This window comes from Archocentrus centrarchus, unplaced genomic scaffold (genome assembly GCF_007364275.1).
Source record: "Archocentrus centrarchus isolate MPI-CPG fArcCen1 unplaced genomic scaffold, fArcCen1 scaffold_24_ctg1, whole genome shotgun sequence".
In the NCBI taxonomy this organism is placed as follows: Eukaryota; Metazoa; Chordata; class Actinopteri; order Cichliformes; family Cichlidae; genus Archocentrus; species Archocentrus centrarchus.
Window position 1 is genome coordinate 399800 of NW_022060254.1, and position 72089 is coordinate 471888.

General features: G+C 39.5%; 4 protein-coding genes across 8 annotated transcripts in view; all 4 read right to left on the minus strand.

The window, feature by feature from the left end:
• Positions 1–7886: 7886 nt before the first annotated feature.
• On the minus strand, positions 7887–11174 carry LOC115775608 (ankyrin-2-like). The gene is made up of 3 exons (XM_030723075.1): positions 11110–11174; positions 9661–9759; positions 7887–8756 (listed from the first exon to the last, which is right to left on the minus strand). The coding sequence occupies exons 2-3, from the start codon at positions 9722–9724 to the stop codon at positions 8275–8277; spliced, it is 546 nt and encodes a 181-aa protein (XP_030578935.1). The 5' UTR covers positions 9725–9759; positions 11110–11174; the 3' UTR covers positions 7887–8274.
• LOC115775613 (ankyrin-2-like) lies at positions 10851–14014 on the minus strand. Its single transcript, XM_030723081.1, has 5 exons — positions 13923–14014; positions 13652–13755; positions 13249–13287; positions 11796–11945; positions 10851–10887 (listed from the first exon to the last, which is right to left on the minus strand). Exons 1-5 carry the CDS (start codon positions 13950–13952, stop codon positions 10851–10853), a joined length of 360 nt encoding a protein of 119 aa, XP_030578941.1. The 5' UTR covers positions 13953–14014.
• A 1446-nt stretch (positions 14015–15460) lies between these two features.
• LOC115775607 (microtubule-associated protein 11-like) lies at positions 15461–41679 on the minus strand. Of its 3 annotated transcripts, none has more exons than XM_030723074.1 (12): positions 41104–41679; positions 37471–37554; positions 34661–34790; positions 34358–34444; positions 32566–32686; positions 30250–30397; positions 29349–29410; positions 27610–27782; positions 25332–25465; positions 24861–24973; positions 18827–18988; positions 15461–18347 (listed from the first exon to the last, which is right to left on the minus strand). In XM_030723074.1, exons 1-12 carry the CDS (start codon positions 41545–41547, stop codon positions 18344–18346), a joined length of 1662 nt encoding a protein of 553 aa, XP_030578934.1. In that variant the 5' UTR covers positions 41548–41679; the 3' UTR covers positions 15461–18343. The 3 variants fall into 3 exon arrangements, 2 of the variants coding, with proteins under 2 accessions (XP_030578934.1, XP_030578933.1); XM_030723073.1 differs by having other exon boundaries at positions 24861–25003; XR_004019370.1 differs by lacking the exons at positions 24861–24973; positions 25332–25465.
• A 6750-nt stretch (positions 41680–48429) lies between these two features.
• Positions 48430–72089, minus strand: part of gal3st4 (galactose-3-O-sulfotransferase 4) — a 31587-nt gene continuing 7927 nt past the window's right edge. Inside the window, exons 1-4 of one of the 3 annotated variants that reach the window (XM_030723334.1) lie at positions 68818–69114; positions 53566–53682; positions 51080–51377; positions 48430–49850 (exon numbers count right to left, since the gene is read on the minus strand). In XM_030723334.1, coding sequence (XP_030579194.1) covers positions 48747–49850; positions 51080–51377; positions 53566–53682; positions 68818–68840 — 1542 coding nt within the window. In that variant the 5' untranslated portion in view covers positions 68841–69114 and the 3' untranslated portion in view covers positions 48430–48746. Of the gene's footprint in view, positions 49851–51079; positions 51381–53565; positions 53683–68817; positions 69115–72089 lie in introns of those variants that run through there. The other 2 variants (XM_030723333.1, XM_030723335.1) reach the window with 2 other exon arrangements.

Below are 72089 nucleotides of genomic sequence, written 5' to 3' on the forward strand. Positions count from 1 at the left end.
GATTCCCCCTGGTGTGTAGATAACACTGATCAAATATGAAGTTGATCCCATCCAAATCCTAAGACTAAGTATGAGGGCAGGAAATCGCTAAAATCGCCTTGGCCATTGGACCCTGTGGTCTTTTTTGTTCATCTGGACATGTTACATGTGTACCAAATTTCATACATGTACGTGAAACACAGCAGTGGAGTTGAACTAAAGGTGGCGCTGTAGAGCAATTTTGTAAGGGCCATGTCTGAATCTATTAAAATATGTAAATTTTCACCAGACCTGACGTTTGCAAAATTTTTGGAGTTTTGGAGCCTCTTTCGGCCCTCAGAAAAGCAATTCATTTGCCTGAGTAATCAAAAGCAGGTACAATAGGGCCTTGGCACAGGCTGTGCTGGGGCCCTAATTGAATGCAGTGTTGAGGCTGTCATTTTCAGCATCTACATGGATGTTAAAATCACCCATTATAATTATTTTATCACAGGGTACACCTGTACAGGTAGCCAGTCTGTTGTAGGGCTAACACAGAGAGACACACAACCATTCACACTTATATTCACATTCAGTGGTGCATAAAGTAGGTATGCACTATATGCAATGCATAGGGGCGCCGCACAAGGGGGGGGCACCAAAGCGATGTGGGGAAATTATTTCTCAAGTCAACAACAGACGCACATTAGGCGCCCCTGGTCTTTCTGTTGCCCCCCCCCCCCCCCTTACACACACACACACACACACCCAGGGCGCTTCAGCGCGCGCTTTCAAGAACATGCTCGATCGCGTTTTCATTTGAATTGTGCTATCATCCATCTAAAGGAGAGGCAAAAAAGAAAGCTCTTCGGGACAGAAAATGGAAGAGGGAGAAGTATAAAAATGTTGCTGGGATGAAAAAATCTTTTCAAAATGGTTTAAAGACAGTCGGTAAGTGATTGAAGGCTTGTATAAGTGAGATCTGCACTCATGAACACAGTAAACCTTGAGAGGGTGCGGTGTGTGTGTGTGCGCGCGCACGGGTTTGGGGTGGGGGTGCGGGGTGCGTGGGCCTAAAAATGTGTCCGCATACACCTCAGAAAGAAAGTATAGCTGCGCCCCTGTTAACACCTATGAGCAATTTAGAGTCAGCAGTTAACCCAACCCCACTGACTGCATGTCTTTGAATAACCTGGAGAGAACCACGCAGACGTGTGGAGAATAGGGGTGTGCGATATTGACAAAAAAAACCTTAATATTTTCTGTAATTTTTTCAATAAGAATAATAAACGATATTTTAAATTATTTAAAAATGTGTTTGTAAAAGAAGTGCAAGCTAGTAAAATATAGGACTCAAATCAGTGTTTTTGACACATTAACTTTTTTTTTATTTTATTTCATTTTATTTTATTTAACCTTTATTTAACCAGGAAAAACACATTGAGATTAAAATCTCTTTTTCAACAGTGTACTGGGCATGACAAATATAAATAGAAAACCTTTTTTTCAAAAGCAATCGCTCAATATCGAAGACTTGACAAAATGGAAAAAAAAAATCTAAAAAGAGGCTGTCTGGGGGGATTCCCCCTACATTAAAGCAAAATAAATTACAGAAACTACACACCTTCATCTGGTTGGAAACCCGAAAGAAGCAGGAAGTAGTTTTCTCACTGGGAGTATGAGGAAACACACACAGCAGCCACTTCACTGGTAAAGTGTGTTAACAAGCAGCCTTTTCAGTTGCTTGTTAACACAATTGTCCTCCGTGTTGGCTCGCTCTTTTCTCTCTCTCATAGTGTGTGTGTGGGTGCATCTCATTTTTGTTTACCTTTGTGCAGAGGTGGTCGCTCCTGGTTGCTCCGCCCATTTGTCAAGTACTCACCTGAAGCAGATTACTCATTACTGATTACTCACCTGTTCCTCATCAAGATGGGCTATTTAAGGCTGAGGGAGCCTCTCAGTTGTCACTGGATTGTTGTGTCAGAGTAAGGTATGAACATCGGCTCAAGTCACGGCTGTTGTTTCCTTGTGGATGAAGCTCTCTTCTCTGTGCAGACCTTGCCTGCGTTGGACCTTTTTAGAGCAGTCAGTGTCAGTTTGTGAGAGTCCACAGACACATCAGCAGCCCTCATCCTGATAACAATTCCCATGCATTTCTTCACTGAACAAACCAAGGTCAGTTGTGACTAAAAGCTGGTTCTGTGTCTGATGCACTGTTCAGCAGTTTTTGGTCTTGGAAAATTCCACCACGAGCATGTTGAGAAATGATCTCAAAAGGAATATAAGGTTACAGTTGGATGGTTATGGAATGGTTAAAGATGTGTGTCTGTTCCTGGACACTTTTTATTGCCTTTGAGCTCTGAGCTTTAGTTTCTACCAAAGAAAGTGAACTTCAGAGCTGTCAGTTTAATTCAGTTTTACTGATATAACATCAAATTACAACTCTGCTGCTCAAAGAATGTGACTAAACTCACTAGTGTGGTTAACAATATGATGGTGGATGTTGTTGATGTGGATCTGCCAGAAGTTGTGCTACAAAACATGCATCTTTGCTGTCTTTGACACTTTGCCTGGTATGTTCTCACTTTTCTGTGTTGTGTAGTGCTGTGTGGACCTGGACAACCCAATGCAAAATAACACATTACTAAGGTTTAAAAGACCCTGTGAACAAGGTGAAATGAAATGGCTGAAATGCACCTTATGATACTGCACATGTTTTCATGTCGTTCTGTGGAGGTGGTCCACTTTAAATCTCACCTTCAGTAAGACTTTCAACAGCTCTGAAGTAAATTCTACAAGCTGGCAGTGGCACACTACCCAAAACAGGCTTAACCTGTGTAACTGAGTTACACTGCCCCCTTCACTTCATACTGATCATTTCAATAAAGCTAATCATCTTCATATGGGGAGCACTTTTCTAAGCCAATGTTATAAAGTGCTTCACACAAATGAACAACTTCATAACAAGCAGCTTTTAAAATATCAGTGTAACATTCAGAGGTCACCTGTGGGTTTAACATAAATGCTGTTTTATTACGTTATGGTGTATTTACACATCACAGGACTGCATTATCTCCTTTCCTTTAATATGGATGCTCCAGGGTATACTATGCAAAAGCAGGTAATAAAGGAAGCACTGGCTCACATTTCCCTAATATGTTTGGTGAATTTGACCAGCTTTTATGACTGACATTTGTGATATGTCAACTGTCAGACCTTTAAATATGGAAGATATTCTGTCTGCCTTCACTGCACAGTCTGGTGCTGGTGTGCCAGCTGTAGTGACACACAAAAGGGTGGTCAAACTTTCAGCTGAAGCAGTTGTTGATACAAGGTTTTTAATGCTGTGCAGGATGTTTTCAGAGGTCCAAAAATCTCTTGATGGGTTCATTGATTTGTGTGATGAAATAAGGTGCAATTTTCTTACCACAAACCTGGTTCAATAATGAATTTCAAATCCAAACACGTGTCTGAAACTGAAGGTACTGGTAATTTGAATGTTGATGGTGGTGTTGATGATATTGATCCTAATGATAGTGTTTCCAATGGGTAAACATTCACCACTAATAGGTCAAATACTGTTTCCTCTGCACAAATAAAAGCAGCAGCTGAAAGAGGTGCACTTGTTGCTCAAATGGCAGCTTTAAAGGAACAACTGATAAAAATGAAAAAGGAGCCGCTTGTGTTAAAATCTAAGCTAACATCTACTGCCAAGCTGGTTCACTGATGGACAGTGTTTCTCTCTGGTACCTACTGCTGGCATGAACTCTTATTTTGAAAGGGAAAAGAGGAAACTGACATCAGTGTGTGGCCAGATGTGGCTGTTGGCCCGCTCCCTTGGGGGTTGTTCCCTGGGGGTGGCTCTGGCCTCTTCGGCATGTGGGGGTGCCTGCTGGTTGTCGGGCGGTTCTTGGGTGCTCATTGCCTCTGGCTCTCTTGGGCTCCTGCCCTTTGTCTGGAAGCTCCGTCTAGGGTCTCTCTCCGTGCTCCTCTGGGGTGCGCGCAGTTATCACCAAAGGTCTTCTGAGCTGCAGATGTCCCGGGTCCCCTGGGTCTTTCCCTGTTTGCCTCACTGAGTATGTTTCATGACAGAAACACATACATTGTAACATAAAACAGCAAGATTTTTTTGTTTGTGTGTGCCATCTCCAAGTATGCTCATGTGTAATTAGTGCTATTCTTTATTTCTTTTTTTTCTCCTTTCTTATTCTCTCTCTCTAACAAGAGTAGCCTATAGAGAGCTTTTATAGAGCTCTTCTTGTAAATCAAATATGTTTGGTACAACAGTGCATTCGGATCATGATTCCGTTTGTGAAAACTGCCGGACATGACAGGCTTAAACAGTTTTATACAGAACAGGTTCTCTTCATGCAGCTAACCAGTTAGTGTTTAAAAACAGAAGCCCTGCTGGTCTCAGATCAGTATTCCTTTCCCCTTTTCATCCCTTTTTGACTTTTTTTGTTTCTCAAACAGCTGCAGGTTTCACTGTGCTCATTATATGGTAGTTTAGCCTTTGTACAGATTCAGAATCATTAATTACTCAGATTGCTCTGTAATCTGGATATTTGAAACAGAAACATTCAATAACAAAGCTAAATGTCTTAAAAGGTTTGTGCTGAAAAAAAAACTCAACATAAATTTTGACTTAGTAGTTTGCCAAACACCATCATTTGGTTTCAGCTCATAAATGTTAGGGTTTCTTTTCCTTGTGTTTTGTTGACTAAGAGTAGCAGCATTCACTGTATAAACACAATAAGATTCCACTCAAATTCGAATTATAATTTATTATCAAATGGCCTAAGATGAAGTCCTATAATACCATCCTTTGCCTCCAGCAAATATTAAATGTTTGGATCAACAGTAGGAAGAACATGTCTGATTTTAGAAACACGAGCCATCTGAATACAATTTAAAGCCACTGGACTGTGAGTGTCATGGTCCTGGGCCATGTGCCCAGTGTTTTGTCTTTAGTCCTTGTAGGTTGTGTTTTCACTGAGTTTTTCTGTTGTGCTCCCAGTTTGTTTTTGGTTTTGATTATTCATCATAGTTTTCTGCATTCTGGGTCCAACCTCGCCTGTCTCACAGCTCGCCATGACAGTTGGGTCTCTGAGACTAAACCAAAGAAACACATTAAAAATAATGTTAACTCATCTGATATCATTTTTGCCATCACAGGAAACAAATCTGTATGATGAATTAAAATGAACTGATAAATGAATGCTATGAAAGGAAAAGAATACTAACATATCAATTTATCAACAGGTTTTAGTATAATTTTTTTTTTTTTAAAAATCCCTTTCTAAAACTAAGCACCACTACGTGCTGTGATCCGCTTCAGTTTGCCGTGTAACCATTTTTCAGTTTAATAAAAATACACTATAAAAAGTTTGTGCCTCCATTCATTTCCTCTCTAAGACAAACATGCCACTTTAACTGCACAGTCTCTGTGTGTGAGCACAGCTTGGTCACAGATAGCGGAGCAGAGGATGTATCGAGATAAGAAAACATTAAATATAATGTTCACAAATACAGTAGGGTCAAAGTTAACCTGCTACAGCTTTCCTAGTTTAGCCATAGGCTATCTGGCTGTGTAACTGCTGCTGTTTGAGTGAAACATGTCCTGTGGATGCCACTGTTTGGTCTACAGAGACCTCTAGTGGACATTTTGAGACATCGCTTACACTGAGCGGTTGGTTGTCCCAGCACAAGACGATGTTGTAGTTACTGACAAATTACACAGTTGGCGCATAAGGAAAGAAAGCCATCATCAATGGAGCGACGACACCAGGGTTCACCATGGCAACGGGTAAATAAAGAGCAGAGCCTCCCTTTTCATTTGATGGATGGAGGATTGCACGTGTCAGTGTGGAGCATGACAAGTCACTTGAATCAGCCTGACCCACTCTGTCGTCATCATAGACAGAATAAAAGTTTGTCATAAAATATATCATTTCTTTTATAATGTCTGCAGTCATCGTTTACACAACTTGAATCTTCATCTGATTGATGTTGGTTCTCTGACAGTCACAGCAGAGATGTTTCACTGAGTTACTGTTAAAGGTCAGAGGTCAGTCATAGCTGGAAACATGCAGAGCAGCTTTCCAAGTCTGTGATGAATGTAAAGTTTTACCAATAAAGGCAAAAAGATTATAATGAATGTCTCAGCTTTACAGGTTTTAAATATTTCAGGACAGCTTTGGGAGGATGAGACATTTTACATGAAGAATGCAGATCGTGTCTGGAACATGAATCCATTATGAACAGATCCGGACTGAATGAGCTGGGAAATGACTGGAGCCTGAACTGGATCTGGACCTCATCTGAATCCCTGATCCTGATCCGTTTGGATCTTCCTGCTGTGCAGGTGGACTCAGACACGGTATGTGGATCCGTTATAGAGCCGATGATCACAGATTTAGGTGATCTTCAGTAGAAAATATGTTGATTCATACTCCATAACTTTCAAAATGTCGACATTTAAGTCACTTTGAATCCATTTACACTATGTGCACAATTATTAGGCAAGTCATAATTTTGAGGATTGTCCTCATTAATCACCAACTACAGTGCTCTCGGTTAATCCAAAATAATAAATAAACCTCAAACATGAATGTTTAAGAAAGTAAGAGTGAGGTTTTGGCTTTCTTAGGAGAATATATGTGCACAATTATTGGGCAACTGTTATTGTGCAGAATTATTGCACATCTAAATGAAAAACACACATTTTCCATCTCACTTGTGTAAGCAAGAATTATAAAACAACAACTCAAAACTTCCCAATAAACATTTCTGACATATAAAAAAAAAATCAGTGACCAATATAGCCACCCTTCTTTTCAATAACAGTGATAAGCCTTCCAGTCATGTAGTCTGTCAGTTTCTTGATCTGTTGATGATCAACTTTTTGTCCAGCAACAACCACAGCCTCCCAGACACTGTTCAGAGAGGGGTACCGTTTTCCTTCACTGCAAATCTCCCACTTAAGAAATGCCTACAAGTTGGGTTCTGGTCCGATGAGGAAGGGGGTCATGTCATAAGTTTTTCATCTTTAACACCTTTACTGGCTAGGAGTACTTGGATGCATGTGATGGAGCATTGCCCTGAAAATCATTGTCTTTTTGAAAGATGCAGACTTCTTCCTGTATCACTGCTTAAACAAAGTGTCTTCTAAAAACTGGAAGCAGGTTTAGGTGTTGAGTTTGAGCCCATCTTCAACCCGAAAAGGTCCAACCAGCTCATCTTTAATAATACCATCCCAAATACCAGTACCCCACCTCCACCTTGCTGACGTCTGACTCGAAGTGGAGCTCTGTGCCCGTAACTGATCCAGCCACGGGCCCATCCATCTGGTCCATCAAGAGTCACTCTCCTTTCATCAGTCCATAAAACCTTTGAAAAATCTGTCTGCAGCTATTTCTTGGCCCAAAAATGCCTAAAAATGATATTATGGCCATAAAATTGTGCACACAGTGTAGCTCAGTTTTCAAGTCTTCAAATCCTTTCAGCCTCATCTTCACTCAAACATTCACATCATCTCCAGGATCCAGACATTTTTCCAGCAGTGAGTTTTTCCAACACGACCAATGATCGATCATTGATCACTGATCAATGTGTTCTGTGTTGATCCAGATCAGTGTGATGTAACAGTGATGCTACAGTAACTACAGTAATTGTTTCAGAGGAACGAGTCTCAGAGTAGTTGTAAAACAGCTAACTGATCATCTGCAGAGGAACGGTTTATTTGAAGAGTTTCAGTCAGGTTTCAGAATTCATCACAGTACAGAAACAGCATTAACTAGCATTAGTTAGTCCTGTTGGACCTCAGTGCAGCTTTTGATACTGTTGACCATAACATTTTATTACAGAGATTAGAGCATACTATAGGTATTAAAGGTACTGCACTGCAGTGGTTGAACATCTTCACTGGCTTTCTTTTTGTCAGTTTCATTACACAGGATTATTTATGGATCTAAACATAGACCCTAGAACATAACGTGTCTGTGCAGAGTGCATGAGCATTTTAATATATACAACATTTTTGCCATTACACATAATTGTTTAGAGTGTTATTCACATTTTAATCTTTAAAGGGTTTAGTCACTAAGTTGTTTTCACAAGTTAGATAAAGCCTGTAGTCAATCGTGAGATTTCCAGCACACATAGAAGGAAAGTGAGACATCATTACAAACAAAAATACAGCTCTAGCAACACACCAACTTTTTTTTTAACTTCAACAGGACATAATGGCAAGAGACAGAGAGGCAGCACCTTTACAGCTATTGTACTAACAAGGCACAAGAGATAGAGAATAGCCCCTTAAACTGGGGGGATACCTTGACTTTGGACTTTATCATCTGGGATTCGCTGCATCTGTGTCTCAACAGGTTCGTCCCACAGTGGTCTAATAGGAAAGATGTCTCCTGAGGGAGGGAACTGCATCTCTGGGAAATGTTCTCTTTCTATGATTGAAGGATCAGTGAGACTGCTCTCATCATCTGAGATGGCGGCTGCAACTTCTCGCTCTTTGTCTGTCTCTGCGTGTGCCAACCTTGCCACAAGTTTTGCTGCTTCATCACTTATCTCTTCAAAGAACTCAATGGGCTCTTTAAATGGCTCCCTTTTCTCTTTAGTGGGTGTTGTTGAATGAGAGGACTCATTTGTAGCCTCGCTGGAAGAGACAAGGAGGGTCATTTCTGTAGAGAGTTGGTCACCAGTGGTCCCTAAACCAGAATCCCCACACTTTTCTGTCTTTACTTTTGTGGCAGCTGGTGCTGAAGCTGTAGAGGTCTGCTGTCCAGCTTTGAGAGAAATACATAGACTTTCAGGGCTCGTGCCTGGAGTGGCTAGACCCTCATGTTTGTAACTGTCTTAATATTTCAACAGGCAATATCTCCCACATGAATAATATGCTTATCCTGAAAATTGGTGTCCTGGGTAATTTTGGCCCAGACTTCCAGAATCTGGCATCATAAATGTTGTATCTTTCTCACGTTATTAACCCCTTAAAAACCAATATTTTTACAGGCGAAATTACAAAATTCAAATTTCAAAGTCCTCTCATGATGCCAGGATCTCTCTCAGAGACCACTTAATGCCATATTCCTATTATTTCAGGACAGGTGTGTGTGTAGCTGTCTGTCTCCTGCTTGCAACTGCTTTATTGCAATACGTCCCATTTTTGCGCAGTAAATTACCCATGACACCAATTTTCAGGATAAGCATATTATTCACCTGAGAACCTGAGATATTTAGAATGTACAGTGTGACGGTGTCATACTACCGAACATTCAATGCATCCAAGCTTTGCAATTTTTATAAATTCAAAATAAGAACCAAAAATAGAAAAACTAGAGCCGACCACTGAAGCACACCGCCAGTCAGATTTCTCCTGGGTCCCTGCTACTCACAGGCCACACAACCAGTTAAATTTCACACATAAGTGAAAGAAAAAAAAACTCTTCCTCTAGTCATGAAACTGAAGAATGAAAAGAAAGAAAAGGGAAAAGGCGAAGCCGTAAGAAAAGAAGTGGCAAGTAGTGCCTAGAGGGTCATCAGTACTAAATGAAATGGGGTATGCAGCATCAGCACAAGCAATAACAACACAATGATGTACGGGGTAAAAAAAAAGAAGAAAAAAAAGATTGGGACTGGCATCCATGGATCGTTTCATATGCAAAACCAATAGATTGTTTTCCACCCTACCCAAGGAATTTTGTTCCCGGTGGGCCAAGCTGGAGGATTCTGCTAACCAAACTTTCTCCCTCATTTAGAGGTGGAGGGGCACTGGGGAGGTGGAGTTTACTGTGTGATTGATCGAGCATCCGTATGCAGCAGTGAGGAAGAAAGAGCACACACAAAGTGTTGGTTGGGTTGAGAGTTTGACAGCCTGTGTAATTTCTTTTTTAGCTGCACAGCTAGGAAGTATAATAGAGTGGCAGATAAATAATCATATGAATAAACACATAAAAACATACATTTTACCCACGGATTGTGAGAAGCTGAACATTTTTCCTAAACTCATTTTTAAAGTCATTCTTTTCACCATAAAGCAGGCTGAAGGTTGCAACCCTTCATGACACCTTTTCTGATAACTGGTTACTTCATGACACCGTTTTCTATCACACAGTCCGTCAGTCGAAACAAGGACTGGACATAAAATCATCTGAAAGAATAATTCATTATAAGAGAATAATTTAAAAAATAAAACAAGATTTGATCTATTAGACTTTACTTTGTATATGCCAGCTGTATTTATTTAAATTATTATTTGTACAGTTTAATTGAATGTATTTCATTATTTTCAAACTCTTTTGATCCCTACATAGATTCATTTTTGCCAGCAAAAAGAAAACATTATAATTTTTAGAAAACGTTTGTGATGTCAGTAGTTCATCGAGATTGTGTAACTGTGATCATCTCCAACATTACCAGTAGATGGCAGAGTTTGGGGCCACATATCAAACCAATCATGGTGCAATATAGTGCAGCTGGAGTTAATAAGAGAAGCTATTTCATTAAGGGTTAAGGTGAAAGAAGGGGGAAGGTGAGAAAGAGTTAGACTGCAGCTGTTATGAAAGAAAACAGGCCATGCTGGCAGCTCCCTGGCACTGGGGAAAAGCAAGAGCAGAAACAGTTTTAGTAAGGCAGAGGGAAATTAATCTGAAAGAAAAAGGGCAGCACCTTATAAGCTTTGGATTCATTAAGGATACAAATCAATAACAGGGTAGACACAGATGAAGTGGTACCTTGTTTTCCTCCCTATTCCAAGAGCCATTTTAATCATCTCTCTCAGTTAATCCTGAACACCTTTAGACTCTTACTTTGCAAAAACAAGGTGCACAAAGCTCCACCACTCTCTGGGTGACAGTGGTGCATTTTGTGTTCTTTTCCCTCTAAACGTTCTTTAAGAAGTTTTTAGTGCAGTAAAATCTGATAAGGGCAGACAGATGTTTACTTTGAGTACACAAACATGTAGGAGTAGATGATGTAATGTGATCTTTAGAATCCCCCGTAATGAAAAACTGCAGGTACAGATACTTAAAAACCATCAGCTATCACTCCAATAACATCTCTGTACATTTATTTTTATTAACCCCCGCACATCCAGCAGCTTCTACAGCATTCATTCCATCATTCTTCCTGTAGTCTTACCCAAGGAACTGAGCTCCAGAAGGTCCCACCTCTATGAGCCTGCTGGCCAGGCCCTCCCCCTCAACCCAACCAACCAACTAACCCAGACCCAGAACTGACCCAGAATCTGCTGGTGTCCTTCTACCGTTGCTGTGTAGAGAGCATCCTGACCTACTGTCTGTGCGTGTGGTTCAACAGCTGCACAGCAGCAGACAGGAAAACACTCCAGCGAATCATCAACACGGCTCAAAAGATCATAGGCTGTCCCCTGCCCTCCCTCCAGGAACTGTTCAATGCCCGCTGCCAGAGGAGGGCACAGAACATCCTCCAGGACCCCTCACACCCTGGACATTCCTTGTTTCAGCTACTGCCATCAGGCAGACGTTTCAGGACAATGAAGGCCAGAACAAACAGACTGAGGAACAGCTTTTATGCCAGGGCTATCATTGAACTGAACTCTGTGTGGTTTGGACAGTGATGTGGGGTGGTAGTGCTGACTGTGTGCGTGCGTTGGTGTGTGTATTGGGGCTAGATTCATCTTAATTTACTATTGTGCACTGTATTTTAGTAATCATTTTTATCACTCATATTTTTATTATTTTATTATTTATTGTCTGAGGCACCTAGAAAGGAATGCATTTTAAATTTCGTTGTGCAACTTCTGTGTACAATGACAATAAAGATTCTGATTCTGATTCATCGGAGGCATGGTGGCCAGACGGTGCCTCTTCACCAGTCGGCACGTCACTCTTGTCGGGGCACTGCACTTCCTTGGCGGGATGATGATGCGGAGGCCGTTGTGCCGACAACCACGCATGGCTCCACCCCTGGCATCCACCATGAAGCTGACCAGGAAACTGAGATGGAAAAGGAGATATAAGCACAAATTAGACACACACGTGTATTACTGAACCCATTAAGTGATGAGAAAGTAGACACCAAAGCTAACTGATAAACTATTGACTTAAATATGAACACTTACTAAGATACTTGTGTCAAAAAGGAAATGAGAAAACTGAACTGACAGTTTGTGAGTTTAACTGAAGGGTGAACACATTTATACAAAAGGACCAAAGTTGTCTTTGACCGTTTGGCCTTCAACAGCAAACAGCAGATACTGTAAGCAAAGGTTGTTTCAGGGCTTTCAAATTATGCAGCGGCAGGCGCATTTTCCACCTACTCCACCACTCTGCGCCGTCTACCTTTTAATTTTCCTAAAAAAAATTTTTTTGCGCAACCCCCCGTCTCAATTTGTGGACGCAGGTGGCAATATTTACATTCTTTCAATGTGAGCCATTAGAGCCTTCTTTATGAATGATACTGCTTAATTTTTAAAAGGACATGTTCCACTATAAGGCAAAGTTTTTATTTTTTAAACAACTATAAATGTAAAGGTGAACAATTAACATACAAAGACTACATATTATCATTGATTAATCGGCTCTATGATTATAGCTATGCAGGCATGTTCAGCATGATTCTGGTGTACTGCACTGAGGTTTTGACCTTTCACTTCACTCTCCATGCAAAGTGACAAATATGCATATGGATCATATCTGAGTGGGGTAAGAGACTGACTGGGATGAGATGACTATTTGACACCACGGGCAGGTATAAAGTTCTTTAGCTTCAGTTAAACAAACAACAAGATTTCTTTAAAAAAAAAAACATGGCAGACATGAAAACAAGTTGTTAAATAAATGTTAGAAGACACGATCAGAGTAAACCGTCCACATCGTCCACACTGCACAATATAGTACAATAATACTTCTATTTTAATTCTCCCCATATGCCAAAGGATTCCTTAAAAGCATCATGGTATGTTAGTGGAAATGCTCAATTCACAAGACACTGAATGAAGTCAACAAACACGTCCTCAACCTTCACCGCCTTGTTTTGCCAGGATATGTAATTTAATGTGGTTTTCCTTCATTTGCAGCATCACATGACCTCTCCACAAGGAGATGTCAACTTTGATAACTTCTGAGGTGTAATATTTGGATGTTCAGATGTTAAAATGAAGAATACAGAAAAACAGAGACGCTGTCTGTCGAGGACGGTGTAACACATACACCTCTCCGTCAGGAGAGCACACAGAGTGGAGAAGGAGAGTGATGGCGATGAAGAGAAGAATGATTTAACCAAGGTGCAGACGGTCACCTGCTGTGGTCTCCATGATCGTGGCACGGAGAGGAATGGCTAAAAACAACAACCACATCAGACAGAGAGGAATCAAAAGTCGAGCAGAAACAATTCAGAGAAGGAGAAAAGCAGAGCGGGAAATCCGAGCACGCGTGAGACAATCAGAGGAAGACAAAAAGAAGTCTGTACACTGCTCTCAGCAAGATATTTGGCCACAGCTACAAAAACACTGCAGATAAATTGTGTTTACATTGCACCAAAAAAAGTCATTTACTGGAAGTGTAAACATGAAGGCTTGAACTTTTTGACTAAACTTGATTTTGTCAAATGTTTACAAATTTTAGTCCACATGTTCAGCTTTTGAAGAGCAACGCTTTGATTTGATTGGTCTGTCTGATGACACCAGAGTGACTGTACTTACCCAGAATGGACCGGGCTGGAGGACAAAGCCACGTTGTCCAGGTTCTCTGTGCCCCAGCTCAGCCGGTATGAATCTCTCTCACTCTCTCTGGCAAGTGATGAAATCTGGAATAAAACAAAAACAAATTACAAAATTACCAAGTTAGACAAACAAAAATCAATCTGAACTAAACTATCACTTGTAATTCCTAAAATATCTCACTTAAATTAACATCACCCCAAATCACTGTTTTAAAAACACAGCTTGTGATCACTGTGATGATGCAACGTACCTGGTGACTGGTGAGCATCTCCTCCATCATGCCCTCATGTTTAGAGTAGTAGCTGTGGTGAGTGGGTGTGAAGGACCTGTCTGAACTGAAGCACAGAGGACAAAAATATAAGCTAACCAGTGAGGGGGATGCTATTAACACAGCAGGGTAGGAAACGCCTGAGGCTGGCTTTAATAATTATCTTTAAAATACTCTTTCTGTTCCACAAGGAGGGATCAATGTCCAGCAACTGATCTGATAACGAGGTGATTAATTTCCTAAGTAGATGGTCATAATTTGAATGAATGACTTTCTAGCAGACTCCTCCCACACATTATGCTTATGGCTGATATTGTTTTTAAATGGTAAAACTGCTACATTTACCTGAAGTGTTGGCTTAACATGAACACTATTACAGCAACACTGTAAAAGGCTAACAGTGTCGCACACAGGCAGTAATCAAAGTATTTGATCTGTGTGTTTTATTACTAATCTTGAGGGCAATAAAATACAGTGTATCACAAAAGTGAGTACACCCCTCACATGTCTGCATATATTTAAGTATATCTTTTCATTGGACAACACTGACAAAATGACACTTTGGCAAAATGAAAAGTAGTCTGTGTGCAGCTTATATAACAGTCTTCTTGTAGTGCAACAATTCGTCTTTTCAGATCCTCAGAGAGTTCTTTGCCATGAGGTGCCATGTTGGAACTTTCAGTGACCAGTATGATAGTGTGAGAGCTGTACTGTAAAATTGAACACACCTGCTCCCTATGCACACCTGAGACCTAGTAACACTAACGAGTCACATGACATTTTGGAGGGGAAATGACAAGCAGTGCTCAATTTGGACATTTACGGGCGTAGTCTCTTAGGGGTATACTCACTTTTGTTGCCGCTGGTTTAGACATTAATGGCTGTATATTGAGTTATTTTGAGGGAAGAATAAATTTACACTGTTATATAAGCTGCACACAGAATACTTTTCATTGTGTCATTTTGTCAGGGTTGTCCCATGAAAAGATATACTTAAATACCTGCAGAAATGTGAGGGGTGTACTCACTTTTGTGATACACTGTACTAGGCCAGCAGAATAAGTGAAAAACATACTGCTGTCAGACAAAGATGCTCTGGTGCAAACTGTATAGTGGCTACCTAGAGAAGAGTGCAGGAAACTAAACATCATTCAGTGAGTTTTGTTTTTTAAGCCCACTAAAGATTCCAAAGTCAGATACATAATACAGCCAAACACATACAGCATCTCTGGCTGTTACATCAAATAACTCTTGTAATGCTGTTGACAGTATGCACTTGATGCAGCTGACAATGCTGAGTCTGAGCTGAGGTGGTGATTTAGTAGCATTCCAGGGAGTCTGTATTTCCTCAAGTGTTCTTATGGGGTTAGGAATAAGCTCTGAAGTCAGAGCACTCTGGGTAAAGTCTTTCAGAGTTTCGCTCTGTTACTCTCCTTCAGAACACAGCCAAGTGTAGTAAAGACTGTACTAAAAGTAAAGTCTTAGCACAATGGTTAAATCTTTAAATGTTATTGGATTTATTTACATTTCTAGAAGTCAAAATATTGATTCCACTCTCATTTGTACAATACATATGTAGCTGGAAACTAGCCTAGCTGGAGTCATTCCTATATTCCTCATGTTTACAAGCTGAAATGTGCACACGCAAATTGTTTTGCTACAATAATAGCCCCACACACACACACACACACACACACACACACACACACACACACACAAAGCAGACTTCGTTTTATGACCCAATGTAGAAAATACTAAACAATGAAAAAAATCTTGTGTAGCTGCCCAACCTTTTGACTGATACTGTTTGCTGTGCTGGAAAACTACAGTTATCCAAACTGCTTTATGTTGTTAGGAAGGTGGTTCATACCAAGGAATAAACATAAAAACACAAAGAAAAAAAGCAGCAGCTGTGCAGAGACTTAGCTGCCACACATTGAGAATTGTGTTTATTATTATCTACATTGTCCTGAATATAATTCTATACATTAGTGCGAGAACTTTCTGTGGTGTGTAATGTGTAGCTAATTGAACACTACCATGGTACAAACATACTCTATCTCAACAACGGACTTTGTCCCCTGACCTTTTGTACACCATTGAACAGTCATATGGAACCTAAATTCCCAGACTGACACAGCTGCATTTATGGTAAGGCCTAAGAAACACTGGTACTGGTGCCAGGGTGGCTCAGTGGATAAACAGGCAACCACGTATACGACAGGCATGTGGTACGGGTGTCCTCGGTTCATGTCTGAGATGTGGCCCTTTCCTGACATCTCTCTCCCCACTTTCCTGTTTCTCTTCATTGTGCAATATCTAATAAAGGCAAAAAGGCCCTTCAAAAAGAAATGCTAAACCTAAACCAGAGTATAATGCATATCTGTTTTTGTTTCCCAGACTAGTCAGATGTTATGCAAGCAAGCAGCAATGTGTATATATATAGCAATGTGTACATGAGATATTACATCATCAGTCTTTAGCACAGATTCCAGTTAAAAAAAAATTGTACTGTACAAAACTGGCCTTGTTAAGGGTCATGCCAAAGCATCTCATTCAGATTCAAGTCCAAACTTTGACCACTCCAGAACCTTTTTTTCTTCTTTGTAGCCACCTAGAGCTGGACCTGCTGGTGTGTGTCTGTTCAATGTCTTGCTGCATAATCCAAGTGTGCTTGAGCTTCAGGGCACAAACCGATGATCAGACATTCTCCTTCAGGATTTCCTGGTAGAGAGCAGAATTCATGGTTCCATCAATTATGAAAAGACATCCAGGGCCTGAAGCAGCAAAGTGGCCCCCAGACTATCACACTACCACCACGTTTGACTGATGAGTCAAGCTAGTGAAACCTGCAGGTTTAGATGCTGTTATGGGGGGTTTTGTGACCTCTCTGATGAGTTGCTGATGGAGTAATTGGAGTTGGAGTAATTTTGGTAAACAGGCCACTCTTGGGAAGGTTCACCACGGTTCTGAGTTTTCTCCATTTGTGGATAATGGCTCTCACTGTGGTTCACTGGAGACCCAAAGCCTCTGAAATGGTTTTGTAGCTTCCCAGACTGAGATCTCAGTGTCTTTGTTTCTCGTGTGTTCTTGAGTTTCTTTAGATGATGGTGTGATGTGTTGCTTTTTGAGATCTTTAGTGAGATGTTTTCCTCACTTTGTCAGACAGGCTCTATTTAAGTGATTTCTTGATTCAGCAGGTCTGGCAGCAATGAGGACTGAGTGTAGCTAATGAAATTGACTCAGCTGCAAAAATGTGGTTAACCACAGTTAATTCATGATTTAAAATGGCGGGGGTGCAGTTAAAATTTGTTTGATGATCTGGAACAGCAAAGTGTGACAAATATACACAAAAAAAATAAGAAAACAGAAAGGGGCAAATGTTTTTCACAGCAGTGCATGCATGGCTTTAGTTTGAAATATTAGAATTAAAGATGTTGGTAAACTGCTAACTACTAAAATATTCTGAGACAATGCAGTATCTCTGAGGTAAAACCAAAAATAACATAACCTGAAACTTTTATTTTCACAGCTAACAAATATAAATAAATAACATTAAGGAGCTGATTTGTCTCACTTACATTCAAATTCAGTCCCACTTTAAAATGTAACTTTTAGTCTCTGCAAACCACAGAGGATATCATGACAATAGTTCAAGACAGAAATCCTTTAAGGTTGAGGTAAGAAGCCTTCGTGATCAAGTGTAAACATGTTAAACACGGATGTTGTAATAAGGTTTAACACACAGCTGACACAATCAGAAGTGTTGACTGAGATCTGTGCAGACCAGTCAGTCAGTAGTAAAAAACCAAACAAAAAAATGATGTTACAAAATGTTGTACCAGTAAATAGTTCTGCTATCAAGTCCGCATTTTCAGATCCAGCTAAGCAACTGATACTTTAACATACGGCATGCTTACTTTAGAGTGAGGGAATCTGACACTTCCTGATTATATCCTAAAAGGAAACAAAACTGCAACCAAAGAGTCGAGGCAGAGGCAAGAGTAACAAAAAAGGAAGGAAATTAAAAATGAAAAGGTGTGAAGAAAATGTCATAAGTAATGAGATGATCTGACAGAGTGGAGGTAAGTCAGGACAAAAGTAAAAATATGCTCCACAAGTGGTTTTCACTCATCATTTCTGCCAGGAAGTAGCCCTCCACTAATCTGCACCTTCATCAGCACCACTCCTCTCTGATGAATCTTTCATTTATCATTCACTGAGTCCATCCAATGCTTGATTTTGGCACAATTCTTCCTTCTTTTTAGGTGTCCTTGAGTCTCCTTTTGGGGCTGAAGATGAAGCTTTGGTGGCTGATTGGGCTTCTGGTTACTTTGTGTTGAAAAGCCAACGAAGCACAGTCACAGAACAGTGATGCGTTTATCAGAAGTTACCACTCCAGATCATCTGAACAGAGACAAACAAAGAGTGAGAAGAGATATAACATGCTTTCAGGAATTTTTGTCAAAATTGTACCTGTGTGCAGTCTATTTGTACATCTGTGGACATTTATTATATTTTGATCCACATTTCTCAACACTATCCATTTGGATGAAATATCAAGAAACTATCAATTTAATTCCATTTCTTTTTTTGGCCTAAAACTATTTTGAAATCAATGATCCAATCAGCTGCTTCAGGCTATCCTGCTGTTTTATTCTCTTGACATTTTGTTGTGCTGTGGAAACACATCCAGAAGCTGAATGTTAACCATGAACATTGAAACTTTGTTTCACTGTAGATTTCCCTCAGTTTGAACTGATTTTATCACCATCTCTCTACATGTTGATTCCAGTGGTGCAGGGCAAAATGTAAACCACTGAAGAAGGTCACTTTTACCTAAATAAAACAAATAATGTAAAACCAGTAGAAAGCTGTTTTCCTACCTTTTGTGTGCACCTTTAATTGGTTCCACCACTAACACCTTACATTCTCTCTTGGCTATTTTTTCCAGTGAAATGAGGCTGTGGTCAGGATACAAGCAGGGGGCTCGACCAACAGATCCTGCAGGAGAGGTGATAGCCCGGAATTCCATCGCAGCGCCTGACCTGGAGCCAGCACAAATATATCATAGACATAATCCTGGACATGATTGTGTATGTTTGTCTTACATGCCTCTCCTGCATAATGACTGTAATGTACCATCTGTTAAGTCAATCATTTATACAAATATAGTTGGCTAAAAGCTGACATAAGTCAAAAGAATTTCATATTTCTAAAATAAACATCAGCTTCACAGTTAGTGCAAAATGAAATGCTGAGCATTTAAGCACTTTGAGTGGTCATCTAGAGCAGAAAAGCACCATACAAGTACCAGACCATTCATTATTTATCATTTACCACAGCACTGCAGCTCACAGCTAGTCATACCACTCATTACTTTGGCAACAAACTACAGCAAGATGCATCATCACTGATGAGTGACAATCATCCATTAGGACACATCCATTAAGAAAGCATAGTACTGTGCAAAGGTCTTGAATACCCCAATTTCTTTATGTTTTGCTTTGAAAATAGGAAATAGGTGCAGTGATTTATTAAACCTATAAACATAGATGGAAACACTAATAATAAAGGCAAAAACAGAGTTTGCACTATTCTAATGAGATTGAAGGTCAATATTTGGTTCAACCACTCTTATCGGCTTACTGCCACACCACCCTGAACATGCCCCATCTTGTTTGATCTCAGGAGCTAAGCAGGTTAGTACTTGGATGGGAGACAGCCTAGGAGTACTGGCTGCTGTAAGCTTAGGGGGTGGCTGTGGCTCAGGAGGTATCTACTAATCAGAACGTTGGTGGTTTGATTCCTGGCCACGCCAGTCTGCACCCCAAAGTATCTGTGGGCAAAATACTGAATCCCAAGTTGCTCTCTGATGCAGCAGTTGGAGTATGAATGTTATATAGAAAGCACTTTGAAGTAGAATACAGCGCTTCTATCAATGTGTGTGTGATTGGGTGAATGCAAACATGTGGTATAAAGTGCTTTGAGTGCTCAGCCAGAGTAGAAAAGTATTATATAAGAGCCAGTCCATTTACCATTCTTCAGCACAGTCTGAACGCCCTCAGACAGACTTTAGGTAAATCGAGAGCCTCGCTTTTACGCTAAGCTCCCTCTTCACCACGATGGACCGGTGCAGCGTCCGCATCACTGCAGAAGCAGCCCCGATCCGCCTGTCGATCTCCCGTTCCCTTCTCCCATCACTCGTGAACAAGACCCCGAGATACTTAAACTCCTCCACTTGAGGCAAGAACTCGTTCCTGAGCCAGAGATGGCACTCCACCTTTTTCCGGCTGAGGACCATGGCCTCAGACTTAGAGGTGCTGATTCTCATGCCAGCCGCTTCACACTCGGCTGCGAACTGTTCCACTGCGAGCTGGAGGCCCCCCCCTGATGAAGCCAACAGAACCGCATCATCTGCAAAAAGCAGAGATGAGACTCTGAGGCCACCAAGGAAGAAGCCTTCCGCCACCTGGCTACGCCTAGAAATTCTGTCCATAAAAATTATGAACAGAATCGGTGACAAAGGGCAGCCCTGACTGAGTCCAACACCCACAGGAAACAAATCCGACTTATTACCGGCTATACGGACCAAGCTCTCACTGTGGTTGTACAAGGACTGAATGGCCCGCAACAACGGGCCAGACACCCCATACTCCCGCAGAACCTCCCAAAGGACACCCCGAGGGACACGGTCGAATGCCTTCTCCAAGTCCACAAAGCACATGTAGACTGGTTGGGCAAACTCCCACGCACACTCGAATATCCTTGAGAGGATAAAGAGCGTTCCACGACCAGGACGAAAACTGCATTGTTCCTCCTGAATCCGAGGTTCGACTAACGGACGCACCCTCCTTTCCAGCACCCTGGCATAGACCTTACCGGGGAGGCTGAGTAGTGTGATCCCCCGAAAGTTGGAGCACACCCTCCGGTCTCCCTTCTTAAAAATGGAGACCACCACCCCGGTCTGCCAATCCAATGGCACTGCCCCAGATCTCCACGCGATGTTGCAGAGGCGTGTCAACCAAGACAGCCCTACAACATCCAGAGCCTTCAGGAACTCAGGGCAAATCTCGTCCACCCCAGGGGCTCTGCCACCAAGGAGTTGTTTAACTACCTCAGTGACCTCAGCCCCAGTGATGGTCAAGTCATCCCCCTCATCCCCAGACTCTGCTTCCACTACAGAAGGCGTGTCAGTGGGATTCAGAAGGTCCTCGAAGTATTCCTTCCACCGTCCGACTATAGAATAGAATAGAATAGAATAGAATAGAATAGAATAGAATGCCTTTATTGTCATTATACAGGATGTACAATGAGATTGGAGGACCACTCCTGTTCAGTGCCATGTAACAGAAAATCAAACTCTCTAAAATAAAAATATTATGAAAATATTTATAAAAAATATTATGAAAATAATATGAAATATGAAAAATATGAAAAATATAATATAATATGAATATTTTTCATATATAATATAATATGAAAAATATTATGAAAATAATATAGCCTCAGTTGAAGTCAGCAGCACCCCCCCCGCACTATAAACAGTGTGAGTGAAGCACTGCTTTCCCCTCCTGAGTCGCCTGACGGTTTGCCAGAATCGCTTCGATGCCGTCCGAAAGTCTTTTTCCATAGCCTCACCGAACTCCTCCCACACCCGAGTTTTTGCTTTGGCCACTACCCGAGCTGCATTCCGCTTGGCCTGTCGATACCTGTCAGCTGCCTCCGGAGTCCCACAGGCTAACCAAGCCCGATAGGACTCTTTCTTCAGCTTGATGGCTCCCTTCACCTCCGGTGACCACCATCTGGTTCGGGGTTTACCACCACGACAGGCACCAACCACCTTGCAGCCACAGCTCTGAGCAGCAGCCTCAACAATGGAGGTGCAGAACATGGTCCATTCGGACTCAAATGTCCTCAGCCTCCCTCGGAATGCTGTCGAAGTTCTGCCGGAGGTGGGAGTTGAAGATCTCCCGGACTGGGGCTTCTGCCAGGCGTTCCCAGCGCACCCTCACAATACGTTTAGGTGTGCCAGGTCTGTCCAGCATCTTCCCCCGCCACCTGATCCAACTCACCACCAGGTGGTGATCAGTTGACAGCTCAGCTCCTCTCTTCACCCGAGTGTCCAGAACATACGGCCGCAGATCTGATGATACGATTACAAAATCGATCATCGACCTGCGACCTAGGGTGTCCTGGTGCCATGTGCACTTATGGACATCCTTGTGTTCGAACACGGTGTTTGTTATGGACAAACTGTGGTTTGCACAGAAGTCCAATAACAAAACACCATTCGGGTTCAGATCGGGCAGGCCGTTCCTCCCAATCACGCCCCTCCAGGTCTCACTGTCATTGCCCACGTGAGCGTTGAAGTCTCCCAGCAAGACTATGGAGTCACCAGATGGAGCACTCTCCAGCACCCCGCCCAGCAACTCCAAAAAGGGTGGGTACCCTGAACTGTCATTCGGCGCATAAGCGCAAACAACAGTCAGGACCCGTTCCCCAGCCCGAAGGCCCAGGGAAACTACCCTCTCGTCCACCGGTGAAAACTCCGACGTACAGGCAGCAAGCCGGGGGGATACAAGAATACCCACCCCAGCTCGCCGCCTCTCACCGAGGGCAACTCCAGACTGGAACAGAGTCCAGCCCTTCTCCAGCAGACTGGTTCCAGAGCCCAGGCTGTGCATTGAGGTGAGCCCAACTATATCTAGCTGGTATCTCTCAACCTCACACACTAGCTCAGGCTCCTTCCCCACCAGAGAGGTGACATTCCATGTCCCAATAGCCAGTTTCGATAGCTGGGGATCAGTCCGCCAGGGCCTCCGCCCTCGGCCACCGCCCGACACACACTGCACCCGACCCCTACGACACCTCCTGCGGGTGGTGGGCCTGCAGGAGGGCGGGCCCATGTAACCTCTTCGGGCTGCGCCTAATAACTCATAAGTTTTGGATGTTACCAACTTCATATTTGTTTTGCCTAATCTACACACTATGGGAAATGTACATTTAAAAAAGGGGGTGGCTGTGAGTTTTCATCAGAGGTCATGGCCGTGACACCACAGTGAATTTTGATCATTCACCAGGAAATTTTGATTGCCTCTCATTCAAATCTGCATAATCCAATCTGGATCAAACTTCTTCAGTACGATGACGGTCCGCCCCTGAACACATACATATGACAATATTTAATGACAGTTGCAGCGCCACCTAGTGGGAACAGGAAATGGCATGTTTTACACGTTGAGGTACAGCTCCAAGGTGGTTGAGCAGAACCATCTCAAATTTCCCCTGGAAAGCCTTAAGGAGTTGGTCTTACATTGTTTTCAAAACTGTGAGTTTTCGCCAAAGGGCGTGACCCTGGTGGGATGGCAACTTTTGGTGTTTCGCCATGAAGACACAAATGGCAGTAACTCAAACCCACATTGCCCAATCTGCGTCAAACTTCAGTGGTTTGATAAGCCTCCAGCCCTGAACACATTGATGTGCATAAAGTCCCTAAACGTTAGAGCGCCACCTATCATGAAATACCATGTTTTTTGCGTAGCCCCGGAGCTACATTTTATCTACATATCTGAAATTGTGCAGGCTCATGTAACATCCTAACGCATGCAAAAAAGTCTCTTGGACCCATACCCAAAACCCTACAGGAAGTCGGCCATCTTCAATTGAAGGTGTCAATTTTTGCCATTTTCAGGCCTGCTATTTGAATCATCTCCTCCTAGGGCATTTGACCCAGTGAGATCAAAATGGCTCAGCATCATCTAGACAAGTAGCCCAGCAAAAGTTATTCAAGGTTTTGTAGAATACTCAACAGTCTTGTCACACCAGGCCGATGAAGTTGGCCTTCACCTTCTCTCTCGCCACAAAATTGTTTGTGCACTCGTTCGCACATGCTTGGCCCGATCAGCCTAAAAATGAAATCACTCATGTACAGACCCAGGCTTAACCATAACTACAGATTCAAGGCTATAGATGCAATAGTGCCCCCCCCCAACAGAAGCAAATGAAAATTTGTATGGCAGTCCACAGCATTAGTTTCTCTGAAATGCATGAAAATATGTTTCAATGTTCTTGACATCATCCTCATCAAAAAAGTCAATGAGACCAATGCTCCATTTTGCATGTGCAGCCGTGACCACACCCCAAATACTGCACTGCATTTATTTGGAGAGCAAAAGATTTAGTTTCCAGAAATGTGTGAAATTTGTTACAGACATTCTGTACACCACGATTAAAAAGCTCAGTGTGCCACGGGTCGCTGCTTGCGGCTTTAAGTTAAAATGGATTTTTTGCTAAGTTGTCTGTTACATGTAAATACAATATTGTCTTGAGTTGTATAGACACAACCCCTTAAATTAGATGTCTTTTTTATGTTTGAATGATTTAAAGATCAGTGATCAGTGGCTTAAGAAAGAAACAAAAAAATGTTCAGGTACAACGAACCCTGGTGAACTTCAACTGACCAAAAACCTTTCAATAAATTAAATGAAACTTTGGCTCCTTGGAAGCAAAACATAAAGAAATGATGGGTGACTCAAGACTTTTTGCATAGTATTGTACCATGACTACCATTTATAATGGCTTTTAAAACAAGGCTTTAGTGTCTCATGCTATTATTTTATAGCAAGTGTTTAATGTTTTTCTTGCATGTACCATTTCCAGTCTTAATAAAGACATGGAACATGTCCAACATGGAACTTTGCTGCACAGCAGTGGTTCTCAATCTGTTCTGGCATGCCCCCCCTCTAGAAGCTGCAAAAAGAAACTCTTCCCCTTACACTTTTTAATCAACAATTAATTCGGTTTAAATTTACTCAATATATCTCTCCAATCATCCATGCCCCAGTGGAAGTGCCTCTATATCCTACAGTCTGAGAACCACTGCTGTACAATGATCCTCTGTACCTCAGGTTCACTGACCTGGATGGCTGGTAGTGGGAGAAGCTCTGACACTGGGTCAGGCTATGCCCTTCACAGGTGTTCTTCAAAGGTGACTGAGGCTCCACGGGATGGGTGGGCACAGGAGCTGTAAACTGCAGGTTCAGTTTCATATGTTGGCTCAGCTACCATGTTATCACAGTGCCAGAGAAGATGGAAAGGCATTACTTTATGCAGGAGTTATTTTTGTCAAGCAAAACTCTGCTAAATCAAAACACTACAGTGTGCATAATCATTTAACTAATTACTGTATCTGCAGATCAAACATTAATAGAATGCACAGTCAATTTTCAGTCTTTAAAAAACAAACTGTCTCCATTGGGCTGGACACACTACATTTTGTGTTTTGAGCTGTGTGTTAATTAAGTTTCTGCTTTAGATGATTGGTGTAGTGCTAACCATCAGGAAATTGTCAACACATTTAACATACTGAGGCATTATTTCTTTTGGTACCTCAAACAGTCCAGTCTTGAGAATCTGGAAGGCCACAGTGAAGGAGAGGGTAGAACCCTTCTTACACTGGCCCAGGTTGTTAAGTGGAGACTGGCACACAACTGCTCCTACAGTGGGATCCTGCTCACTTCCTCCTAGGCAGATACATGAATGGATGTGAAGAGTAGGTAGCACGCACAAGTAGGAGAAAGAATGACAATTTAGATTGGATTAGGCATCAGATATAGGATTGGAGGGCAGAAAATTTACAGGGGAGTTTTTTTGGAGTCTCTTTAAAGGCAATTTTCTATAAACAAATACTGGATGAAAAGATGACACCCCGTCTCAAGAAGCTGAGCAGAATCCAATTTCAAGTACCTCAAGAGAAGAGCAAATGCTCAGTGATTCTGCCATTAAAACAGAAACCATGCCATTTAAATTTTACTATTTTGTATCCTTGTGTTTCTGTAGTGCACTGTTACCACTACTCTGGATCACTCCAGTGATACCTGTTACTGGATTTGCTTTTTGTTCTCTGCTATTTTCTGATTAATTTCCTCATAAATCTATCAAAGCTCAGAGTGAAACAAATTAATCTACAGAAATTCATGTTTTTCCAAAAACTGAAATCCTAGTTGTTTGCTGTTTTTTGTACTTCACATGAGCCTTTTTACAGAGACAGCAATTATAAGGGAGAAATATTATCAGCTCAGAATGAAATTTATAGTCTCCATCATTCTGGCGACTGTAGACAAAGAAGACAAAGTACAAAATACACCAGGTAAAATAAATATTAAGTACATAACCAATTTTCTAAGTAAATATATTTCTAAAGGTGCTATTGACATGAAATTCTGACCAGATGCCGGTAACAAACCATCCAATCCACACATGTGAAGAAATGAAACCATGGATGTCCATAAATTATGTGTAATAATGAGAAATGACAGAAGTATTGAACACATGAAGAAAGAGAGAACATCGTTACACCATCTGAAATCTATCACTAACTACAAAGCAATCCTGCCACTTAGTACAAATTAATATCAGCTGGTACAGTCCCAACCGATGGCCTATAGAAAGATGTCTCATTACTAAGGTGTCACACAAGAAACATCTTGTGATAGTAAAACCAGTGAGCTCTCTCAAGACCTTTGCAGCCTTCTTGTTGCAAAACATACTACTACTACTACTGAAGTGAGCACTGTTGGGACCATAATCCATAAGTGGAAAGAACTCATTTCACCATAAACTGGCCACGACCAGGTGCTTCCTGGAAGATTTCAGACAGAGGAGTGAAAAGAATTATCAGAAGAGTTGACCAAGAGTCAAGGACCACTTATGGAGAGGTACAGAAAGACCTGGACCTGGAATCAGCAGATACAATTGTTTCAAAGAAAACACTAAGTAATGCACTCAACCGCCATGGGCTGTATGCATGCTCACCATGCAAGACTCCATTGCTGAAGAAAAAGCACGCTGAAGCTCAGTGTTTGCTGAACAACATTTAGACAAGCCTGTGAAATACTGGGAGAATATAGTCGGGTCAGATGAGACCAAAATTGAACTCTTAGGATGCCATAATCCACACCATGTTTGAAGTTCAAAAAGCACTCCATATCACCCCAACAACACCATACCAACAGTAAAGTTTGGACGTGGGAACATCCTGGTGGAGGTGTAGGGCTGTTTTTCAGCATATGCCACTGGCAAGCTTCACATAGACGGAAGGATGAATAGAAAAAATGTACTGCTGCCATACCAGGATGATGAAGATGAAACAAGGGTGGACGTTTCAACAAGACAATGATACCAAACAGACAGCCAAGGAAACTCTCGATTGATTTCAGGGACAGAAAATAAAGCTGCTAGAATGGCCCAGCCAAAATCTATGGAAGGAAGTAAAGGTCAGAGTTCATAGAAGGAGCCCATGGAACCGTCAGGATTTAAAGTATTTTTGTGGACGAATGGGCCAAAATCACACCTGAGTAATGCATGCAACTAGTTTCTCCATGCAGGAGGTGACTTGAGGTGACTTGTAACCCATACCTTACAGGCTTCTCTTACAGAGAACTTACTTATTTAATGTATTATGTGATTCTGCACCAAATAAAATGATTAATGTCAAAGTTATTGTTATAACTGTGTTTTTGTAAAAAAAAAAAAAAAAAAAAAAGGCCAAATAAACTGACTCTGCAGCAAATAACAGCTTAACAACCAGCAGAATGGAGTTCTTTCACAGTATATCACTGAAGTACAGATAGCAACTGAGGTTATGTGGTGCTCTAGTGATACTCACCCTCTGAATTCCAGATCAGACGAACAGCCAGGAAGTCATGCAAATTGTTCAGCAGTGTGTATTTCACCCAGAAGTGTTGGAGAGGCCTGACAGTCCTGGGGCAAGAAGCTGTCATTACCAGCCGTGGACGATTTAAGTGAACACTGGGCAGCGAGTAACAAGTACAGATGCATCTGGAGAGGGCAAGATAAGCATTAAGATTTCTATTAACAGACCATATCATGGCAGACATTTTTCTTAAGGCAAAGGTGAAACAATAACACGGGGAATACAGTTTCATTCCAATTCATATCCAATTATGAATATAAAAATAAAACATAACTTAATGTTCTTAAAACTGAGATTTTTTTGTTTACTCGTTTATAAATGTATTTAACATATTTGACACATAAAAGGCATACAAGTAATGCAAAGTGTGAGTAAAAAACGATGGTGGTATGCCCCACAGTTCAAGGTATTTACTCTGAACGTTCTCGCTCAGACATCTCAGGATGTTACAGCTTACAGGAATAACTGGCGAATGAAGTCACAGTGGTAAGTGATTGATGGGGAAAAAGGAAAAAAAGGAAGTGGGAAACACCAGGTTACACTCCTGACCTGGTATGGCACCGTTTGGGGCTCTGAGAACTGTTTGGTCTCAGCTAGAGACCCAGTTCTTTTTACCAGTGAAAATGTTTTACATAAAGTGCTGTCTCTTTGATACAGAAGCTGATTTGATCTTTGCGTAGTGATATTGTACCAGAGATGGGAAGTAAAGAAGCACAAATACTTTGTTACTGTACTTAAGTAGATTTTTCAGATATCTGTACTTTACTTGAGTATTTATTTTTCTAATTACTTTTTACTTTTACTCGCTACATTTTTACACAATTATCTGTACTTTGTACTTCTTACATTTTCAAAACAAGCTCATTACTTTAGGTTTAACTCGTCTTTTTGGGAAACCGCAGCAACAGGGTGGGATGGAGGGCACACACACACACACCACACAGTAGAGGGAGAGGTGGAAAGAACTAGAGGAAGTTGCGCATTACACGGGGGAATGGTCAGGAAAATGAATGACAGAAAATGTAAAGCACAAAAAGTGTCTGCAGTTTGTCACACAGTGTGTCTGCTAGCTAAAGGAACAGCTGCCGTATTTCCAGGTAGAGCAAAGAATGAGCGATAACTTCACTCAGATGAAGAAAGATGTAAGAAAGAGGTAGAAACGTCCTCCAAAGAGCTACTTTTACTTTCTTATTTTGAGTACATTTCAGAGCCTGTACTTTTTACTTTTACTTGAGTAAAGAAGTTGAACCAGTACTTCAACCTTTACCACAGTAGTTTTTAACACTACTACTAAGTACTTTTACTTCTACTTAAGTACAGAATGTCAGTACTTTTGCCACCTCTGCATTGTACAAGTAGCTGTTGTTTAGTAAAGCTGCTTAACTCAATTCAGTTCAAATGTATTTATATAGCACCAAGTCACAACAAACAGTGGCCTCAAGGGGCTTTATATTGTGAGGTAAAGAACCTACAATGATTACAGGGAGAACCCAAAAGTCAAAAGACCCTCTTAGAGGATCCGTGGCTATAGTCTGTGCTGAGGGTGCATACACGCACTCACGTAAGTTTACTCATTTATTATTTATAAGAGGTATTATGATACACACCTTGCGCGCACACACAAAACAACTGTATTGCTCCAATATGTACTGCTACATACAAAAAAGACTCAACAGAAGAGAAACGGTTACCTCATGACAGGAAGTGCTGGACTGTGCCACTGTAGCACAGCCAACAGTGGGACTTCCAAACCCTACAAAAAAAATATAATAAGGATATTATTTCATAATGAATATATATTTCATACTCTATATACATAAATTGTATATAGAGTGTCTCTGTGTGGAGTTTGCATGTTCTCCCCGTGTCTGCGTGGGTTTCCTCCGGGTACTCCAGTTTCCTCCCACAGTCCAAAGACATGCAGTTACTGGGGTTAGGTTAATTGGCTACTCTAAATTGCCCATAGGTGTGAATGTGAGTGTGGATGGCTGTTTGTCTATCTGTGTTGGCCCTGTGACAGGCTGGCGACCTGTACAGGGTGTACCCTGCCTCTCACCCTATGACAGCTGGGATAGGCTGGGATGACTGGCTGCACAGACGATGAATTTTCAGCATGCAAATGACAGATCATATGGACACATATACTATTTGACAGCTGTAAATGGAAGCTACTGAAATAAGCATTTCTATAGGCTGCGATAGTGAAATAGGTGTAAATTCAGGGGACATATGGCAGATGTCTGAGTTTTGTGTTTTTCTTTCTAAAGACATTTCCACCACAAGTTGATGCTGAAAAGTCTTCTGGGGGAACCAAATGGCTTCAGGCTGGGAGCTCCATAGAGGGCAGAGAAGTCACAGATGATGAGAGGCATTCTGAGTTTTGGTTTTTCACTGAGATTTGTTCACAGCTCAGTTAGATTCCTTCTTAGCCTCGTGATAAATTTGGTACCGCTATTACAAAACCATTTACTTTCACCTCAGTGTAGGGCAAGCATTGGTACCCCTAGCTCGGCCCCAAAATTCACAAAAATACAACTATTTTAAATAAAGCAGAACTAAAACAAGTTGACACACTCCATTCTGCCTTCTCACCTCACTGGATTCCTCCTCTGCTTTGTCTTGTAGTTGCAGCTGGAAAAGGAAGGTCTGCTCCTCCAGGGCACTAAGCGTACAAGGTAAATGTGATGACTTGTTGTCTATCCGACAGAATGAAGCCATGGTGACCTCCGCTGACTGGTGGCTTTAATGTAAAGTATAAACAGTTGTGCTCATTAGGAGGCAAAAGAACACAAAAAACAGCTGATGACTGAACTCTTAATGATAACTTTCATGGCACTGGGGGGTCTCCAGCTGACTTTGGTAAGGTGATAGTTAAGAGGCAGGATATGAGCAGTTAAGGCTATGCTAAAGAAACAGCTCTTCATATTCATTAATGCAGTTAGTCTCACTGCTCACTTGTTTATTGCCTTACAGTTTGTCCACAGTAGCAGAGAATTTCCTTAATGTACAGTACCAGTCAAACGTTTGGACACACTCACACATTCATATTATTGGGACAGTGTGTCCAAACTTAACCAGACCCATAACAATAAATGTATATACAGTAATCCCTCGCTACTTTGCGGTTTGCTTTTAGCGGACTCTCTGTTTCGCGGGTTTTCAATCAATATTTGTGTAAAATATTTATTGCGGTATTTTCGCTGTTTCACGGGTTTTTGCGGTACTCGTTCTTCACATGCATAGTACATGTTGTACAGTAATGTATATATTTGGTGTATAAGTGTGTGGGGAGGGTTTATAAAAACTAAAAATTGTGTAACTACTAAAATACTGTATAAGTATTAAAATAAATACAGCGTTCCTACTTTGCGGATTTTCACTTATTGCGGGTGGTCCTGAAACGTAACACCCGCGATAAGTGAGGGATTACTGTATACTGTACACCCTATAAATGATATTATAATGAATACAAATATCCAAATTGGCTTGCCTTATTCAAATCCTTTATTGAAAACAACACTTCTAGTTTATATGTCATAGTGGCATGTGACCTAATTTAGTAAAGATCATTTTTATATTGTCAAGAAAAGTAGTTATGCATGCAGTTTTATTTCCATAAGTGAGGCACTTCATCCACTACATCATGGTTAGATGATTGTTATCATAGATAACGCATTTTGGGGTCAACTTGGAAGACAGGCAGATGTGAAATGTGAGATCAAAGGTCATGATATTTGAACCCAAACTATATTTTGAATCCTCATATAAAAGAATAATTTCATAAATGTTGCCAATGCAAAGGCAGTGGAATTTTAAGCATAGTTTTAAAGATAAAACAATTTAACATTGAACATTTGACCTTATCTGACCTTAAAGAATAGGTAAGAGGTCCAAAGTAGCACATTTAGAATCCCCATGTATCATTCACAATATACCTATGTTGTCTATATAAACAATGGCAGTAGGAAACATAGCTGACCTTCAGATCAATCTATTGACCTTTAAGGAGAGATCAGAGGTCAAATGTGACATATTTTAAATCTTCACACAGTAGTTTCTATATTTTGAAAATACACACCACATTTGTAAGAATCATAATTATAAGGCTTTCGGTCAATTTTTGATCAATAAATCATTAAGTTGTCCTTGAAGACCTTGGTGAATGTAAGCTAGATTTCAATGGATTGTTAATGACCTCACTCTACACCCCTGAGAAGTTTTATTCAAAACTTTTCAAGCTATCATATTTACAGACAGAACAATATGCATGCATGCATGCAAACACTACCAAAAACATAATCTTATTGGTAATTAAAAAAACACTGGTCAAAAAAAATTTTTCACTAGACTACACTGCTGGCTGAAAAAGTATAAATGGGATAACAGAACCAAATTTTATGAAAATCCAACAAAAACTCCTTGTGATGCAAGAAGGAAAAAAAAAAAAAAAAAAAAAGAGTCAGGAGGACAACTTTTCTTGTACATAATGTACACACAGTCCAGAGCTTTAAAGGTAGTAGTGTGATGCAAAAGATCAAAAAGGTAGTGTTGAAAAGTGAATTTCACTGCAGCAGGAATTCGGGTAGTTGTTTTGAAATTATAAGGAAGCCTCAATCTGAGTGGAAAGGTGCCCTAAAGGCTACATAAAAAAATAGCTACGTGCTATCACTGGACTAGGTTTCTATCTGCTCTTCTATAACTGTCAGGTCAGTCCATGTATTGCCCACTGCATGAACACTGGAGTGTAAGAGTATGAGAGTGAGAGTATCCACCTTGTTTCAATGTTAAGTCTATTACTCCCCTGCTTACAGAGCATTTGTAAACCAAGTGCACATGTAAAATGGTAAATGGACTAGTTCTTATTAGCGCTTCTTCTGCTCTAGTTGAGCAGTCAAAGCACGCACTTACCAGACATTGTCGACTATAAGAACCGAGCCATCTGGCATCACGGGGAGGTAAGACGAGTTATAGTTTGGAAGAATCTTCACATCTTTGACACACATTCTGTCCTCGGAGCTACAGTTCAACACTGAGGAAAAAGTTAGCATGACCATTACTTGTTAGCTGTTGGTGAGCTTATTCCAATTCTAGTTACAGCTGGAAGAATCATTTTGGTGTTTTTTTTCAGCTAGAGATGCACCAACTTCAGTTCTTGGGCTGATTCAAAGTGCTGTTATAGTGAAGTCATTGAAAAAGTGTGTGAAGTTTGATGGGCCTACAGCTGAACAGTATGCATCTATGATATGAATTTGAACATACTAGATCACATTGAGTTATCAGGTTCACAATATTCGAGATTTGAACTTGTCTGCGATTTGTAGTAGATGTAACGATGGTGTGAATTTGAACATTCTGAGTCACTTTGTTTCTCGAGTTCTGGCCAATGTTAAAGTTTTTGTGGAAAAGATGCCGCCAACACCACACACGACAATAATAGCTCCACTTTTTCTTCAAAACAGCTGAGCTAATAAAAATGAATGCAAAATATTAGTTTCATAATAAATTATTAAACATTACAGTAGGGCTGCAACTATCAATTATACTACTCATTGGTTTCCATTTCAGAAATTGCAATGTCTTTAATAGTTTAACTGCATGCAGCATCTGTTAAAAAAAACAAAAACTAAAGCCTTTCATTGTATTTATGTGCCATATTAAAATAATATTTTTTAAAGAAAATGTTTTCTTAAATGCAAAAATAAATAAATAATCATGAGTAAAGTAATGTCAAATACAATACGGTATACATACACCCTAAACTAAGGCATAAAATAAAATAGGCTTTACTCTGCCTTCTTGGAAGGTTTTATTATATCAGTAGAGTTCTGACAGTATTGTATCTCCTGGATGAGGTCAGTTTGGGGTGTGTGGGTGGGTGTGTGTGCACATTTAAGTGTGCTAGTGAGAGTGTGTCTGTAAGCCTTTAAAGGAAGATGTGGTAGCTGCAATGCAGCAAAGTGAGCATTTCAGCATTCTCACACTTACACGGTGACACCTGAACAATACAAATTTCAAACAAAGCATAAAAGCAAAAATGTGTAGAGGATTTTTTTTTTTTAATAATTGAATTATTCTACTAGCTCAAGGAATCATTGCAGCCCTACTTTACCATTTCCCCCAAACTGCAGTACATTGCAGGATCTTCTCTCACTTAAATAAATCCTTCTATTGGAAAGAGGTACAAATAATTAAATGTACATCCACCTTTACCTGACAGATTTTATCTTACCCAACAAAAACAGGTGCAACAGATTTATAGAACAAAACAAATGTTAGCTACTTATATCCTTTTCAAGTATTTATAACTTGAACCGGGCATTTACCCTTTTCTCTTTTTCACTGGAATCCATAATTTTCTTCATACTGATGCTTTGTGTCATCACTCACAAGGACTGTGCTCTAAGTGAGCACTTGACCAAACAACCAAAATTAGCCTCCATTGGTGCATCTCTATTGTCAACCTTTTGTTCTTTTTAAGGGAGACACGTTGACATGTCACACTAGAAATGACGTAGATATAAATACAATCAGTGACACCTGGATTCCTTTTAGCTGCTTCAGTTTCAGGGTCCTATTGGGTGCTATTTTCACACAGGAAGCTCAGTTGTTAGTTTAGAAGAGACCAGATTTGGGGTAATTCCATTTAATAAAAAAACTTAAATTCAAGGAGTGTCTGTGTGTGCATGAGCTGCTGTTCTACCTTTGAGGACAGTCAAATGTTTTCCAGAAACAGTCATCTGTCGACACTGGACACTGGGAGGTGGAAGAACATCCAGGGTGGTGCTGACTGGGAATATAAACAGGAAACCCGGGTGTTTGGTCGCTGTCAGACTGGGCAGTTGTATTGAAATTTGATATGTAATCCATTAGGACTGATACTGGTTGCCACGCTCCAAAATTTTACAGTCTTACAATCTCATTAGTTCCAACTTTTAGACTACAACCCTTTTGAACTCTTGTGGCACACAGCGATCATTCCTCTGTTGAGAGATGGTGTCTGTACCTTGTGTCTTGAAAGTACTCAGATCTTGTCTAAAGCAATACGTTGGACTCCTGAGCTGCAGAAGAGTCAGGTAGCCATGCTCCCTTAATTCTGCCCTCTCCTCCTCCTGCTTCCACACAGTCACTACAATCTGTCATCACAGAGAGGCAGGCACACACATACAACAGGACCATTACATGCATTACATTCAGGTTCCAGCTCAGGATTTCACCATATACAGTACTATCCAAAAGTCTCAAGCGAATCCTAATTTCTTTATATTTTCTTAGGGAAATGGAAAACAGGTAGAGCAATTTACTGGAACATGCAGACATTCAGTGGAGCGAATAATTATTTGATGTCCTGCTGAATTTATAAGTTTGTTCACTTACAACAAAATGAACAGAAAATCCTTTGGAATTCTTGGCTGCCACTTGGCAACTTGAAGCTTCAGTTCCCTCCACAGATTTTTGTTAGAACTGAGGTATGGAGGCTGGCTAGGCCACTCAGTGACCCTGATGTGTTTCTTCCTTAACCACTCCTTTGTTGCCTTGGCGGTATGTTTTGGGTCACTGTCTTGCTGGAAGACCGATCCATCACCCATCTTCAGTGTTCTGGCTATGGGAAGGAAGCTCTCAGATTTTATGGTACATGCCCCCACCCCTTGGCCCCTCAATGCGGTGAAGTCATCCTATACTCTTAACAGAAAAACAGTCCCAAAGCATAATGTTCCATGCTTGACTGTGGGGATGGTGTTCTTTGGGTTATACTCAGCATTTCTCTTACTCTAAACACAGCAAGTCGAGTTGATGCCAAAGAGTAAGATTTTGGTTTCATCTGACCACAGCGCTGTCTCCCAAGCATTCTCTGAATCATTAGATGTGCCTTCTGCAGCAGAGGGACCTTGCAGGTGCTACAATTTCAATCCATTATGGCATAGTGTGTAATTGGTGACTGTGTTCCCAACTGCCTTCAGATCATTAAAAAGCTCCTCACATTTAGTTTTGGGCTGATTCACCACCTTTCTCATGATCATCCCTTCCCCATGAAGCAAGCTCTAGCATGGGGCCCCTGACCTAGTGTGACTGATGGTCATTTTATATTTCTTCCATTTCCGAATAATCATACCAAAAGTTGTCACCTTCTTGCTGATGGTCTTCCTGGTGAAGGTCTACAATCTTGTTCCTAACATGCTTTGACAGCTCTTTGGTCTTGGCCATGCTGGTAGAGAGCTTGGTTGAGAAGAAACTATGCGAGAGAATGTGAGAGTATCTGTGGTCGATTGACTGACTGATTGTAATGTGTGGGAGCCAGAATTCTGGCTGTATTGTAGGAGATCAAATACTTTATCATTTGTAACTATCCACATTTGCTTCCATTTATTCTTTTCAGGGTCACAGGGGGGCTGGAGCCCATCCCAGCTGTCATAGGGGGAGAGACAGGGTACACCGCAGACAGGTCACCAGTCTGTCTCAGGGCTACCACAGACAGCCAACCATTCACACTCACATTCACACCTTTGGGAAATTTAGAATCACCAATTAACCTAATGTGAGTGTGAATGGTGCGTGTCCTTGGACTGTGGGAGGAAATTGGAGTACCTGGAGAACATGCAAACTCCACACAGAAAGGCCCCGGTCAAGGTGTTCTTGCTATGAGTGCTAACTGCACCACCGTGCTGCCAATTTGTAACTAATAATCATTTATCATTTAAAATTTATGGCTTTTATGTAATTTTTTTTTCTGGATTTTTGGTTGATATCCTCTCTCCATTAAAAGTAAACTACCATAAAAATTATAAAAATTAGAGACAGTTCCATTTCTTTGTAAGTGAGCAAACTCAGAAATTCAGCAGGGGATGAAATATTTGTTTTCCCTACTGAACATGGAAATGCATTATATAAGGCAAAAACAGAGTTTTTACAGTTTTAATGAGCTTGAAAGTAAGTATTTGGTATGACCACCTTTATTTTTCAACAAAGCCTGAACCTTCTTAGGAAAGCTTTCTTGTCATTTCTTTAAGTAGTCTTCATAAATTGTTCTCCAGGCTTCTTGAAGGACATTCCAAAGCACTTCTTTGGCCAAGCCAAGATATGCCAAGTTTTCAACTAACAGTTCTTTGGGAATCACCTAGTTGACAAAAAAATACATTTTTATGCCTGTTAATCTGTGTCATCTTTAGCATTTTTCATAGATTTAACTGAAGAAATGGGAACAAATCGTGTGTTTTAGGGACAGGCTGCCAGTAACAAAGTCCCTAAAGATACCATTTAAAATTGGCTATTTACTAAGTGTCTGTTATGTGTAGACTACACTGGTTAATACCTTGACTTAGGTAAATTTTTAATGTTTTAATGATTGTCAATGTTAAGTGGCTTAACAGAAAAATGGTCAGGTATAAGGGCTGAACTGAAAATGAGGGAAAATGTCTAAAGAAATACTTTAAAAGACCTTCAGAAAGCCTGGGGAACTGTTGCTCAAGACCACTGGATGTTTGCAAGCAATATTTAAAGAAATGAGATTATCTCAAGACTTTTGCACAATATTGCACCATATACAACCATATTCTACTTGAGGATTCAAATCACTTTATAAAACATGCCTCATTCACACAGGCACTTCTTTCTACACTTAAGTGCTTTCTATCTAACATTCAGTTCAGTATCTTGCCCAAGGATACTTTGGCAGGGATCAAACCACCAACCTTCAGACTGGTAGATGACCCACTGGTAGATGACCCACAATACAGGCCCACACTGACAAATGTATACTATTTCATTATGTTTGTTAATATGTATTGTTGTGTACATATGCGTACAGGTGTGTCCAACCTTGGCCTTATGTGTGCTGACTGGCAGTTTGTCCAAAGAGACAGTGAGACAGAAGATAAGCTGGTCTTCCAACACCAAAGCAGACTGCAGGAGAACCAACAGAAAACAAAATGTTAAATAACTTTTTTAAAACAATAAGTAATGAGATATTCAAACAACCGCAAAAGGAATATATCAAACATACTTTTGGGTGAGAAAACACCCCCCACCCCCACCCCCAGAAAACAAAACAAAGACCCCTCAGGTTTGTATTATCAGTATTTATGTTTGAGTAAAAATGAACTATGTGGTCTCTTAGCATTAGTTTAGCTTTAATTCTGCTTATAAATAATGTGTTTCAATTTTCTGTTTAACTATCTTCTCCACACACACACACACAAGCACAGGCGTCGATATATCGTTCAGTTTTTCTATTTGCAGATATAGCAGTATTTATAATGCTATATCTGCAAATAGATATAGCATTATAAATACTGCTATATCTGCAAATATAGCAGTATTTATAATGAAAATCAAACAGTAGGACGAAAGAACCTCCAAACATGTTATGAGTGTTTACACTGCTTATTTGTTCAGCAGAGGGTACTTACAACTTCCCCGTTCCCCATTAATATCTTCCAGTTCCCTGAAGTGAGGTTATTTTCCATAATTCAAATCCCCCAAAAGACAAAAATGTCTTGTAACACAACCTACATCTTTATGTAGGTTCAATACATGGAAGGAACTCGTGGTGCCTTTAGGTGCACCTCGTGAACTCAGCAATCTATTCTCCAAAAGACAGAAGCTTGTTTATAAAGTTTTGTGGTGAAAATTCCTTTGCTGACCTAGACACATCTGTCATCACTCTCTTGTTCTTTTTGATGCAGTGTTTTATATAATTCAGCGCTACAATTCTAATGATGAAATGCATTTAAAAAAAAGTCTTTATCAAAACAAGTAATTTTCATCACCAATTTCCACAAGATTTTTGTTTAACATATCACCAAGACCCTTTGATTTATTTCATGGTCATATACATTGTTATTAGAGGTGAGCGTGACTACTTTAAGGGCTATATATATATATATATATATATATATATATATATATAAAAAACAGGTCCCCAAATACTCCAATCACTGCTTTTTAAGTCTATACTGCTTTTCTTTCCAAAAAGAATGACACATTGCAAATTGACCACAGACCAGTTCTCTACTTTGTATTGTGGCCCAGAGAAGACGGCAGGCTTTTTGGATCATGTTCATCATATGACTTTTCTTTGCATGACAACGCTTTAACCTCCATTTGTGGATGGCTTGATGAACTGTGCTCACAGACAGTGATTTCTGGAAGTGTTTCTGAGCCCATGCAGTGATTTCCATGACAGAATCACGCCTGTTTTTAATACAGTGTTGCCTGAGGGCCTGAAGAACATGAGCATCCAAATTTCAGCCATTTCCCTCACAAAGATTTCTCCATATTTGCTGAATCTTTTGATGATAGTATGTACTGTAGATGGTGAGCTGTTCAGTCTTGAAGAACATTACCCTGAAACTGTTCCACCATTTGTAGATGCATTTTTTTTTTTTTTTTTTTTTTTGTAGATTTGAGAACCTCTGATCATCTTTACTTCTAAGATACTCTCTAAGATGTTCTTTATATACCCAATTATGTTACTACTTTTTTCCCCAATCAATATAATTAACTGCAAAATGTTCCTCTGGCTGTGTATTTTAAGCATCACTGATTTTCTAGCCTTTTGAGACATGTTGTTGCCATCAAAATTCAGTGCCTTTTCATTTCTTCTTAAAATTAGACATTTTCTCAGTTTAAATATTTGATATTTTCTATGTTCCATTCTGAATAAGAAATTAGTTCATAAAAATTACAAATTATTAAATTTTGTTTCTGATTACATTTTACACAGCATCTGAGTGTTTTCAGCTGACACAGCTGACAGGGTACACCCTGTACAGGTCGCCAGCCTGTCATTGGGCTAACACAGAGAGACAGACAACCATTCATACTCACATTCACACCTATGGGCAATTTAGAGTTACCCCAGTAAGTGCATGTCTTTGGACTGTGGGAGGAAACCCACGCAGACACGGGGAGAACATGCAAACTCCACACAGAGAGGCCCGGGCCAAGGTGAAATCGAACCCAAACTTCTAAATATCAATCCAGCTGTGAGGCAGCAGTGCTAATCACCATGCCACCATGCTGCTGGTGCACTATTGATTTACATTTTTTATGGACTTTTGATTATCTGCTCATTCAGCAGTGATTGTGGTAATATTTAGATTTCTAGGATTTCATTATTTTAAATTTCTATAGCCATTAAACTTCACAGTGATCATATACTTGAGGATAGGGTGAACAGGAATATTGGGTTAATGGATAATAACAGCTTGATTGGATTTTTTAACACAATTATAACATGTACTTAAATATGGTTGTGTCTAGGGATCATATTGCATTAGACTTATCTAATAATTATGTAACAACTGCCAAATGTTGCATTTGGAATTAGTCTTTTCACAGCGACACTTTGAGCATGAAAATGGTCCAGCATGTTGTAACAACCTATTCTATTCTATATGTAAGTATGCCTGCGTAGTATTGCTGATGTTGTGTATCACTTTACTTTTTAGAAAACATTAAAATTATCATAAAGGGTCTTGGTGATATGTTAAACAAAAATCTTGAGGAAATTGGTGATAAACTATTTGTTTTGATACAGACTACTTTAAATGCATTTCATCATTAGGATTGTAGCCCTGAATTATATAAAACGCTGCATCAAAAAGAACAAGAGAGTGATGACAGACGTGTCTAGGTCAACAAAGGAAATTTTCACCACAAAGCTTTACAAACAAGCTTCTGTCTTTTGGAGGATAGATTGCTGAGTTTTACGAGGTGCACCTAAAGGCACCACGACTTGCCTCCATGTACTGAACCGCACATAGAGATGCAGATGCGAAAATTATTTTTCAAGTAGATGGCGTGACTGCGGTGGCATCAGAAGCGCAGTGCTAGAACACAGGCACACCACACTTCCTGCCATTTTAGCCATTCTAACCCGGTCCTCGGGCCATAATGAATGTCAGAGTCACTCGGGTCTTTAAACTTGCTTATTGTTTCAGCAGCTGTTTACTATAAAAACTTTTTACTAAGCATTTAACACATGTAACTGTGCACTGTGCATTCATTATGTGTAATCATTTCATAGGAGTACTCACAAACAGGAACTCAGTAAAATCCATGTCTGACTATGCTTTCACATTTTGGTATGCAGTTACAAGTTATTTTCACAGCAGTCCACACAGTGTATGAGTCAGACAGCAAGCCTGGAACTGCAAACCCTGACGGCAAGATCTTGTTGTCACGTTTGAACACATTTCCTGCAAAGTTTACTGTGACAGTTAAAGGCTTCGGGCATAAAAAAGACCAGCAAACGACTATCCACTTTTTTGTTTGTTTTTTCACTGTTCTCATCTAATTAGGACATGTATAGGTTACTAAATAAGTAGTTCTCGTAGGCCGATAGTGAGTGGTGACAGTGAGGTAGGTCTTTAAAAAAATGAACATATGTTTAAAAAACAGAAATCCCAGTGTACACTCCCTTCTTTAATACTGGCTTGTTGTCTTTACCTTTGCTTGGACACTCCCGTGGTGTATCTCACCACTGGTTGAGCATTTATCACTGAGTAAAGGGTTACACGGTCTGAAGATGTGGCTGGCCCCCAGTCTCCTTCCGCGCTTTTCTGTGGTCCTAGGTTCCCCCTCCCCGGGCTTTACTTCCTCACTGTCTTCGCTGCAGCTGCTCAGGAGGTCAAGCTGCTCACCTGGTGTCTGTAACCCGCTCTCTGCGACGCAAACACTCGCCAGAGCACATAAAGAATCCGCTAAGTCCTTCCAGGGTAGGGTACCGGAGCTATCATCCCTGCCCCGAGACCGCAAGACCAGCAGAAACTGGACAGTCTCCCCGAGGTAGACGTTCTTTCGCCGAGGAAGAGTTGTGTACTCTGCTGCGTCTGAGAGATTCGACATAGGAGCGGCAGGAAAATACATCAAAAATTCGCATTGTGACTCCATTATTACAACTATAAAGTGGTATTAGCTAACTGCTTTTCAAGCAGCATTTCAGTGTGTCTGAACAGAAGCTGACTGAAACAACGGTTTAGCGAATTCACATTCAGGTGATGAGCACATCCTGCTTTGCTTCCTTTTACTAATAGCCGCACAAACAACAGGACGACTAATCGATGTACAGAAGCACAATCAGACCAAACCAACCAATCAACAAAAGTCAGCGCACAAACTTGAAAATTCAAGCCAACTGGGAGGTGCCGAATAAATAACAACATTGAATAAATAAATAAAATTATGCTTAAAGCTAAGTCTATGCAGCTACTATTACTAACAGCTGTGTTGACATGGCACTTCTGCTAAGTAACTGAACTACACTTCTCAAAAGTGTTTGTGGTGTTGGTACCTTTTATAGCTTTTTTTTTTTTTTTTTTAAGGAATTGCCTGAAACATATAAACTGCCTTGAAGTAGCCTAATGGATCTGAAAAATGACTCCAGTATCCAGTGTGAATTGCCTTAAATCTGCAGTCTTTCTAAGGTTGCAAAAATTAGTCTGTATAGACATCTATTGGAAATGACCCTTAAACTCTCTTGATCTGTGACCTCAGTAAAGACACTGAGGTCACAGATCAAGTTTGTGGTCTGATTAGCTAGTTTCCTGTCTTACTGAATACATGATGTTCTTTATTAGAGTCTAAAAAGACAATGCTTTAGAGTAGGCCTACCTTCCCTTGGTCTCTGAGTCAGGTCCACTCTTTGCTTGTTGCAACCATCTTCAAAGGACCAAAGTGGCCATTGTCAAAAAGGTCAGCTACTGACTTCAGAATGTCACTCCACGAATAAAATGTGGAGTGACATTGAAGGACAATGTTATTTAATGGGAGGGTTTGCAGAATATAATATTGTTTTTAAGTCACAGAAAAGACACACAAGCTTGTACAACAAATTTTAACTCTGAAATTTTGAAACTGAAACACCTGTGTTGTATGAAGTAAGCGAAGTAATAGTCATCAATATGGAGACTGATATAGCACAGATGCAATGACAGCTTTTGTATACAGTCTGTGGTGCAGTGAATTAGTGATACAACACAATATGACAGATCAAAGCATGTAAGTTTGCCACTGCCATTCTTACCTTTGGTCATGGATGTAGCAATTTGCAAGCAAAGATCTTTTACTTTTTTCCTCATGACACTTTAATGCAACATAGCACTCAGCTGAGCTTATTTCAGTTTTAACTTGCAAGTTCTACACACCCTCAACCACCTTATCACACAGCTGCTGCAAAATGTCAGAAACAAGGAGACAAAAGCAGTTAGTAGAGTTAATTAATGTCTTTATTTAGTACAAGAAAACTAACAAAACACACACAGAGAGTGATCTACAACAAATTTCAGATAGAATACAGTTTCAAGTAAGATCAATGCCAGCATACACTGAAGTAACTCTTGTTCTGCCTGCTCAGTAAAATCTTTATGAAATATTTCCTGTCAGGTCTGAGATTAGTTCAGCAGATATAAAACTTGATCATGAAGTGGGCACGATAGAAGATAAATCACCATGTATCACTGCTTCTGCTGATTTTGAGCTGTACCATTCTTGTCTACTATGTACAATGTGTAACTTTAATACTAAAAACAAGCTACAAAATGAGTCACATTACGGTAACAGTGAAAGTTCTTTACGATTTCTTCAAGAAGATTTCAAACTAAATTTTATGCAGTGTTGGGACGCATAGTTTTCATTTGACTGTCTGCTACCTTTTAGCAGAGATTGTGGTTTATAAGCTAGGATGTAAGTAAAAGGGATAAAACACAGGTGTGTATGGACACAAAGTGTAAACAGCATCAACAAGTATGAGCAAATAAAAGTGAGAACATATTTTACTGTCCTGAACAATAATCAACCTTTTATTGTTTAATTTTGGAGTATTTGTATTAACATGTTGTACCTCAAATGGAACAGCTTATTTTATTTTTACATAGAGGGCTTAATTTTTTTTTTTTTTTTTTTTGGAGGGGGGGGGGTCTTCCATATTTATATTTATATTGAATGTGCAATAAAGAATTTCCCCCCATGATTAATAAAGTATTCTGAGTCTGATTCTTTATTTCTGGTTGATTTTATATATATGTATTTATATATATATATATATATATATATATATAAATACAAGATAATTTCATAATTAAGATTATGTAATTATCTGGATGTAAACAGGATTGTAGTGCTATTTTTATTGTGTAAGCCAATCTTTTTTTTAACTACAGTCTGCTTAAAATTCAAAAACACTAAATTTGGAAACCAAAACTATGGTATGACAGTAAATAGACATGTTCTTACACAGCACTTTTCTACTCTATTTGAGCACTCAAAGCACTTTATACAACACATTTGCATTCACCCAAGCACTTTTTTCTGCATCTACGTGGTTTCTATCTAACAGTCATGCACACAGTCAACATCTTGCCCAAGGATACACCAGACAGTGATTGAACCATCAACCTACCAATTAGTAGATGACCTGCTCTACCTCTTGAGCCACACACAGCCACCTTTAATATGCCATGATCCTAGTGACTGATGATTCTCAGAAAGCACATCCTTCAAAAGGGCGTGTGTGTGTGTGTGTGTGTGTGTGTGTGTGTGTGTGTGTGTATATATATATATACACACACACACACACACACACACACACACACACACATATTGCCTAATCTTCCTGACAGGCCAAAAAAAGCAACCCATAAATAAATAAATGGCACCAATCAGACAGTCCATTTTGCCATCAAAACAACAACAATTAAAAAAAAAAAAATAGACCTGCACTAATTAATGAGTGTCATTTGTCTGTGTTTCAGTACTCACTGAACATGAGCAGGTACATTATTTTCTCATGAGCTTCAATAGAAAATCCTGATTCTACTGTGCCACTACCTTTCACTTATTGCTGCTAACATTCACAAAAAATGAAAAATGTAAAAAAAAACAAAAAAAAAAACATGTGACTGCTTATAATAGTCAGTGTTATCAAATAACCAAAATATAAGGGGCACTCCAGAAAAATGCGTATATTACAATATGTAATAGTATGGTATTTTAAAATATTAAATATTGCGTAATTCTTTTGAATGTTGAACTATTATTTATGTTGTCATAAAAGAAAATCAGTGCCACTTAGCCTCAGTGGACCATGTCCTAACATTCCTATTGTTGAGCAGCTGTTAGGGGGAGAATGTTTTAATCATGAACATACAGAATCAGCAGCAATCTTCTTAGCAATCTATAAGAAAGGTGGAGAAAGCTGTCCTGTGAGGTGCAAAAGAAAGAAAGGTCTCTTTCAAGTTAAGTCAATAAATCTGACTTGTAAAGGAAACCGTTTGATTCAGTTATATTGCTGTGAGATAGCAGCATCGTGCCACCAGTGGACACTGCTGCTGCGAGAAAGAAAGCAGTTTTACTGATATCACATGTCTGCATAGACTTAAACTGTGGAGACCTTCCCGCATGTAATCTTTAATATTTAGCACTTTTTAATTAGCGTATGAGTAAAATGTGACTGAGATAATGTTGCCATTCCTGAAGCAGTATTCCAAGAATTTCACTACTAATGATGGGTTATTGAAGAAAGTGTAGTGTCAGTGAATGGAGTTTTAGACCAAAATAAGTAAACCACTGGTTGCCTGGGAGGAGGGAAAATAAATAAACCCATGTCCCTTTTTTTTTAGACCGTGTCGAGTATTCATCCTCCCTCTGACTCTCTTTAAACTGACTGTAAAAGATGAACAATATCCTTTTCACCAGAGGAGGAAGCCATTCAAACACAGTACACCTGAACCTCCCTTTGGGACCACTGTTCAGGTGACACCATTCACACTGCACAGGGTGGAAAAAAAAAAAAAAAACTCTTTTTGTTTTGTGTACTAACTCTTTTGAAGATTTAGACAGTCAAATTTTTGATTTTGCACAATGAATTCAATTTTAAAAAGTTATCAGTCAACCTATGATTAAACATATGATCTAGGAAACAACCTATTGTAATATTGCACGTGCATATTCTATGGATGCCAAAAACCAGCCACAATGAGTCACATACATGTATGCATGCAGTCTGCCACATATGTCAGGGATGTCATGTCTGACACTCACCATAACCTTGACTGTCACCTGTGTTACATTGCGTGGGGCGACCCTCGTTTAGGCCAGGATCAACACTTTGTTGCTGGACTTCATGTTTGGTTAAAACCACAGCTGTCTAACTTTGAAGTGTTCTGGCTTTTCATACACACAGACCATTTTGGCTGCTGTGAAGTGTGACAGCAGCTAACAAAGTCCACATATGGTGTGTGCTCTACTTTCCCTCCACACCAACAATTTGGCTCATACAGGTATTTCCTTGCTGATGAAATTCAAATGTTTACCAGAGTATCTCAGAAAGGACAGAAAGGAAAGGTAACCACCTCATGCTGACCCGTGCTCTTGCCTCACTTTGTACCTCAGTATGCAAAAATAATGGCTGTAGTGGCACACACACACGTTTTTTTTTTTCCTTCCATTCTGACTGAAATCATTGAGACTGAAGAGTTGAAGACCAGTTGCTTTGAACTGTTTTGACATTAATCAAAACAGTGTGACAGCATCTCAGAGCCCAGCAGATTACCTTGCTAGTTGGTTGATGATTTCTATAACACTAATAGTGTCATAGAAATCAGGTACAGGTATGAACAAGGTAAACAAAAATGGTGCTGCTTCAGGTTAGGATGCTGTGTGTAATTGCAAAACAACAGCAACCTGTATGCGTTCTGTCAGACAGGCTTCCTGAGATGCGGTTAATGTTGCTGAAAGTGTGCATCTTAACCAATATCACAATCTTATTCTAAAAAGTTATTTTCTTGCTTAAATGTAAACAAATTGTGGATGGTAACTGAAGGCCCTGAAGGTAAACTTCTCCCAACAGTGAACAAAATCCAGAAATTCCTTCTAGAATCAAGTCTCACCACTCGACAGCCAACTTGAAACACCCATAGGCACTTATTTGGGCAGTTATTTTGAAGCATTACCTAAATTACCTTAATTTCATTGACTAACCATTGAAAACATAATCAAACCTGAATAAAAAAAAAACATTTAAAAGTTTGACTACTGACTAAAAGTGCATTTTAAAAAACTTTTTTTGCCTGGAAGTTATACATCTACCACGATCTTTAGTATTGCAGAGTTCTCCTATAAATTTAAATTTAGAATTCTTTGAATTGTCACATCTCTCTTTTATTGTCTCTGTGCTGTTCTTGTTTGAAGGCAGGCTGTTAAACTAAAAGAGTACAGTCTGTAGTTTGAAATACAAAAAAAAAAAGAGAGAGTTCTCAGAACAGTTGAAATTGAGCACGGAAGCTATAAATCCCAGTGTGTGATGAAATCCTAGTTTTTAATGCATTGGGCATTAGAAACATTAGCATTAGGCTTACTGAGCTACACTAATGCTTTATTCCAGAGTTGAAGTGTTACAGCTTCTTAATAAAAGCTAAGAACAACCAGGATGTTCTTTTGTTGACATTTTGTTGACAAATACATGACCTATTTTGACTTGTATCACTTTTGGCTTTTATATTTTTTAAGTTGACAGGCTTCTGAGTACAACCAATGCCCTTTTGAAACAGCCTAATGAAGCTAGGATGGGGTTAAGACACTGTGATCTAGTAGGTATCATAAGAAGTGTGCGTTCTTAAACATGAAGAAAAAAATGTTTAATTTGTAGCTGCTATTAGATTTAGTTTGGCCTGCACTGATAAAACTTTCACTGCAAATATTTCCCATCAAGACAAAGTAATGTATTTCCATGGAAATGCATGTGCCAGGCAGATGGATACATTCAACCTACTTTACTACATACTGGAAGTAAGAGCTGTGCCTAGATGGTAATATGAACCAGTCTGCTGCAGGCTAGTGAGCTTACAGTAGCTCAGAATAGGAGCACAGGCTTGTGATCATTTTCCTCTCTTGTATTATTAAGAGATACTTAAGAAGTTGCTCAGGTTATTAGTTCTAGATGGGGCTCAATACTGTTTTGGCAGCAATCTTCATCTTGATTAAGGAACATTAACATAAGTCACAGCTTTTTTGTGCAACAGACAGAACATTTCTTCACATTATCTGTGAAATGAAAATCCTGTAATGTTACATTTTAGTCTATCACCACCTCTCATATGGTTAGGTATCACTTCTTGGTCATCTGCTTCCAATAAAGAAGTTGTCTGACGTCCAATGTCACACTTGGTTATAGCAGACTACCACAGGACAGTTTAGACCCCGCACCCCAACCCACCCCACCAAAAAAAAAATATTAAGATAAAATTGATTTCTTGCCATTTCTTTGTTAATCTGAGTTCTTTGTGTATGTTTACTTTATCACAAATAGTTGGTAGCTACTGGGAAAAAATACACATATTACTGTGGACATTTATTTTCAGTACATCTTCCTAACTAAATGTGTTTTGTTTTTGTTTTTCATATTACAAAATTTGACAGTTCTTCATTTTAGTGAAATATAAAAATTTGTAGCAGCAAAACTGGACATGCCAGGACTTAGAACTTAGCATTCTTTTTAATATTAGGCTACCTTACAATACTGGTATTCATGATTTTCTCATTTTGTATCTTTGTATTGCCACTCACAGCTGGTATTGAATTCTGTCTGGGTCTGGGTTTTGCCAATATGATTAAAGAACAAACTTAAAATATAATCTTACTTGAAGACCGTGTCTTGGTTGTTTTCTATGGTACTTGGTCCAGGAAGATTTTATTGATTTTTAAAATTTTTACAAACTTCTGCCTGCAGCAGTAACAGGACCCTATCAGACCAGCAAAGAGAACCATGCAGTACTTCCCTTCTTTGTAAACTTGGAACAACATGTACCTTTTATTTCATTTAAGCATTTACACAGGGTCAATAAGAAAATCTGAACTCTTACAATAATAAAATAGGCTGTCACATATGTCCATGTAATAAGAAGGAATTCCCAACATTGCCAAACATGAAGACATGCCAATCCAGAAACATTACACTAATTAAACAGAGAGAGAGAAAAGTGGAAGTGGAAATGAAAAGCTTTTTGCTTCCTCATTTGTAGACTAATTTTGGCTCAGTGGTCACTAGTCCATCTGCTCCAAAACCAAAGGTAACATATTTATTAAGGTAACTCAAACTATCTCAGCCTTCCTTTTTCTTGCCCTCGTTTTAAAGTCTGGTTACTCCTCATTAAACGGCTCCCATTCCAGTCTCTTACCTCGTCCTCTACTGTCCTCCCTCCAGCCTCCCCCTTCATCAATTTCTCTCCTGTCCTAGATGAATCTTGTCTTACAAAAGTGCCACCAGGTGCTACCATCAGTCCCTGGCCCTGTTGTCCTAGCTGAACTTGGACAGCAGGTGCCCGTGGGAACTGTTTACTATCCAGCACATCTTTGTATTGGATCTCAGGCCTGATCATCCTCAGACAGGCCATCTTGGTGGCATTGTCAAGGCCCGGATGGAGCTCATAGCCAAGAATCTTTACTAATCCACTCTGGAAGGGTCTGATATTTTTGTCTCGTATCCTGTAGGCCTCCACGGGCTTCCCACCATCCCTGAGACAAACTCGGCCCAGGTCTTCCCGCCGCATCCTGAGAAGAGCCACTTCTTGCTCCATCTGGGCATGACCAAATCTCTTGATTTCCTCCCAGAATGTGCGGTTGAAGGCTTTGTATAGGTACCAATCTAAGGCATTCCACTGGCGCAGCTTCTCCCGCTGATCATCTGTTAATGACAGATTGGGCAGTATCTTTGCTTGTAAACGTCCAGGTCTAGCACCAACTCCAGCCGCTAGAGCAGCTTTGCCCACCCAGCTTCCACTCATCATGCTGTTGCTGCTGGGCTTTTGCTGTCGAGCATTAAGGCTGAATGAGACTACAGTGTCTAGTGGCCAGCAGAGGGCATGTCTCAGTAGGATCATAGACTGGTCAAAGTACTCAGACACAAGAATCAGTCTGAATGTCTGGCGGATCATGGCCTCACCCCGTTGAGCTAGTTCCACAGAAAAATTTGCATTATTGTCCATGCCAAAGTCAAACCACAGTAGGTTGCGGGCATAATGATTGTTGCGAAGACGAGGGTCATAGTATTTATTAGGGTCGTCAGCAAAGTCACCCAACCCTTTTGCCTTCCGAAAGGCAGGAGCTACTTCTTTGTAATAGGCAAAGGAGGACTCAGCCAGTGCAACTGGGTCCCTGATGATAGAAAAGTAGAATGTGTCTGCAGGCATCACTTTCTCCACCTAAGAGGCAAAAATTAGAACAAAGTTACAAATGATGATGCAATTCAACTACTGTGCTAGTATACTGTATTTTCTTTGACACCATAAAGGGTCAGCTATCATTTTAATTACAAACCTAACAGAAACTCCTCTGATGTCATTTTTATTCTGGGATAGCTGAATCTGGAGCTGGCAGACTGGTGGCTAAGTGGATAACAGTTATTAAAAAGATGAGTGTTAAAGTCTGGTTACTCAAATGCCTTGTTGACACAGGTTTTGGAGAAACACTACAGGTTGGTGTTTGGCCAGCATGAGAAATGGCACTAATGAACAGCCAAGAAGTTGTGCTTGACCTCCTAAGAGTGCTGGTTGGTGAGGCTTATAAGTTCAGAGCCATCATTTCCCAAAAGTTACAAGTAAGGACTGAAACTTTTTTTTTTTAAAGTTGATGACATAAGCATAGACCTGACAAAGGTGACTGTGGTCTGTTTGTTGACTGAGGGAGTGCACATAGGCTACATGCAACGTGAATACAATAAAGACAACAACAAGGCTGGGGAAGGAAATAAAGGTGCAAACTAAAACACAAAAAACATATAGGAGCTTCAGGAACCTGAGTTCATCCAAAATAAACAGGAAGTGAACAACTAAACTGAAAAAGAGACAAAGCATAACTCATGCAGTACCCAAAGCACATGGAAAATGAAACATACCAATACCAGAAGCCAACAGCAATATCAAAAATAGAAATCCAAGGACAAGCATAAAGACCTTCACATTTGCTCCTAATACTGTAAGGTCTCAAATCACTTGTGTTCATTCACACTATACATAATTAATATTAAATTGAACTGAATTGAAACATAGTTAGTCTCTCACAGGGAAAACAGTGGTGCTGAGTTTTCTTAAAAGCCTAACTGGTTGCAAAGGCATTTCTTCACTTTACCAATCTCTGCTATTATGTAGCACATTTTCATGAATCAAATTTAATCAGAGTAAACTTGACTTTTTGGATGTCGGGGTGGGTTAAAGAGAAAGGAGATTTTTTTTTTTTAAATGATAGTTGAACAAATGAACACAGTACGGGCTCTTTAAACTGTCCAGCCATGTTGGAAGCCAAATATTGCAAGAATTTCGAACAGTGATGTATTATACAGAATAATGTATCCATAACAAAGAATTTTCAACCATCATTGTCCCACTGTCAGCCTTCTATTTTACCTCCCCCTCTCCTTTTATAAATTACTCACCTCCAGCTTATTAAATCTCATGTGATTGCCCATGATGTGAAATTCCATGGCTCTGGGACTTCGATAACCTTTGACTCGGTGAGCATTGAAAGGTAGTGGGTAGCCCAGCTGGTAGCCCAGTGGAAGAGCAAAGCGAAGGTTGCGCTCCTCTCCAAAGCGGTACAGCATGTTGAGCACTGTGCTGCTTGCTGTCTTGTGGGTCTTGAGGAACATGATGTGAGTGTGGGGCTGACAGGAGCCCAGAGCGGGCCCCTGGGCATCAGGGGATGAAAAGATGGAGTGAGCAGCTGGTTGGACACTGCTGCAGGACATGTGGAAAGAAAGGAGCATTTGTGGGAGGTAAAGCGTTGGAAATAATTATTGAAAACAGTTATTCAGAAGATCTCTGGGATTTTACTGTGACTCAAGTATAGCCATCCTACTGACATCTCTGCAATGTATAGCACTTCCATTTTAAGTCCTACTTGTACTAGAAAATAAGCAATTTGTCCCTCCAGAACAGAAATACTATGCGCTTATCCAAACAGCTTACAGCAGAGATTGTGTTTAAAAATGGGGGCACAGCGTCTCCAGGGAGACATCGATAGCTGTGGCTGTTAACATGAAATGTAGCAGCAAGAGAGGGAAAGTGTAGTTCCTGTGTACACTTTCACCTCAGCCCAGTTACTGAAGTTTTCTGGTCCCTTAAACCATTGCAGAGTTAAAATATAGAAGAAGTCTTATAGAAGTCTAAACTTAAGAGCATTTAACTCATTAATTACTGCAAACCTATTTAAAACTTATTTTAAAACCCTGTGGATGGTTGTCTTCTAGCTGTCTTCTACCACAGGGCTGATTTTTAAGCAGATTTTACATAAACTTACACATGATTGACACAGTGTTTAAAGAAAGTTGTAATTTAGGGATTTAATTAAGAAGAGGCATGAATATTCCAAGAAAGGAGCAGCAGTAATCTCTTGATCATTTCTTCATCACTAATAGCAAACTGGATGAGAAGAATGTGATGGTGTAGCATTTGTCTCTCCACTGTGACTAAAAAGCTTGGGGAAAGAATGACACTGATGAATGCACCATTTTACGAGAAGTTGAACACTTTGTAATCGCAGGGTTTTTTGTGAGCAGTACAATACTTTAAAAGGAGACAATGTGGCATGAATTGAAAAAAAAAAAAAAAAAAACGCAATATTGCGCTATGTAGGTGCTATGTACTTGAAAATTTGTATGTATTTAAAACACTGAGCAGCAGTTTGCTGTGTTTGATTCAATGACAGTTTATTCTTTGAGGCTGTGTTCAACTCTTGTGAAGTCTGACATTCAGAGTGCCGTCTGTCTTCACAGTGCTAACCTATGAGGGAGAAAACAGCTACAGCTGGTCACTTTGGCCACTCTTTGCCAAGCTAAGATTGGATGACATGCATATCCAAAACAGCCTCACAGCAGCTTCACAGACTTGCGGGTATCCCTCCAGCACAGACACGTATGTTAAGCCATCAAACACACAGCTACAAGTAGGATAGCTATTGTTGGCAGCAATTTTTCAGAGTGTTGAAAGATTGTTTGGGCACAATTTAAAAATAATTCGAATAATAAGATGTTTCACTGTCATATGGAAAACACTGCATTCTGCTTTCCCATTTTACACAGAGGACCAAGTTGTTTGGAAAGAGTGTTGTGTTCTGCTGAGTTAAAAGCTTTGTCTGTGAGGAAGTTTTTGTAACTAAACACAAATTAATGTTTATTCAACACTGTTCTATTTGTAACGTTACCTTGGTTGTGTCAGTGGGCACTTATATTGAAGCTTCTATCTAAATGAATTTTTATTTCATTTGTCACCAGGTCATAAAAACGGCATGTATATAATCATCAGTCACATTTTTGGGGGGGGGGTTATGTATTTGTGATGCTTAATTTATGCTACAGTGGTAGTTGTCAGCATGTATGTGCCCACCAAGAGCCTACAGAGAGGGGTTTTCAACCACTATGCTCCCATTCTGCAAACGTCCAAAATCATAACTGGAGTTTGCTCGAAATGGATGACACCATGCACTGGTCAATGCTGACAGGGAAGGGCCCGACAGTGGAGTTCACCAGGAATGGGAGAAGTGCAAAAAAAAAACCCATCAAATATAAAAAAAGAAATAAAAATACAGCATGAAAAGTACAGAGAGTGGCTGCAGTGGACACGTTTCACTGTTTTTAACAATTGGTTTCACTTCCACTCTTTGTATGTTATAACAATGCAGCTGGCTGATAGACCAGAGTAGTGCACAGACCAGTTGTACCATATATTTTTGACACTGCCCCATCTGAGAACAGATGCTCTCTGCAGGTAGACGTGCAGGCAGTCCATAGCTGCCCAAGGGCTGCCAACAGACTGCTACCACCACTGAACTGTAAGTATCCTGTAATACAGAGGGTTGAACTGGAACTACAACTGAAGCAAAAATAAAAAACAATACAGTTAAAATGAAAAAGCAAAACCATACCTCTTGTTGAAAATGATCCCCAGCAGCTGGCCGGCAAAAGCAATGGCCACAAAGAGTAGCAACGCTTTCCACATCCAAACCGGACCCAACCGACCACACACCAGCCATCGCAACATCCTGTGAGAAGAAGTGGAGGAGAGGAGGATGGATGCATGGATGAATAGAGACAGTTGTTGGGGCAAAGTAATACATGACAGAGAAAGGTAAAGAAAGAGAGGAGAAATGAATGAAAAGAATAATGGATGGATGGATGGATGGATGGATGGATGGATGGATGGATGGATGGATGGATGGATGGATGGATGGATGGATGGATGGATGGATGGATGGATGGATGGATGGATGGATGATGGGGAGGAGTGAAACACAGCAAGATGATGTCATAAAAAAAAGAGTGGGGGACAAGGTTAGAAGAGGGAAAGAGGGACAGAGAGCATGAGACAGCTGGATGATTCATAAAACAGAAATGACTAAAGCATCATTATCACAGGATGGAAAGCAGTCTGAAAATAGACAGGGCCTGCTGTATTCTTTAGATACTGTATATATGGTCTGACCAGTATCTTCTCATGGTTAAGATCTATGGGTGTAATGGTACATGTATCCATGGTCATGGTCATATTCATGGCCCTTTGTCAGAAGTCTATTGATGTCTATGATGTTTCCATAATAGGCACTACTAATCAATAAAGGATTTGACCGTCTTAAAAAGTACGTGACAATACTTTCATTAACAAGAAGATACACACTATTTAAATAAAACCAAACACTACTAGAAAAGGTATATATAAAAAAAAAACATACAGCATGAGAAGAGGAGGGCTGCTTTATTTACAAAGTATTACACCTTGTAAGCCTGAAATTGGTTTTACAGCTGACCTGTACGGTATGTAGAAGAACACAAAACATTATTTATAGTCAGAACCTAACCCATCCGCATACTGAATTGACAAGTAACTGTAAATGCACACATCAAAATTGTTTTTGCTTGTTTGCAGACATTAATCTTAGACACTTCTCATCTTTCATTAACTGTAGCATTTTAACAGATGTTTCAGTAATGTATATTACAGATATGAGGAAAAAAGGAAACTACGTGAAAATGATGTGTGGTTTTCACGGGCCAGATTTGCGAACAATCTGCACCAGATTAAAAATCTCTTTTGGTGTTGAAAAACTGCTGTCAGGATTAAATAAAGAACCCCAGTCCAAGTTTTGGACTGAAAGGCGTACACATAGCAGGTATTTTAGTGGCTGGAGTTTGCCTTTCACAGCACAAAATTTTAGGATAATGTACTGCTCAAAAACATGAATGGAACATTTTGAAAACACATCAGAGCTCCATGGGGAAAAAAAATTATGCAGGATATCTATGCTGTTATGGACAGGGTAATGCATTAAGAACAAAAGGATGCCACATTGTTTGATGGAATGAACATTATCAACCTAGGTTTTTCAGAAAAGACAAAAAAAATGAAGAAAACCTTGAAAATATGATAATTTAGGCAAAAATAAAACTTTCATCAAAAAATGACTTAGACCATTATTTTAACAAGGTGATGAAATGTCCTAAGTAATTTCTATGGCCACCACGTGCTTGTATGCATGCCTGACAATCTTGGGGCATGCTCCTAACAAGACGACGGATAGTGTCCTCACAGATTTGGACCAGGGCATGAGCTCCTGGACAGTCTGAGGTATAACCTGGTGATGTTGGATGGACCAAAACATAATGTCTCAGAAGTGTTCTATTAGATTTTGTTGTTTAAATAGGAATCAAGTTTTAAAAAGTGAGAAGATTTTTCAGTGGTTATATCAGCTGTTTTTGCAGTGTTTGAGCATCTGGTGTGTGTGTGTGTGTGTGTGTGTGTGTGTGTGTGTGTGTGTGTGTGTGTGAGAGAGAAGTGTGTCTCTGGGCATTGGTGTCTGTGTCTGAGTTTGTGTGTGTATGTATGTGTGTGTATGTGAGAGGACGTTCAGGTACTTATACATATAAGGTTGCTTATTGTTTATTTTTGAACAATCATTTTTAGATAGTGGGAATAATTTATTAAGCTGATCAGAAAATCTACAAATGCATGTAATATGAATGATTATTGATCTAAATATTTTACTATTTATTTTGACAAGCAAATGATTATTTTGTGGCTCCTTGATTAAAGCAGAGGAGAAAGTTTATGGTTCCTGGTGAGCCGTGCCTTTGTGGATTTTGGCCTGAAAACATGCATGCATGAAGTGCATCAATTACAATTACAGGCCCTGTAACTTATTGTTGCTCTTCTTTTGGACAAACATTTTATAAACAATTTCTGAGGAGAAAAAACAGCTTGAAAAAATCATATCAAAACCAACTGATATATTATTAGAATAGAATTATATGTTGTAATATATAATATATTATATATATATATTTTTTTTTTTTTTTTTTTTTTTTTTTTTAGGTTTTTAACATGAACAGAACGAAAACGTTTAAACCCAAAGAAAAGACAAAAGTGGAAAAGTGGTTACATTATAGGTGCTTTAAATTTTGTAGGTTGTGGTTTCAGGATCTTTTTTATTTCAAACCTGGTAATTTGTGAGATTAATGATAATTATAATATCATAGTAATTGGGGATGTCAAAAATCTTTCTAATTGATTTCCTAAAAATGAAGCCAGTTTAACAGACTAATGTCTTAATCATCTCAAATTGAGTTAATCTAGGCAAATGATGTTTAATATATTTATTAGAGGCCATTGTTTTCACTTATGGTTGTCAAATTTCAAGAAAAAGTTTCTATGAGAAACCAAGTTTTACTGAAACCTTAAAAAGAAAAGTTAGAATAAGTGGCACCTGATCAGGAGGCCAGGATTTTGTGATCAGCTTATTGTTTCTTGTCATAATCACACTAATTATTGTTTTTCCTATAAGGAGGTCTAAGAAGGGAAACACCATGAATTCAACAAGACGACCACAGACAATAGGTCTGCAGTGAGCTGAGTAAAAGTACGTAAAAGGTCAACAAGGGATCATGGTGTGTGTATGACCTCTGGCTCTAGAATTCACCACAATATTTTGGTAAAGATTTAGTCTATGACAGAACAGAAATAACATCAGACTCACTTTACCTTTGATTTTGTTGTTTAACTGCACTACATGGTGTTTATATTCAAAACAAGAGCAACAGAATTACACAAAATGCAAAGTAAATAAATAAATAAGTAAGTAAGTAAGTAAAGTTTATTTATATAGTGCTTTTCACACACAAAAGGTCACAAAGCGCTGTACAATAATTAAAACACAATATCAAAAAACATATAAAACACCATATTAAAAACATATTAACATCTAAAAATAAAGTCAACAGAAAGCCTGGTTAAACAGAAAGGTTTTCAAGTGTTTTTTTAAAAGACTCCACAGAGTCAGCTAAACGGAGCTGGAGTGGGAAACTGTTCCAGAGCTTTGGTGCCACTGCCTGAAAAGCTCTGCCCCTCTGGTCCTTAATCTTGTACGTGGGCCAACTAAAGGATTTTGAGCTTGTGAATGAAGGCAGTGAGCAGCAGTATGTTTAACAAGTAATTGGGAAATAAAGTCTGGGTCTTGTCCATTTAGTGCTCTGTATAAGAGTGAGAACTTTAAACTGAATTCTAAAAGCAATTGGGAGCCAGTGTAAAGAGAATAAGATAGGGGTAATGTGTGCTCGTTTGCTAGCATGAGTTAGGAGTCTAGCTGGCATTTTGTATTGCTTGGAGGCGTGAAAGAGATGATTTATCTAAGCTGGTAAAAAGGGCATTACAATAATCTAGGTGCGATGACAGAAATGCATGAATAATTTTTTCCAGATCAGAGGAGGAGACTATAGCTCTCAATTTAGAAATGTTCCATAAGTGAAAGAAACAGAAGCGTGTGACAGATTTTATATGTGAGTCAAATCCCAAGGAGGACTCAAATACTACTCCAAGATTACAAACAGTAGTTTTTGCAGGTGAGCAAAAGGAAGCAATCACCTGACTGATAATTGAAGGAATATCATGGCCATAATCATGGCCTCGATCTTGTCAGAGTTTAATACAAGGGAATTATTGGAGAGCCAATCACTGATCCGGGATAAGCAGTCAACTAGGGTGGACAGCCTATGCAACTGGTGAGGGTTAAAAGACATGCACAGCTGAATGTTATCAGCATAAAAATGGTAAGAAATGCCCGAGAAAGACTGATTGATGGATGTAAACGGAGAATAACAATAACCAGTATTGAACCTTGGGGAACCCCACAGGATAAAGAAGCAGTGCTAGACGAGAATGTGCCTGCCCTAACAGAGAAAGTCCTACAGTATCAGATAAATAGGAGGAAAACCAGTGCAAGACTGAGCCAGAGATGCCCACCAAAATCTTAAGCCTATTTAATAAAATATTATGGTCGATGGTATCAAAGGCAACACTGAGGTCAAGCAGTATGTGAACAGAGCAATTTCCTGCATCGGATGCCATTAGAAGATCATTATAGACTTTTAAAAGAGCAGTGGAGTGTTGTTTCTGAAAACCGGACTGGAAAGGGTCAGAAATCTGTGATGTGCATAATGAAAACTTTTTCTAATAATTTGCTAATATATGGTAATTTTGAAATAGGACAGTAACTGCTGGGAGAACTGGCATCAAGATTAGATTTTTTTAAGTAAAATAGGAAAGGAAATAGGAAAATAGGAAGGAACACAACCTTGCCTCAGTGAACTGTTAATAACAGACACCAGCGAACAACCAATACTTGCAAGACATCCAAACGGGACAGAAGGAGGTACGATCACTAATGAGGATGAAGAGGGTTTCGTCTTATCCATTATTCTAGTCAAGTCATTTAATGTAATTGGGGCAAAGGAAGTAAATGATGAGGAGCACTGAAGGTCATCTTCAAAAGGGGAAGAACCAATGGAAAGTTTGGATTTTAAGCCCATCACCTTATTTACAAAATGATTTAAAAAATACATTGCAGTCATCATCATAGTCATCAATACATGCTGAGGTGTGGGAGAAACAATGCTATTAATGGTGTCAAATATAATCCTAGGATTATTTTTATTACAGTTGATGAGACTGCTAAAAAAAGAAGACCTTGCCTCTTTCACTGCTTCATTGTAAGAGTAGAGCAGTTCTTTAAAATTGGACAATCAAACCCCTGGTCTTCCATAGTCGCTCTGATTTTCGACAGGAACGTTGAAGACCATGAGTCTGTTTTGCCAAGGTGAGCAGGAAACAAAAAGGTGCTCAATATTATCATTACAAGAGGGTGAAAAATTAAAAATAGAAGCAAACTTAACAATAACAGTCATCAATAAAGTGCCTACATTTAGTACAAACGCCAGAAAAAGACTCTGAAGTAAAAGAGACATTAAAAGAGACAGATTTATGGTCACTGAAACCAACTTCACCTATACTCAAATTGTCTAAGGTAATGCCATAGCTGAGGACCAGGTCTAAAGTATGCCCTGCAGTATGAGTAGGCCCAGATATGTGTTGAGTGAAGCTGAATGAATCCAAGGTGCTCAGGAATTCTTTAGCGGTACTGTCAGATGAATCATCAACATGAATATTGAAGTCCCCAACGATGATGATACTCCACAATTTAATAGTGGAGGATAAAAAGTCTTGAAAATCTGAGAGAAAGGATGTAGCAGATCCTGATGTCCGATATATTAAGATACTGTACAAAGGCTAATCTTGTTCAGTTTTAGTCATAAGCATCTCAAAAGAGCTGTAAGACCTTGCAGAGATCACATGGCATAAAAAAGTATTTTTAAAAATAACAACAGTTCCACCTCCTCGACCAGAAATCCGAGGAGAACATAAAAATGAACAGTCTCCAGGACAAAGGTCATAGAAGTAATCAAGGTTTCTCTTACTAACACTAAATTGTGTCAGTTTTTAAATAGAAAGCAGACTGTTAGTATATGATGTAGGGCAGATTAAATCCAATTAGCTTTTCTTTTCCTTTCAACAATTGGGACAACAATAATACCTGTAATTTTAGCCATATATTTGATAAATGATTTTCTTTGTCAATTATGTCCTTTACAGTTTTAACTGGCTGAATTGCCATAGGCAATGTATTATTGTTCCTTGGAATCACAGTTTTTATATATGTTTGTTATGTCTTTATTGTTTTGTTTTCTGTGTTTATTTTATGCCATAGGTGTAATACATGTGTGCATAAAGCCATTTAAATTATAGGTTTCTAGGATGACTAAATATAGACTTGTGTGAGCTTTAGCATATGTTTTTCCTTTCCATAGTTGCTGACTTAAAATCTGTGTCAAATGTTGATTTTAGAGCATTAATTAATTTTTTTATTTTTTAATCTGAATAGTTTGAATCAACTCTAGAATTTAGTGAAAAGATGATGCTGCTGAAACTGATTTTTGTTAGATGCAAATGCTCTAGATGAATATCTGTGAATTATACAATACAAGCACACACACAATGAAGACCAGCTTATACTCATAAACATAACTATATTTCTCAATGATGTTAAATTTATTTTACAGCCCTAATATATCTACCCTTAAGTTTATTAACTAAGATTAACTTAATGGTAGATATATTAAGGCTGTAAAATTATTTTAACAATGTTAAATAAAACAAGAAATCTGTAATATGAAGACACTGAATAATAGATCTTTCAATTATACATTTCTGTGGTCAAATATGTGTCTTGTCAAAATGTTGTGTGTGGATTATAAGTTGATAGTTGTTGAGTCAGGGAGTTATATTTAGTCGGTTAAATTAATAAATCCAATTATGCTGTATGTTGAATAGTTAGACCTGATCTGACCACAGTCTCTATTCAAATTGAAATACTGACCCCAAAGGCCTGCATGACTCAACTTTTTTTAATTATAGACTGTACTCCCACAGGGTCCTTTTTATAAAGATGATATGAGTTCCCGGTGGGGTTCTTAACATATTTAAGGTTAGAAACCAGACAGCAGCAGAGTTTGAATCACTGCATGCCTCACGGGACCCAATTAAACAAAAAAGTTTTTTGACTGGGTTAATTCTAATACTATAATCAGGAATGTTGATTAACTTGACTAGAGACCTACCGAAGAACTTAGTGAATGCTAAAACAAAACATCATTAACAGCAGAGCAGTCAATTCTCCAGAGCATAGTCAAAAAATTAAGAGAAAACTCCTGTAACTATAGTGATGGGAAAATGTTTTGGGGAAATGAGACAGACAAATTAAAATTTTTTCTCTTTTAGTCTTTATTACAGTTGCTGTAAGGATTAGACGACTAATTCTTAGGAAACAGACATAAAAAAAATATATTGTGAGTTATGTGTTTGCAAGTCATCATGATTTTATATTTCGTGCTTTGTCCAGTTGCTTGGCATTTTGTCTGTTTGTTTTTAAATTACATAATTATTATAGAAAAGGAGGGAAATTTTGGAAAATATGCTTTGTATTATGCTTTTTATATGCTTTGTATATGTTTTTTTTTCCCATGCTTAACTGCCTAAAAAGAAGGTGCCCTAAGCTGTCTGTGTGTCTGAAAGAATGTGTGTGCTGACCTTGGTAAAACAACCACAGACAACAGCACACAGTGACTCTGAGAGAGAGAGAGCATTTGGGAGCATGTCTGTCTTGTTATGACTTATTGTGCTTTAAAAATATATGATAATTATGAGATTATTCATTTTTAAGAATAGGTTAATAACCATGGTGGTATAAAATTGGTTTCACACAAAGTGTGAAAAAGGAGGGCGTTGTTGGGGTTTATTTTTTGCTCAACAAATAAAATGCCAAATGTTTAAAAGTAAACTCCAGGAAAGTGGCTGAAGCAAATAATGGACAACTAAATAAATACATTAGATAGAGAGCAGACAGATGGGAGACCAGTGGTCACCAGGCTAACTTCACAGCCTTTGGGAGATATGATTTTCTTATCCCTAAAGGTTTTGCCAAAACACGTACATCTGTGTCTAATTAGGGAAGGGTGTGTGTAGGTCACTGCTCCCTCTTGCTAAGTAGAATAAAACTGCCATGTCATGATTAGGAACATGTGAGGGAGGAAGGCAGGTGTTTCCTTTACAGAGCTCTTATTGCTGATTGGAGAAGCTTGTGCCATGATGCCGGAACCAACCACTGGACGAACCAATCTGAGAAGGCCAAATGTAAACCACGGCTCTCTCCATCTGTTTTTGAATTGATAGCACTTGTAGATAGTGCATGTAGTATAAAATTGTTATGTCTAGCTTAGAGGCCTCGCTCTTCTGGGGAGGGGAGCACTGGCAGCTGCTGGGAAGGCCTGTGTCTCCTTGAACCAAATGGCCCGTGTACACGTAATTCTTCAGATTCTTTAATATATTAAATGTTTTAATTTTTTAATAATATTTTTTTAGGTGTCTTCCTTCACAATTAAAAAATACGCAGTGACATAAGACAAGTGTGGGAGCAGTCAGTGGTATCAATTACTTCATCCTCCAGTGCTTTGAGTGTTCAAGTAGAGTAGAAAAGTGATATATAAGAACCAGTCCATTCACTTTGGGTTGGTTGATGGTTGTGAACCAAACTTTTGGCTCTGTCCTGTAGCTCTTTACTGACTCCTCACCTTGCATGAGATGAGGAGTCACATTAGGCAGATAGGTAGCCAGTAATATGGCAGTGGGTGCATTTATTTACTGTAGGTAGGTTATGCTAGTTCTAATGAAACTAGTTTGCTAGTTCTAATAAAACATCCCTCCGCAGCACACCAAAATGCCTATGTACACTGTCGCAAACATTTTCATATATTACTAAACTGTCCAGTATATGAAACTCTGCAGACATATGGACAGATCACAGATTTTTATTAAATGTTGTATATGAACAGTTCATCACTGACTACCTTAATTATTGTATTGGCTTATTGTATAATTATTTGCTCAAGAAAACCAAAATATGTGTGTGAGATATGTATCAAAAAAGCAAGGGGGCCTACAGACTATTTATGTCTAGGGCCCAGAGTTTAATTCAAATTGATTCAATTAAATTCAGTTTTATTTATATAATGTCAAGTCACAACAATCGCCTCAAGGCACTTTATATTGTAAGATTAAGACCCCACAGTAATACAGCGAAAGCCCCAACAATTATACAGCCCCCTGTGAGCAAGCATTTGGAAACAATGGAAGAAAACTCCCTTTTAAAAGGAAGAAACCTCTGGCAGAACCAGGCTCAGGGAGGGGCAGTCATCGACTGTGATCAGTTGGGAGAGGGGGGAGGGAGACAGGACAAAAGACACACTGTGGAAGCGAGCAAGAGATTAATAGTCTGATTAAATGCAGAGCGGTGTATAAACAGAAGGAGTGAAAAGAGTTGAGTATGAAACAGTGCATCATAGGCTTATTGAAGTCTAAGTAAGGGAGGGTTCAGGGTCACCTGATCCAGCCCTAACTATAAGCTCAATCAACAAGAATTGTTTTAAGGCTAATCTTAAAAATAAAGAGGGTGTCTGTCTCCTGAATCCAAGCTGGGAGGTGGTTCCACAGAAGAGGGGCCTGAACGCTGAAGGCTCTGCCTCCCATCTACTCTTAAGTATCCGAGGACAAGTAAGCCAGCAGTTTGAGAGCAAAGTGCTCTATTGGGGTGAAACGGTACTATGAGGTCTTTGAGATAAGATGGGGCCTCAGTTGCAATGGAAACACAACACGACCGTGCCGAGTTGTGCTGACCAAGTCGACCTGCGCCGAGTCGTCCCGTATGGAAACGCGGCTTAAGATAAGTGGGACCTGATTGTCTCTATTGTCAAGTGTACAGTCGTCCCTCACTATATGGCGGTTCACTTATTGCAGCTGCACTGTATCACAGATTTTTTTAAGATAATATTGCTAATTCTGTTTCTCAGATTTTTCACTATATTGTGAGATTTTGCGGTATATTGGTATTTCTGTAACTCCCCATAACTATGTTCATCACTCAGACGAAGAGATCAGTTACACCTACGCCTTTAGTGGAAATAGAAGTAACAGCCAGGGGTGAAGAAACTTCACCACCCTCATTGCCATCAGTACTGCACAGCTACATAATTCATCAACTTCATCATTCAAGTTGTTGTAAGAGAGTGGGAAAGGTTTATAGGAGTGTGGGAAGGGTTTATAAAGCCTTAAAATATATATAAATATATTGTTTTTTCTCTTTTTTTTAAGAGCCTCAGAAAAATATTGACAGGTACCCTGGTCATGTAGCTGGAACAGGTAGAAAAATGAAATAACATGTGCAATCAGCTACAGGTTGAGATACCCAACACCTGGTATTCTTTTGATACATCATTAGGCCTGTTTATAATTTTTGAGATATTGTGTAAATGCAAGAAAACAGTCCTACATATTTGTTTAATAAGCACAGTGAAGGACATATCTTGGGCGAAAATTATTTCAAGATTCTTCATAGTGTTACTAGAGGCCAGAGTAAGTATCTGATTAGATTCAATTTTATCTGAATTTAGAAGCAGAAAATTAGAGGTCATCCAAGTCTATCACCTGCATAGAAATGAAATTGTAATAACAAATTATAATAGCATCTTCTAATAACACCGCCTAAGGGAAGCATGTATAATGTAATGTAATATAATGTAAATAGAATTGGTCCTTAAACAGAACCCTGTGGAAGTCCATAATCAACCTTAATGTGTAAAGAAGCCTCCCCATTTATATGAACAAACTGGAATCTGTTAGATAAATATGAATCAGTGCAGTACGAGATCGAGTAATAAAATATTATGGTCAACCGTATCAAACACTGCACTAGCAGGTCTAGCAAGACAAGCACAGGCATGAATCCACTGTCAGAGGCTGGAAGAAGATCATTTGTAACCTTCACTAATGCTGTTTCTGTACTGTGATGAATTCTAAAACCTGACTGAAACTCTTCAAATGAACCGTTCCTCTGCAGATGATCAGTTAGCTGTTTTACAACTACTCAAGAATCTTTGAGAGAAAAGGAAGGGTGGCAATTGGCCTATAATTAGCTAGCTAAGCTGCCACCTTAAAAGACTGGTACATAGCCCATTAATAGAGATAGATAGATCATATTAAGATAGACTGAGTGCTGCATGCTTGGATGCTTATTATTACCTTCTTAAAGCTACTGCATGCTTATAAAATATGCCAAAAGTACACTTACGCATACACACTCACACAATGTTTAACCTAATGTGGACAAAAATTAAGAGTCACAAAAAAAACACCCGAATCTAAGTAGGACCAAAACAGGCAGATACAACAACACAAATTAAAAGTGAATTGTCCAGACATGGGTCAAGGTCACAGGACAGTGCATCCGTTAATCGAACGGTAAAAAAAATAGAGGCGTTAAAAGTAATTTCCGTTAACGTGTTATTAATGTGTTAACTTTGACAGCCCTAATTATGACCTAAGGTTAGACTACACGATGCTGATACATGAAAATACACACAGCACCCATTTAATACACTCCTACTGTACAAAATGTTCACATCACGCACCTTACACATGCTAGCAAGCATATCATCTTAAGCAAACACTTAATCTCAAGTTAGGCAGTCAATAGCATAATTTTTTTTTTTACATTCATTATTAATTATGAACGTCAGAGCAATTATCCTGCAAGTTGTAGAGTATTTGTTTTGTTTTGTTTTTAACTAAAACTCACTGTCAGCCACCTATTGGAGAAGAATGGGTTAACTGATATTGCTTTCATACCTGTCTGGTTACTTGTCAGTAGTGATTTTATCCTATTTTGTCCCTATTATTATTATTATTATTATTATTATTATTATTATTATTATTATTATTATTATTATTATTATTATGCATGTCTTCAGACTGTGGGAGGAAACTTGAGTACCTAGAAAACCCACACAGGCACAAGGAAAATGTGCAAACTCCACACAGATAGATCTCAGCCAACCAGCAAGTTCAACCCAGGCTAACCATTGCACCAGTTGCTGAGGAACAGGTTAAGATGTGGGAGTGGCCCAGTGATCCTGAGGAGGATCTACAAAATGACAAAAGTAGAAAACACCAGGCCATGACAAACTGCTTAGAGTTAGGCCTCTTTACTGGCACAGGCTACACCATCAGGTTCACCATATACACTGGGAAGAGTAGCAAGTCAGCATAGGCTGTCTTATGACATGGTCATAAACCTTATTCAGGCATCATGTTTACCACACACTGGGTACCATATTTACATGAACAATTTTTATGCCAGTCCCATATTATTCATGGACCAAGTTTGGAGCCTGTGGCACCTACAGGGAGAGTAGAAAGGATACCCCAGAGGGAGCACAAATGCTCTCATCAAAATCTCATATCTGTGACACGGATCAGAGAGGGCCCACTTGTTTTTGTGAAGTGGATGGATACATGGAAGGTGCCTGTGTGCTCACCTTCCAGCCTGCATTTTCAGGTAAGACTGTGCAGAGAAAGGTGAAAGACGGAGATGGATGCTAGGCAATGCGAGTCAGCATTACCTGTCCCACAGCAGTCATGGCCTATAATAAAAATATGGCTAGGGCTGACATATTAGACCACCTCATTCAGTACTACTCCACCTATAGAAAAACTGCTTGCTGGTTTGTTGCTGCACTTCCTGGACACTGCAACAACAAATGTGTTCATCTTGCTCCATGAGATGAGCAGTGCCAAGGAGCTGCACATCATGGCACACAGGGTGGAGCTGGCGTGTCAGCTTTATGGCACGAACAAGACAACTGTTCCCCAGAGCAAGACAGCTGATCACATGTAAACGCGGTCGTCAGGTGGACAACAGGAGTGACACACCCTGGAAGTGTCAGGCCTGTGATGTATCTGTCTGTTTCAGGGTCCCACTAACCTTTGAAACTTTCTTAAAAGTAATTTTAATTTTCAATTTCTTACATTTTTACTCAAAGTTTTTTCCCTATTTGAAAGTGGCTATACTTTATAAATGTCTTCAAGAAAAGTATGTTTTCTTGCCTTATAAATTCAAGAAAGTTAAAAGTTCTAATATTAAAGCCAGTTTCTCATTTCTTGGTAGGAGACTCCCACTCATTATCGGCTCAGTTGTCAGGATTATGAAATACTATCAACACCTTGAAAATGCTGATAATTACTGCCACCAGGGAGCGAACCAAGCTTAGACACTGTGTTACACTGAATATCTAGCATTGCTATGCAAGTCTTAGCGTTCATTTATTGAGACAAAAGCACCGGTATATTTGATTAAGATACATGCAGGCTATTGTAAAATTCAGTTATTAGTAAAATAAATACATGTTTGTTTTTTTAACTGTGTCCATTTTCTCCCCTTTATCAAAAAGTACAACCACAAATTCCAGCTTAAGTGAGTTCATTCATATGCATGCAGGGTCAAGGTCAAATCAGTGCTGGCGATCATTTCAATTGAGTTACTAATTCAGTTATTACGTCTGATTCTTAAAGTGTTAATTGTCCTTTAGAAGATAAATCTGATTTTCTTCTTCTATCATCACAAAATGTCCCAGCTGGTTTGTAAGAGTGTCTGAACAGCACTGCAGATCTACACGTTAAAATGATGACGTGCACATGCCCACCACTAAAGACATGCCCAGTAGCTACATAGTAAAAAACACAAAATGGTTATCCTGTCAGTTCAGTAGTGCTGTCACAAGTACTATAACAACATCAAAAACTGTATGTATCTTATCAAGTTATTGCAATTTCTTCCAGTGCTTTGTTTTTATACTAAAAACTGTCCAGGATTTACCTTTGCACCAGGAAATAAATCTCATCTAGAATGTCAAACGTCAGACACAATGAAAGAGTTTGGACAAGGAAATTCACATTTCTGCTAAAAAAAAATTACAGAGGGATGACAGTATGAAGAAAAAAACCTTGGCATTGATTCCCAATTTTTTAAAACTCTGCTGGAAGACGTAACACCATTCTTTCAAATGGCATTTCCTCATTTTCTGTTTTGATTATCCTGTTGAACAGCTGATGTTTATCAAAATATGCCATAGGTCTTCAAAGCTGAGAGGTGTTGTGTGTAAAAGCCATAAGATATGACTCACGTCCTTTTATCTCTCAAACTAAAGAGTGAGGTATTATATGTTATAGGATTCTTCTTTTTATAGTATGCAGGTGATCATGTACAACAACTGTGTACTGATTGTCTTATGTAAACACACTTAGCTCTGCCACACTCTTGAATAAGAACATTAAACTGTTATACAAATATTATCTAATAAAGTGATCAGACTCCTTAAATTCAACTATCACATTCGAAACAGACAGTACAGACCTGCTAACCTGTCTTTCTAACAAGTTAGCACTTCTTAAATGTGAGGACTTAGTTACTTTAGCTTTGTGCTGCTGTGTGCATAGAGTTTATGCTTCTATTAAGATTTCTGCACTATGTTTGTGCACACCAGCATTGGTGGCCAAGGGCCAGCTGGGGAGAGGTTACCGAAAGTTGGTGAGAATGGGGTTGAATTCATGTTTTGTAGATCATGCCCATGCATCTTTATTACATCTTTATTAACCTTTAAGGACATTTTGATTTCTACCTGCATAACCCTAAATAATCAATAGTAATATTGAAAATGGATTATTTTCTACAATAATCTGACATTTAAGTCATAACAAGAGAGTGAGCCATCACTAGTATATTACTAGACTGTAACAATGCATGGTAAATGTACTGCTAAAGGTGCTGTTAGTAAGCCAGCAGTGTATCCATGAAAGACAGTGATGAGAAAAGAGAAGTGATGGGGTGGAATGTCACACCACCGGTTCAAACAGAATAGAGCACACACACATACGCTTCCCCTGAATGCATTTGTGTTTTTCATTTTTCAACTGAGCACACTGCCGCTCCATCTGATTACCACTTACCACCCCCCGCGAATCATCTAAAACATCTGGAAAGTGGAGGTAACATGCCAGCTCTGTAAACCAATATGATTATGAACAATATGACAGCAGCTATCACCCCATTATATGCCACAATACAGAGAAGCATATGATCTATTACACAGCTCTGAATTGCACATATAGAGGGAGAGGTTGTAGAAGCCATAAATGGGTAAATTTTAAGACAAAGGCCTTTGCTTGTGAAGAAGCCCCTCCAGGCCTACACCCACACCTTCTCATCTTTCTCTGCAGAATCGCAGCCTAGCGCCGCCCCTTGTACAACACCATCTCTGCATCCCAATAAACCCCCTGTTTTGCTGTCTGCATCTTCTTCTTTGCCCCCTTGGACCTTTCTAAAGTCTCGCGCTAGCTAGCTTCAAGTTACCTGGCTCTCCGTCTGAAAAACATAGCTGTGTCCCCAGGCCGGTATCGGTGACGCTGTTACTGTGCAGCTGCAGAGAGCTCGGAGCATCTCGAAGGCTTCAGCTGCAGCGGATCCACTGCCAGTACAGATCAGGCCGTGGACCCGGAGCAGCCCCACGGAGGGACACGGAGCCTCAGTCTGTCCTTGTTGAGCTGAAAGCGAAGCGATTTTTTTTTTCCTTTTCTTTTTTAATATTTCCACCGTAAGCCTGCTGCCTATTGCGCTGATAACCAGAACACAGTCCGCGAACAGAGTGAAGAAAAGAATGAGTGTGGGGTACTTCCGGACGATGTCAAAATAAAACCATACACGATACAGACCGTGAACAAGCGCTTAGGGGCATTAATTAGTAGTCAGATCTAGGGGCGGGCCCTGGGACCTAGGTCCGCCCATAAAGGTTGCTGCACCCCATCAGCTGAATTCTACACATTCAGGTTGAATGTGTAGTCTTAGAATTTGTTGTGTAGGCTATAAAAGTGGCCCGGAGCTTTTTGCCTCTTGCAGAATTGTCTTCAATATAAATTTATGTTTCTTAACTGTGCACCTTAGTTAGGAATCTCTATATGGACACAGCGTGTGTAAGTGCAGGTGGTGGTGGGGAAGCATTGTCACATAGTTTGTGCTTTTATTAGGTGTTTATTGTTCCGCTTTGATTTATTTATATTAGCTTGACGAAGCATGCTTTTTATACCTGACGTCACATGGTGACGCTGGTATAAAGGCATCCACAGAAAAATATTTTCTTACCTTTACTTGTAGGAAAATTCCTGAGGACTAAGCGCGCTGAGAATCCCGACGACCTTATACTAGTCTCTTTAACAATGTGCAGGGTCGGCAGCAGACCATATGAACTGGGTGGGCAACTAACTTTGATAAGCGGACATCATGCGCGTCCAGCGACGTGCAGTTAAGATCGTGTAGGACTGCACGGGCGCGCGTCTGCCGTGGGTGAAAACCCCTCTCCACTGAGCGTTAGACCAATTGAAAAGCCACTAGTGGCAGCAGTGGACACTTCATTGTTTTAATTTATAGTTTATACAAAGCTCAAAATAAAAATCTATGAATCTCTCTCACGGGTGTGTGTTGGCTAAAGTTAAATGCCGTTCTGTGCAGATGTTCGGTAGTTTCCCACTGTTCCCACTGCACTACTGTGCAGAAATGAGCCAGTAAACTACCAGTCTATAGACTCCAAAATCACAGGAAGTTGAGCCATGAAATTTGGCATATGTGTTCTTAATATTCTTTGACAATTTTGATGGCCCACTTATCTAGATGACGTTGAGCAATTTTGGTCTCACAGGGTTTGATCACTCTAGGACAAGTTCATTAAAATAGAAGGCTCGGAAATGGCAAAAATGCAGCCAAAATCACACCTTAAATTCAAGAATGGCTGAGTATGGCTCCAAGCAACGTTTTTGCACGTTTTAGGATGTTACGTGTGTCTGCAAAATTTCACATACTCAGACAAAATGTAGCCCAGGGGCTGACTTTTTGAAGTTTTGGGACCAGTCACTAATCAACAAGCACTTCCTGTTTCCTGGTGAATTGGCATGCCTCCAGGGTGTGCCGTTAAATGAAAGCTCACAATTTTCGCACTGAAGCATCATTTAGGTCTGATGTTTACTCAGACCACTTTTGAGATGGATGGAGAAAGACTGGAAGGAGAGGTACATCCAAGTGTAAAGATTACATGTCTTATTGCCACTAGATGGCTACTATTTGCTTACTATGTGCATAGCAATGTTTGCAGGGCAAGACTTTATCAATCCTGTTAAGTATGGTGAAGACTGGACATTGTGTCTTTGAGTTACACCAATGTTTTGCTTCAAAATGAAATTTTATGATAGTAATTGTTAAGGCATATGTCTAATTTCAAATCTCAAAAATTATGATGGCAATGCAATCAAATTGATCAATTTTACAAAGAAAGATGATATGTGGAATTCAGTGAATCTTAAAAATTCAACATTAAAAATAGTGAAAAATGTGTTAAAATGTATTTGGCTGTAAATTAAATTAATTTTAGAAAAATAGTCTCAGGGCAGGTGGAAGCAAAATGTGCAAAGGTAAGACAATGAATTTTTCTCTGACATGAATAACATGGTAGTGACAAATTTTGGGAAAGTTATTACAAGATTGATTAAAAATACAAAATGAACATTGATTTTCTGTTATAAATATGTGTCCTTTAGATGTAGAGCAACAGGTTTTGATAAAAGGGAATACAAATTTTAATCAAATTCCAACTTAATGTTTGTTTAGTTAAGTTAAATACCTTTTTGTCTGTATCTATGAATCCTGTCTAACAACAGTACTACCGAGTCACTATTTATACTTGTAAAATGCACTTCTTATGTCAATGTAATGGTGGTGATACACCTTCCTCTACTCCCTTTGGGCATCACAACAGTAGATCATCTGCCTCTATTTCATTCTTCTTGAGATTTATTGGAATTTGGAAAAATATGAATTGGTATACAGTGTATCACAAAAGTGAGTACACCCCTCACATTTCTGCAGATATTTAAGTATATCTTTTCATGGAACAACACTGACAAAATGATGCTCTTGACACAATGAAAAGTAGTCTGTGTGCAGCTTATATAACAGTGTAAATTATTCTTCCCTCAGAATAACTCAATATACAGCCATTAATGCTAAACCAGCAGCAACAAAGATGAGTACACCCCTAAGAGACTACACCCGTAAATGTCCAAATTGAGCACTGCTTGTCATTTCCCCTCCAAAATGTCATGTGACTCGTTAGTGTTACAAGGTCTCAGGTGTGCACAGTAAGCAGGTGTGTTCAATTTTGCAGAACAGCTCTCACACGCTCTCATACTGGTCACTGAAAGTTCCAACATGGCACCTCATGCAAAGAACTCTCTGAGGATCTGAAAAGACGAATTGTTGCTCTACATGAAGACTGTTATATAAGCTGCACACAGACTACTGTTCATTGTGTCAAAGTGTCATTTCGTCAGTGTTGTCCCATGAAAGATATACTTAAATATATGCAGACATGTGAGTGTGTACTGACTTTTGTTATACACTGTACTACCACCAACAAGTGATAGGAGGTGCTACCTAGCATTGCCTTTGAATACTGGATTCAAACTGACAGCCTTCAGTTGATATCCTTTTAGGCTGTACCTGTTATTTATAGCTGTCCCTCCCTAACACAGCAGGCTAAAAGTGGCTCAGATCCACAAAAGCAGGGACTTCTACTACTT

Bases quoted from the DNA above. Each gene is read 5' to 3' on its own strand.
- LOC115775607 (XM_030723073.1), bottom strand. From the start codon at position 41,547: ATGGAGTCACAATGCGAATTTTTGATGTATTTTCCTGCCGCTCCTATG. The intron at 34,791-37,470 runs GTTGGACACACC...CTGTGATGACAG, and splicing joins TCAGCACACATAAGGCCAAG to ATTGTAGTGACTGTGTGGAA. The intron at 34,445-34,660 runs GTACAGACACCA...TTATATTCCCAG, and splicing joins GAGTACTTTCAAGACACAAG to TCAGCACCACCCTGGATGTT.
- LOC115775613 (XM_030723081.1), bottom strand. From the start codon at position 13,952: ATGATGGAGGAGATGCTCACCAGTCACCAG. The intron at 13,756-13,922 runs GTACGTTGCATC...GTTTTATTCCAG, and splicing joins AGATGCTCACCAGTCACCAG to ATTTCATCACTTGCCAGAGA. The intron at 11,946-13,248 runs GTGACCGTCTGC...TTTCCATCTCAG, and splicing joins GATCATGGAGACCACAGCAG to TTTCCTGGTCAGCTTCATGG.
- LOC115775608 (XM_030723075.1), bottom strand. From the start codon at position 9,724: ATGAGGGAGAAAGTTTGGTTAGCAGAATCCTCCAGCTTGGCCCACCGG. The intron at 8,757-9,660 runs GTAGGGTGGAAA...TTTCTCTCAAAG, and splicing joins CCGGGAACAAAATTCCTTGG to CTGGACAGCAGACCTCTACA.